The following is a 51,673-nucleotide window of genomic DNA, read 5'->3' as shown; positions in this document are numbered from 1 at the left end:
TGAAAAACTGTATGGAAAAGCTGCTTAGAGACCACAACACATTACTCAAGTTTAAGATGTTACTCTGACTGCTACTTGTTGGCATTCAACAGCCCTTGAACCACAAAACACATAGCAGTCTCTTTGAAATGAGTCCTCTTCAACTTTCCTTTCCCCAACATAAAGTAAAATGGTAAAACTGAATGATTTGAGAGATTAACAGGATATTCTCCGATATTTTTTTCATGAATTTTACAGCACATATGGGAGAGCAACTAGCTTTGAATAATTAAGTTTACTTTTTATAACCTATAGGGAACTGGAAAAGCTTTGGTTTGCTTGCTTCTTTTTTGTTTGATTCATTAAATTACTGTGTCAACTTTACTAATTTTTTTAAACAAATGCACATGGTCATTGGATAATTACCTCCTTTGAGTGGGTATGCCTCTCTACAGAACATATGACTTAGTATTTTACACTAGTTTTCTGATAGCAGCCAGAATGTTGGAAGTGGAAAATAAAAATTTAGCTGTGAAAGTCAATTACATTATAGAAATTTCATCAAATATGCTAAACAATGAGAGTATTTTAATATTAGAGTATTAAAGCATTAGTTGTTCTTTGTCAGAAGTCTTCAATCAGTTGCTATAAATTCTCCCCCCTTTACAAGTTTTCACCATGACCATAGTTGTCAAATCTGTTGGGCTCTTTCTTCTTGCTATCTTTGAGAATCAATATAAAGTTTTTTTAAATAATGTGCACCCTGGAGTCAGATGATTTCATTCAAATATTAGCTCTGCCATCACAAGTTGCATAAACTTGGGAGGAAAGTTACTTTATCTCTCTGTTAGTTTCCTCATTTGTAAAATGGGAATGATAAAAGTACCAAGTTCAGAGGTTATGAAACTGCTTGGCACACAGCCTTGTATTTTTTTATTAAAATATTGTTTAGGATTTCAGAAAATACATCAGTTTTCTATTTGGCATTATTATTGACATCTACAGACAATTACTTTATTTTCCAATAAGAACCTGGAGATACATAGCTCTTCTATCTAAATCAGTGGTTTAATGCCTAGCTCTTCAGGTAATTGTACTTTCAAAATCCAATGTTGCATCATGGTAAGTGAAATAAGCCAGACTCAGAAAGTCAAGGGTCAAATGTTTTCTCTCATACGTTCAAAGTAAAGAGAGAAAGAGAGAATGGGAATTTAAAGGGGACTGGCAGTCACAGAAATAGATGGGAGACCAATGGAGTAGAAGAAGGACCTCGAGAGGGAGGGAGGAGGGCAGAGCCTCAGGAGTACTAGGGAATGAAATCTACCAAATTATTCTATGTCCAACTACAACTATACCACAATGAATTTATTATATATATATATAGATATAGATATAATGATAATAATGGAAGGGAGATCAGTGGAGTAGATTATGTGGATTGGGGAAGTAATGGGAAAAAGACATTGGAAAAGGAGATGGAGCAAAGTATGTGCATGTAGAATTGGGCATAATGAAGCCCACTATTATGTGTAACTATAATACACCAATTAAAAAATGTCCAATGTTGCTGTGGATCTTAATAACCACAAGGAAAGTTCTTTCACCAAACCCACACAATGCTATGAAATAAACCAGACATGAGTGCTAGGATATGTCTGCAACGGGATATCAGACCACTCACCATTTGGGGCATATGAAAAATTCACTCAGCTTCCTTGCACTTGAATATCCTTACATTCAATAATGCTGCAAGAAGTGCTGGGTTTGGGAGACACAAATGACTAGTGTGTCAGGGATTAAGACATGCATGCAGGTGTTCAAAGAAGCCAACAGTGTTTTGGAATTTCTTCAGACTAAGTTAGAAAGACATTTCTACATTGTCTAAAACTGCTAGGAAGAATAATTCATTCAGCCTCATTATGGCCAGGAGTTTCTCTGGGCAAACATTTTGAAAACTATGTTGTAGACAGAAGATAAGTCAAGTGGTTTTAAAAAGTAAAGAGTTCCTCCCCAGTGGAAACAAGCAGAGTTACAAGGAAAGCTATAAGACAGGTGATTAATTCTTTTAAAAGCAGTAAACTGACAAATCTAGGGGAAAACAATCCAATCTGTAATGCCTAATGGTCCACTGCTAAAATGCTAGTGATCTATTATATGGGAGTAGAAGTAGCAAATAATGAAACTTGTTTTAATTACGACAATATAATTTGTACAAGGTACTAAAAACCATCAGATTAAACAATTATTGAGGTGTAGTGCTCACATGCATGTACACACACACATACACACACACACATACACAGAGTATCATTAGATCACATAATGATACTGCAGTAAAATTTTACTTTTGTTTTGTGAGGGCAGAATTGCTTAAGTTTGGGTGGGATTTCACCCCATAAAATTTTATGATTTACAGACTAGGTCTTAAGGTTAAGGTTTTATTTTTTTATTTTATTTTTTATTTTTGCCATACAATTTATTTTTATTTTTTTAGTCATACATGACAGCAGAATGTATTTTGACATATAATACATACATGGAATGTACATACATCAATCATAATGTCTATTCTATTCTGCTGCCCTTCCTAATCCCACTAAGGGTTAAGGTTTTAAATCATGATCAATACTACTATAAATTCTTCTAGTACATACAAATTATAAAGTTATATATCAAAAATGCAACTGAAGATCCAAATATCCTAGATCTGTGTATCTAATAAAGAAAAGAGCTGAATGTTGGAGAGCTTTTATTAATATGAATTTTCCCCCAAATTAGTCATTTGCTGACAGTTAATCTTACAGCTCCTACTCTACTCAAAGAATGGGATTAAACCAAAAGACTGATGTGTTCCCTATGTACAATATTAATTATTTCCCCCTATTGTTTTTAATCACAGATAAATTGGACTCCAGAAATTCAGAGACCAATTTTCTTAAATGTTTAACCTTCCAGCAATGAAGATTAGTTTGAGGACCCTCCTTCACAGTACAAGGCAACATTTTCAGTTAATGTGGCATCCACATAAATTGTGTCCGTTGTTTTCCTGATGACAAAATAGCAAAGCTTTTGAGAGGAAAGTTTTTCTGCTAATATTATAAAGTGCCTGCCACTTCCAGCCTTGGATGTACCATTAGTTTTTCGTCTCAAAACACATCTCCATATTCAAAGTACAGCAATTGTAAGATGTTTTAAATCATTATTATTATTTAAAACTCGCTCTTACCACTAAGGCTCATAAACCACCTGAATCCATGACAAATGGCTTGACAAGAAAGAAAGCAAAACAGAACAAAACAAAAATCAAAGCAAAAAACAGAAGTAGTGTGTTCGAAGAGGCGGTTTCTAATACGGAGACTTAAAACGCACGCACACACCAAAGAAAACAATTAATACATCAGAGAATTCTGCCAGGGTTTTGTAGCATTAGAGGGTTTCTCAGCTATAAAGAAACATATTGAATGTTTACAGCGCAGCCCCTTCCTCTCTGCTTCAGTTGTTTCCTTTTGTTTACAAGTCCCTGCCATCCTTCTTTGTGAATTGAATGCTAAACTCTCTCTGGAGAGATGTTATATTGCTTACAGAATGCTTCAGCAGATGGTGCTTCCTGTTGTAACAGAAGGCTGTGATAATACCTGAACTCTTCAAGAACTCTAACATCGAAAAACAAGATAAATGAAAGTCTTGAAAAGTTTTCTCTCTTTCCTTACCAGCCACCTAGATGTTCACTCTCCCCCGGCTCCCTCTCTGCCACTACATCCGAGGGAAGCAATACTCCCCACTCCTTCCCAGCTCCTCCCAGACAAGGACATCCTTTCCCCCTCCTTCTATCATGGCTCAAGCATGGCATCCCATTCAGCAGAGTTTAAGGATTGTTGAGAGTATTGCTCATTCGGATGCCTGGTCACTGTGCATTCAGATATTCGAATGCCACATTATAAACAATGAAGAAGAGAGACGAGATCTTTATCAGGAAGTGTCTATAAAACCAAATTGCAATCCTGAGAAGGCCACCTGATGCCAAAAGTTGAGGCCTATAGAAAAATTTATCTCCACACATTTGGAGAGAAATTGTCCTTTTTTCAAGACTCTCACACGCACCCTTCACAGCTTTGCCGTCATCTTGGAAACTGAACAGCGCTTCTCAGGCGTCTCAAGGACTTGTCACTTTATCCTTGCAGCTCTCTGCTATTTTTCTCTTCCTAAGCGTCTTTCACGAATTTCCTGCCATGATTCGTTCAGTTTCTTGTCCAAAGCATAGGGTAATTGCTCATTTGTCCTATTCTTTCTCTGCATACAAAGAAAAAAATGCCATGATATAATAGAAGTGAGGGGGAAGAAAGAAAAAAGAAAAAATACACACACACACACACACACACACACACATACACATCCGCACAGTTGCTTTATAAACATAAACTGGAGAATAGAAAAGTTTCCACTTTAGAACCCTGGCATCCTAGAGCCTTGAGCCCTTTCTTTCTAAGCTCTCCCAATGTGGCCATTCATCATCCCAATAATTAATCAGTGACACTCAACACGCTATCCTCTTAGTTTATGACAACTAAAGATGAATCCAAGTCCTTGTCCCAGAGCAGTAGAGTGGACTCCAGGCTGGAGTGTAAGCTGTGACCACCAGCTGCAACCCTGAAGAGCCCACCATACTTGGGAAGGCCTCAGGCAAGGTGAGCTAGGGCCTAGGGGAGTCAGGGAACATGGACCCTACCTGAACCTGGCCCAGATCCATGAGTGGTGGGAAAATGGAAATGGGAACAGATCTAAATAGAGGTTGCAGGAAAGTTACTCAAAGGGCCAACCAATAGTGAGGATACTTTTCAAGACCTGATTAGCATAAATTTTGACCAAAAACATTTAATAACTTCTAAAATCTGATTAGGATAAATTTGGACCAGTAGCATTGGTATATTTCCAAAATATGATTAGCATAAATTTACACCAAGAGTGTTGACCCAAGAGCTGTATAAATCCCTAGACTAGTACACTCAAGCTCAACCTGTTGTCAGGTAGCCTTTCACCTTGGGAGAGTTCTGTTTCTATTCTTCCTACTTGAATGAGGCCTACTCCTTTCATTCTTGCCTTCCATTGTCCATGAATTTCATTCTTTGGATTGATGAGAGAAGAACCTGGAAAGAAATTGGCAGTTAGCTGCTGGGGTCTGCTGCAACACCAGAGGGCATAGCCCACCATTTAGAGCTGTAATATACCACTCAATAATAATGGAAAAGAATCCAACTTTGCCACTTGCAGTCCTGGGAGCTGACATTGGCAGGCATCCTCTGCTATGATTAGCTGCTAACACTAAAAAGGGCTGTCTCAGTTGCAAAGGGCTGCAACTTAAGCAGATTCCACCTGCCAGCAGAAGCAGAGAAACTCCAGGTTCAAAGTGATACATATCGGTCAACCAGTTGGATGAAATCTATAGCATGGTATTTCAGAGCTACAGACTATTTGGACAATCATCTAATTTAAATTCCTCTTTTCTGAGATAAAATTAAATCTAAAACTTATATTAATATGCCCAAAGCCATAGAGCCAAGACAGCTCTAGAATTTGAATCTAGTTGTTAAATATATTATTCAATCTAGTGTTAAAAAATGTGCAAATCTTTTTAGCACTCAATCAAATAAGTAAAATATTAAAAACTTCCATGAGTGTTTGGATTTTACCTTATTTGGTTGCATCAATATGTCTAGCCATTATGCAGTGCACAGGCATTTAGAAAATCAACTGTGTGGCATTTATTGAGTGACTTTACAGCCTGCCCTGCACCATGGTCACTGCCAAGGTTAGGTACTCAGGATACAGTGATAATCAATTTAGATACTGTCTCTGTCCTTGCATGGTTTCATTCTAGTAGGGGAGAGAGAAAATAAACTAGAAAACAAGCAAGGTAATTTCTGATAAGGTAGTGTTAACAAAAAAAAAACCTTGTAAAATGTTAAAATGTGATCAGGAGTGGGATGTAGGCAGGTTTGAGCTGGGATATTCAGGGAAGCTTTTGTGAAGAGTAGCCTTAAAGCACTTTGAGAATGGTAGAACAGACCCTCATCAACAAAGATCTGGGAATGAGACAGGCCAGCAAGTTGTTCTGATCATGATTTGGTTTCATCTTTATTACAAACCTATAAGAAACTGTGTGTCAGTTAAGAGCAGCAAAACTGAAATTCTTGTTATCTGTCCTCTAGAAAGAGATACCATATATATAATAACATTTTGTTTTATATATATTTATATGTGTACATTATATATTTTTAATATACATATATTTTTACATATTTACGTACTACACATATGCCTTGATTAGCTGCTAACACTATTTTCTATGGTTATACTTACAAATAACATTCTATATGCTATGGTTTGAATGTCGATTCCCTCTAAAATTCATTTGTTAAAGTCACCAAACTTGGGCCCTAAAAGGAAGTGGAGCCTCAGGAATGGGTTAATCCTGCCATTAAAAGGGCTGTGGGGAGTGGGTTTATTCTCATTTGTTCTGTGCCACATGAGGACATAACATTCCCCTTCTCCAGAGGACACAGCAACAAGGTATCATCTTGGAATCAGAAATCAAAATTGCCAGAAATCAAATCAATCTTGAACTTTCCAGCCTCCAAAACTATGGTAAACAAATTTCTGTCTTTTATAAATTACCCAGTCTGTATACTTTGGTACAGCAGAACACAATGAACCAAGACACTGTATAGGGGCATATATATGTACATATATCAGTCGACAAATAAATTTACCTTCACCACCACTTTCAAGAGAAAGAAAATATGAGCCATATATATAACTTCAAGTCTTGGAGGAGTGACATTAGAAACTTAAAGGACTCAAATGAAACTATTATTAATATTTTATTTCATCCAATATATCTATAGAATATGAACATTTCAACATGTAGTAATATAAAACAATTACTGAGATATTTTACCTTTTTTTTACACTAAGTCTTTCAAAATCCAGTGTACGTTTTATAAGTACAGCTAATCTTAGTTCAAACAATCGACATTTCAAGGATTCAACAGCCACATCTGGTAGCGACTACCATGTAGAAAGGACAGGTCTATAGTTTGCATAGCATAGTGACTAAAACTTATATTTCTTCATAGTACATTTTTTCTTAACAGAAAAAAAATGTCAAAATATGCCATGTCTGCACATATTTTTTGCTTCTCTCAATATGTCCTGGCCCTATGCCATCCTATATTTTAACACCATACTGAGAGCACTTTGAAATTGAATCTTTTATTATTTCATGATACAGGAATTTCCCATCCTTGTTATCACTTCTTATCATTTTGGTAAAGTAAAAGACTTTACATTTCTACTACCATATATTTTTAGTCTTCTATTTCCTAGAAGTGTTTGGGTCCAGTGTATATGTGTTATCAAGCAGATTCTGTGCCACTAGAGACAGAGCCAATAAAAAGGAAGTTTATTAATAACAAAAGGCAGCATGGCAGATGGCAGAACCTAGGTTCATCCAACTTGGAAACTGAAAACTAAAAAGAATGTCTTGTGGGGCATATTGGAAAAATGTCTCCAAACTACACAAGCTGACTTCCTTCTGTTCCAGGGTTCACCTGTGTTGCTGACTGAATATGAAAACCCTTGAGTTGCACATTAGTGAGAAAGAGCCAAAGCTCAACCATCTGTATGCATCCAAACTGCAAGATTCTGGAACAAGAGACTGCTAAATAGAGGGGGAAAGGAGTTCCGTCATAGTGACAAAGAGAGTGAGCAGGAGAGATCAAAAAAGTAGGAGGAGAAGAGAGGGTAAAAAGAGGGAAGAAGAAAAGAAAGAGATAAAGGAGAAGTTTTGAATTATAAAACAGATAAGCCCTTACTTAATCTAGAAAAAAAAATCTTTTTTATACTGCCACTAGGCAGCTTGGAGGCCTGTCCCAAGCCCTGGTTATGATGTATCAGTTCCCCAACTGTAACATCCCTACCGGAGAAAGAAAGAGGCCGGGGTCCAAAAGGACCGAGTACTTGGAACCTAGGCCCCTCTTTCCCTTCTAGAACCTGCTGTACTCATCCAGGTCCCTGCCATAGGGCCCTAGCTTGCTTGTGGGGCTTATGAGGACAATTTTCACGTCTATACTTGGATGATACACTGGGCCACCTGAGGGATGACATAAGAGCAGCTGTGTGGAGTGACAGAATGTAAAGGACACTTGAAAATTATAGACTGCAGTTCCCTTGAGATGCATGCAAAGCCCCTTAAGATCTAGGAGGGAGTCAAAAATGGAAAGACTCAGGGAGGACTAAGGGTCTTCTTGCATCATCTTGTTTCAGGACCTACCAATGTTAGGGCCTGGTGGTTTTTTCCATAAACAATCAGTTCAAATTACTATGGTAATTTTAATATTTCACAATGGGTGAAAACATGTTTGATCTGGTCCTATGGAAATATTCTTTGTGAAAGGGTCTTTCTATTATTTATGGCATGTTATAATTAGTGGCTGGCTAATTAGTTGGGACCATGAGTTTTCATTTCAGTAGACCACGGGAAAAGTGGACAGCAACATTCTTACTATTCCCTTTAGTCATTCATGCTACCATTGATGCAGAAAGGAGAAGCTAAATGAGGAAGCATTTTTGGCTGAGAACCAAAAATCATAATCAAAGAGCTACCTGAATCCTTCCTGAGTCCAATCACAGTGGTCAACACACTCAAAATCTCCTCTGAAAATGAGCTAGAAGGGAGGAGTCAAAGTGCATGAGGCAAATCTGGAGAAACCACTCAGAAGAAGCAAAAAGAGAAAGATAAAGTCTGAATCAGATTGAGAAACTTTAAGACCATTTTCACTTCATGAGTGACTTTGGCTTTGGGGACACAAAGGTAATCAGGAAAGAAAGGAGTCATGGTGATTTTAGCACATGGAGTCCTGAGACATACATCCATTTTAGGTTTCTCTTTTTCCCCACATTTTTGGAAAATTTATCCGAGCAATTGCTTCTTGAAGGAGACATGAATTATGCCTCCTGAATGGTGATGAGTAAATTTAAAAGGGTTCAGGGCTGAATGCATGAATACTCAGACAGTTGGCTTCTTCCTCCTAACTCAGAATTCCAGCCTTCCCGACCATTAAAATCAGACAGGTAAGCTTGTAAGAAGTAACTTGTATAAAATATAGTCAAGACATCAGTCCAGTTTGGGTTAGGCCAGGTAGATCACAAAATAGCATCACAAAACAAATGATGGAGGCCAAAGGGAACCTTTAATAATATCTCAAGTTAATTAAGATCATTGCATTTTTAAAAAATTAATAAACCAAGAAACGGTCATTAATTTATTTGCAAACTATTTAGTATAAAACCAAAACCTTGCTCTGCTATATTTTCACTAGGTTATGCAAATTTTTTTCTTTGAGTTTCACATGAATTAAAGCAAGGCAGATGTCAAAGAGAGTAATAAATGCAAATCTCTTTAAAGATTAAACCGACTTGAGATTTTGAAACCAGTTAGCATCCAGTCCAAGGCATCCTTACCTACAAAAAACAGTCCATGCACCACTTATTGGCAGCTTAAGAAAGAGGAGAAAAGTTTTAGTAACATTTGTTATCCGTCTCTTTAATTATCTGGCAGTGTATGTTTATGTGCAGAACTCTGTGTGTGTATGTGTGTGTGAAGGTGTATGCCTGTGTATGTGTATACTGTATATATCTGTATAAACACTTTAGGTTTCTTTGTTTCCTTCTAAGTCATCACTGCAATCAAAGGACATTACATATTCTACTTTGTATCTTTACTCAAATATAAAGGTTGTTTCCATTAATCACAAAGAATCCTGACAATCTAACTGGACTTAAGTTCATCTATATTAATTCCAGATAACTAAATGTGGACAAATGCATGTGTTAAATGACTGACTCTCATCAGAAAGTAAAAGAGAAGCACTTGATTTAGAGAATAGGGACAGAATTAAGTAGGCATTACACACTTCATGGAGTTTATTTGGTTTCATTATACAGTATCTACAGTTAGTCACCCGGGGAGAAAGGAATAAAAGAGGAGTGTGAGTTAGGTGTTTAAATTTGTTCAAGTATTATAGTAATGAGTTCCACAATTTACCCAAAAAATGCACAGTAAAACACTGCTCTAATCGCTCAGCAAGCCCCATTAGTCACTGTGGAGAAAGCAAAGTGCTTTAATTCCTTCCAAACCATCAAGAAGACAGGGAGGAATGGAGCAGTCAAAAGTGCCTTTCTCAAGGATGCAACTGTTGACCCACAGGGTAAAACAGGTAGAGCCAGGCTGGGAGGCATAACCAAGTATGCAGTCTTTGCCCATCATGTCATTCCACCATTCCAATATATTTAGAATTATATTAGCTATAGCTGCTTTAACAAACAAACTTGGTGACTTAAAACAATGCACATTTATTCTCTTACAGTTCTGAAGCCAGGAATTTGTAATGAGTCTTAGGGGGCTAGAATCAAGGTGTTCACAGGACTAGGCTCTCTTAAGAGGCTTTAAAGGAGAATCCATTCCCTGCCTCTTGTATGTTGTAGGCCTTTTCGATATTCCTTGGCTTGAAGCTGCTTCACCCCAATCTCTGCCTCCATAATCACATTGCCTCCCTCAGACCCCACTTCATGTGTATGTGTGTGTGGTGAGGGGGAAATTACCTTTGCCTCTGTCCTGAATGAACATGTGATAGCATTTATGACTCACCTAGATAATACAGTATAATCTCCCATCTCAAAATACTTAACTGAATCATGTCTGCAGATCCTTGATCTGCCAAATAAAGTATGATTCACAGGATCTAGATATTAAGATGTGGGTTTGTTTGGGAGTGGGGACATTTTCAGCCCTTATAGATTCCCTTAAGATATTGAAAATAGCTCACATCTTCCAGATCAGGTTCTACCAATCATCACCAAAGTTTTAAAGATAACTGTTAAACATTTCCCTTATCACTGAACCATAGTGATAGGTTGAATAAGAGTAGGTGAAAACCCAAGTCCCTGCCCACCCTATGCTGCCCTCCTTGGCCCATTGTGGCATCTTCCTCCCATGACAATGTCTTGTGCTACTAGATAGGACTTCAGACAATCGCATCCATTATTTTATTTCAGCTCGATTTTCAGGGTCTATACTTTTCCACCACCTTCTCACTATTAAATATCTTCATTTGTCTCCATCCCTCTACTGAAATACTTTGATATCTTCAAGGTTGAGTGACAGCTCTCCTCTCTCCTTTCTTTACAGTGCTACTCACTCCTTATTCCTGAACACTGTTTTTCCACTTTCTCAAATTCATCCCTGACCTCCCTTTGCAGAGTGAGTTTGGGTCCCACACTTCTCATGGTGTTCCTCTTAACATTGTCTCCTGCCTCTGAGACTCTCATGTTTGGTGGTTCCTGAATTGACATTCTCCAACTGCTGTCCCTCAAGTTCTCAGCCAGTGATTCTCAAATAATGAGCTTAAAATATCAAATGGAAAGACCATTAAAATGCAGATTCCTAGGTCTCCCTCAGAGGTTTTGGCTCCATAGATCTGGGGAGGAGCACAGGAAGTTCATTTTACAAACGCCCAAGTGATTCTAATGCTTGTGGTCTATAAACCAGAGCATGGAAAATGCTGCTTGGGAACTATATTACACTATGAACTGGGTGGTGGTTCAAATATTTCACTGCCACTCAAAACTACACTTGCATAAATTCCAACAATCCGTTGGCAGACTGGTTTTCCTGTGTCTCCTGATAGCATTACCATACTTCCACACATAAGAGAATACCTTGGATTCCCTTCCTCATCCCTCTGCAGACAGATTCTGATCCATATCTAGATTCCATTGAAAACTTTCTAGAATAGTTCTTACAAGCTAAAGAATCATGGGGCTCTAGAGAGGGAAGGATCTATGAAATAATACAGTCCATAACACTAGACCTTTCAACTGTCAGAAAATGGAAACCCAGACAGGTTATGTCAGAAGATGGTAAGCACCTGAAGATACTTCTGGTGTCTGGGGGAAAGGAGGTGATGAGAACTTCATAAACAGATGCTACAGTTCAATGGTTCCCACTGAGCAGGAACAGTAGAATCAGAGAGCTTGTGTTTAAATCTCCAGCTCTGCTACATACTAGCCAGTAAGGTAAGCTCTCTGTCACCACTGCTAATTGGGAATCATAGTAGTTCCCACAAGATAATGGTTTCTTATGAGGATTAATGGACAATATATGGAAAGTATACAGAATAATGCATTCTATATAATATTACCTATAGCAATAATATTGCAATTACTAGTAGTAGTACTGCCACTATTATAATAATTTTATTATGAAAACCACCAGGAATATCCCCCAAATTTAACTTTGACTTCTATCTGCTAACTCTGTAGATTTAAGTCACATTTATACTGTTTTTAACTTTAAGAGACATCATTTGACTCAAAATATGTTTACAAGTACACAAGTCTCACAATTTTTACAGAGAATAACAGTCAAGCCACAGGTGTCTAAAACCTAAGGTACATTTCTACCATCTGCTTTGAAAATAAAGGTTATCTATGACACATACTATATAGCTGGCATTCAGCTATTATTATAAAATATCTATTGAACACTTCAAAATCCTACAAGTATTATGCAAAACATAGAATAACAGTTTTGCTAGGCTCTAATTGATTATGGACCATATATTTTTAAGAGAAGATGCTGCTGAGTTACTTAACACAGAAGGAAAGAAACTAGGCTTTCAGGCAAAAAATCACATAGTCTTAAAGGAGAGCAATGATTTACTGTGTGTTTAGGGGTTCTGTCTGTGCTGCTTCTTCAGCATTGCCACATCTGAATTTTCTACAATCTTTATACAAAGCACATACCAGGCTGGTCTTCACACTGACCCAACCACAACTGACAATAATAGAATTAATTATTGCATAGATTAAAGATCTCTCATCTTTGAGGTCAGGTACTGAGGTATGAGATAACACGTATCTTATAACTATCAAACCACAGCCACAGAACTATCAAAGTTTCAATTAATTGGCCTGGATGGGTTAGAAAGAACATTTGCAATAGAAATGAAATAAAATAAAATATTTGAAAACAAGTAGGTTTTTTGGGAATTTTAAAGTCAAAATATTTTTATACATTGTATCATTAGGAGGAAATGCCCTTGGGATGAAATTTTTTCTATGTAATACAAGACTCAGGACAAGAAGTTCAGACCTTAACTTGGTAAAAATAAAATCATATGCCTATTTCTATTAGGATCTTGAACACATGTGCTAACAAATCTCCTTTTAGCTCTCCTGAAATGATCCCCAAAATCAGAGAAAAAAATGTATTGGACAACGTAACCATTCAACAATGCATATTTGCATGCACCCCATAATCTTAAAAATAACTGCTACTAAATAGAAATAAATGAGAAGAGAAATGCTGACTATAAGACAGTGTCGGCTGATTAAAATAGTCTCACTTTTCTTCTTTTTCTTTTTTTAGTCTGTCTTTCATTCAGTAGAAGTTCATACAGTGACACCTAGTGCAACTGGAAAGGCTATAACAGCCTGGGAGAGTGAGCGAGATAAGCTGCCTGGCAAACTCCAGTTTTAATTTCAGCTAAAATAAGCTAATTCAAAACTGAAAGGCTCACATTTTGTCTCAGACTCCAATATGCATGCATATCCTAATTATCATTTGAATCTATTTAAAAATGTATCGTGCTTATGGGCCATAATTCCAGCTCAGTTCATTTCCTAACAGTTAAAAATGCTGGATCATTAATATCCATAATGAAGTAGAACTGCAATTAAGGGACTCAGTGAAATATCTGTACCACCAACCCCCAACCCAATGCTTCCAAGATGGGTTCGGCAGCAGTTGAGCTACTTTTCCTCAATATTTCTGATGTTTCCACTTTTAACATACCACCAGAAAGACTTCCACTGAGTTCTATTACCAGAAACTTCCAGAGATCTGCAGAAACACACACTCCTTTTTGCAAAGCATCCTTAGGATGTTCTAGTCAAATGATTCAGAAATTCCTTCAGTGGGATTAGATGCTTTTTAAGAATCAATAACATGCCGTACTCACCTTGATATTTCCAAAACAGTCACATAAGTTCCTTACACAGAGTAAGTGCTCTGGAATGTTTTTGGTGAATGAATTTTGTTCTAGTTCTTTAAGATCTGTTCCTTTCCTTTTTAATATCTCCCTTTTCTATATTTCAGTGTCACCCATGGCATAGTTTTCTACAAACACTTACTGGAGACTAGACAAGAGCTGAGAGAATCTAGTGGTGAATCAAATCCTTCATTTGGGCTGGGGGCACCAGTCAAGGTGGCCATGCTCTGCTCCTACAAGTGCAAGATAAGGCAGTCTCTCCAACACCTGCTTACTGTTTAACAGAGGAATTGACTGGCAATATTTATTTTTTATTTTAAAAAATACTCTTACCAATATTACATTTCAGTCCATAAGCAAAGGTGCCCCAAAATACAAAAGTTCTTGCCACTCAACAAAATAATTCAACATGTAAGAATCTAAGTAAATAAAAAATAGAATGTATATAAAAATATATCTACTTACTACAGCAAGATTAATAATAGCCAAATAAAAATGTTATAACCTAAATATCCAACATGAGGGCAATGGTTAATTTATTAGCATGGCAGACTATATAACTTACTATCTTACCCCCAAGACCCCTGCCCCCATCCCCAAGTTCTTCTGCCATCGTTCCTGTTTTGAGAATGTGGCTAACTTCCCACTACACCCACACCTCTCTTTCTCTTTTTCTGAGGACTCTCTCTGACTCATCAAAGAGCAAGGGAATCAACATTCCCATTGACAATCTCAACAAATGTGGGATGAGAAGCCACAGATGCTTTCAGTATATCTCCTGGAGAATTGTACCCTGTGTCCACAGGGGTAAATGTCTCTTCAATGTATCCCCTTTCCTACTCAATTTCCCCATTTATCAATAGTTTCCAGGATCACCTCCAAATAAACTACCAACATCCAACTTTCAGGCCTGATTTTGGAGAGCTCAACATAAGATGATTAGACTACATGCATGAATTAGTATGATGTAATCAAAATGAATGTCTATGTCATAGATTCGTGCTTGTTCCAGTGCTAGTGTTGACAACTGTCTCCTCACCTGAAAACCACAGGTAAATGCATCCTCATATTCTAAAAAGTCAAAAAGCTGCTACACACTGAAGGCTCATACACAGCCTCAGTTTGTGTATTCAGAGGGAGCAAAACCACCCATACCCCCACCAACCTTCTCTTCCCATGTATATATAAGAACAAGTGGAAAAACAGGAATTATCCTGGGCCTTTCCAGAGGCACTGAAATGCTTACTTCTACCTCTTATCAGATGCTTATTCATCCCCAAAGCCAAGAGAGGAGGCTCCAAGGGAAGAATTGCAAGGTACCACTAAGGTACCACTAAGCGCATTGCCATCACATATAGTTCTCTCTGGAACTTGGAAACTGTAAGACACCTGAGCAATTTCATGGCTCCTTACTGAAAGAACATCATGATTAGGGGAGTACTGGCTCTTGGATTACAGAAGGCTTATCAAGTAGTAGGCATCAAAGGTCTGAACAGCTTGCACATCTGTGTACAGAAGCTAAACACAGCTAGCCCCAGGAAGGGCTCTCAATGACATAGGGGATCAAAATGGAATCTGCTTCACACTGCCTCAAGGAAACCCAGAATAGTATACACCAGGATGGGCATCTTTCAATATCAACTGGAAATAGAAAACAACAGACCAAGGTGGGAACCATCTCCATGTAATGTGCCTGGGGCCATATTCCACCCTTTACTCAACATTGGAAGTAACAAGCTAAGAACAGGGAGGAGACAGTATGAGATCACCACCCACAACCCTCCAGCACCAGGCTCACCCAGCCACCGGGTTCTGGGAGATGAAATGAACCAGCCTTTGCTACTTGAAATATTATAAACAAATAGTATTCAGCCTTAAGTACCCAAAAATATAATGGTTGTTAAATGAGAAAATGGTGAGGAAATCTGACCAGGATATCTTAAAATCTAGTATCCTAGGAAGAAAATAATGTAAGTAGAAAAGTATAAGTGAGAAATTAAAATCTTTTCACATTTATATTCCATACCAACTAAAACTCTTCTCTAAACTAGTATATATAACTAGTTTGTATAACTTTTCAATTAAATTGCAAAATAATATAGAGAGCAAAACATATAAAATTAAATATATGATACAAATAGATGAATAAAAGGTGAAAATAGATGCTAGGTAGGTAGATGATTGATAGATGGATAGAAAATAGATGATATATAGGCAAGATAGAAACACACTAGAAGTTTTTTCAGGTAGTATCATCTTAAGAAATCTTATTTCCTTCTTTGTAATACACTGTTTATAAATTTAAGATAATATTTGTACTCCTGAAATTAAAGCCAGATGTTATCTTAGAAAGATACAAAGCAAAGACAGTAAATAAATGCCAGGATATGTTCTACTTTTAAAAACATAAACTTCACCCCCTCTTCTTTACCCTACTTGCCTACTATCCCAGCCCAGGTTTAATGACTGACAACCAGTTGCCAACACCCCTGAAGAGTGCTCTTATCTTCTGCTCATTTTCTAAAACTCCAGGAAAATAAAATTCTTACAGGGACCACCATTCTATTTCTCTCGAAGATATGCATTCAGTGAAAGGTTAAAAAAAACACACACAAATTAATGGGAAAAGAGCATCAAAGGAAAATTCCTTAACCTGATTTTGCATTTTATTCATCATTTTGTTAACAAGGCAGCCAGTCCTGTGAGGAAGGAAGGAATTGGCAGGCCAACTGGGGAAGGCCTCCTTTGAACAAAATTTTTCAAATCTTTATATTCCAAAGACAAATCCCCTTTGTGGTTTTGAGAAAATTGGAGGACTGTAAATTCTTCATGCCTAGACATGGCACACAAGAGGAAAAGCACAGAGGTCACTATGGACAGGCTCTAGATCAGGTCAGCATGGGCTCTAACTGAAGCTCTGCCATCTCCTGGCTGTGTAGTCTTAGGTTACTCTCTGTGCCTCAGTTTCCCCACCTTTAGAGTGGAAGTACTTACGGTATCTACTCAGATTTGTCCTGATATTTACGTGAGTTACATATGCTTCAGAGTGCCTGGCACTCAGTCACCACTACAAATGGTCCTCTGGCGAATAATGGAACTGGGGAGTACAGGTTAACAAAGAAGAGTTTCCATTCATTTAGGAGTGTATAATGCAAATAGGAACTTTCCAGGTTTCTCTTCATTGACAAGTTCAGTAGCTTTACCACCTTAGGTGGAGAGAAGAAAGCTCAGGAGTCACAGGTTCAGAATCAAACTGTGGTTATTGTCATTGTCATATAATAGGACAGTCGCCATTTAAATGTGCTTCAGCTTCCTCATCTTGAAAGAACAGAGGGACTGCAGTCACTTGTCCCACCAATTTCACAAGGCTGTATAGAAGAACAAATGTGAAAATGCTTTGAAAAACTATAAAGAACTGTACAATACAGGTATTTTTAAATAGGCCAATAATTAAATTAAAGTATGAGGATAAAACTTAAACTAATATTTCCTACACCTTGGGAAATATATCTACAAAATGTCAAAAACTAAATTATATTTATCTCTCATTATTCTATATTCTCCCATGTCATTATTGTTATTAATAACCACAAGATGAATAAATATCTACATTATATTAGTATACTATCTGCCTCAATTTCTTAAATATGCACTGTTCAATATGGCAGCCACAGGCTATATGTGACCAATGAACATTTGAAATTAGACCAGCCCAAACTGAGATGTGCTGTACATGTAAAACACACACCAAATTTTAAAGATAGTATGAGGGAATGCAAAATATCTCATTAAAAAATGTTAATAGGTCACATGTTGATTTTTCATTTTGATTGCATGTTGTATTGATTACATATTGAATATACTGAGTTAAATCAAACATGATTACAATTAATTTGATGTGTTTCTTTTTTAATGTGGCTAACAGAAAATTTTGAATTACATATATAGCACACATTATATTTCTATCAAGCAGTGCTGTCCTAGCAAATAATGGATCCCATTCTTAAGAAGTACTTGGAGTCCTGTTAAAGGAAGCTGGAGCCTAATCCAATGTTATGAAGATTTATGGCCTACTTTTTCCTCTATTAGGCACAGGGTCACTGGTCTAATTCCTAGGTCCTTGATCCACTTTGAGTTGGGTTTTGTGCATGGTGAGAAATAGAGGCTTAGTTTCATTTTGCTACATATGGATTTCCAGTTCTCCCAGCACCATTTGTTGAAGAGACTATCTTTGTCTAGTACGAGATAACTGTTATTTATGTGGGTTTGTCTCTGTGTCTTCTATTCTGTACCATTTGTCTACATATCTATTTTAGTGCCAATACCATGCCATTTTTGTTACTATAGCTTTGTAAGATAGTTTAAGTCCTGGTATTGTGATGCCTCCTGCTTCACTCTTCTTGCTAAGGATTGCTTTGGCTATTCTTGGTCTCTTACTTTTCCAAATGAATTTTGCAATTGCTTTTCCTATTTCTATAAATAATGACATTGGGATTTTAATTGGAATCACATTGAATCTGTATAGCACTTTGGGTAGTATGGCAATTTTGACAAAATTAATTTTGCCTATCCAAGAGCATGGGAGATCTTTCCATCTTCTGAGGTGTTCTTCAATTTCTTTCTTCAGTGTTCTGTAGTTTTCATAGATATGTCTTTCCTAAAGCACAAGAAATAAAATCAAGAATTAATAAATGTGATTGACTCAAATTAAAAAGCTTGTCAGCTAAAGAAAAAAATCAAAGAGATGAAGAGAGAGCCTACCTTTTGGGAGCAAATTTTTGCCACACGCATGTCAGATAGAGCACTAATCTCCAAGAACTCAAAAAACTTAACATCAAAAAAACAAACAACCCAATCAATAAATGGGCTAAGGAGCTGAACAGACACTTCTCAGAAGGAGATATACAATCAGTCAACAAATATATGAAAAAACGTTCAACATCTCTAGTAATTAGAGAAGTGCAGATCAAAACTCCTCTAAGATTTCATCTCACACCAGTCAGAATGGTAGTTATAAAGAATACAAACAACAAAATATTTTGGCAAGGATGAAGGGGAAAAGGCACAATCATACATTGCTGGTTAGACTGCAAATTGGTGCAACCACTCTGGAAAGCAGTACGAAGATTCCTTAGAAAACGTGGAATGGAACCACCATTTCACCCAGCTATCCCATTCCTCAGTCTATACCTAAAGGACTTAAAATCAGCATAATATAGTAATGCAGCTATATCAGTTCTTTTCACAATAGCTAAATTGTGTAAGCAATCTAGATGCCCTTCAATATATGAATGGATAAAGAAACTGGTATATATACAGAATGGAATATTACTCAGCATCAAAAGAGAATAAGAATATGGCATTTGCAGGTAAATGGATGGATTGAGAATATTATGCTAAGCGAAGTAAGCCAATCCCCAAAAATCAAAGGCCGAATGTTCTCTCTGATAAGTGGATACTGATGCATAATGGTGAGGAAGGGCATGGGAAAAATGGAGGAGCTTTGATTGGGCAAAGGGAAAGGAGAGGAGGGGAGAGGGTATGGGGGCAGGAAAGATGGTGGAATGAGATGGACTTTATTACCCTAGGTACATGTATGACTGCACATATGTTGTGTTGCTACATCATATACAATCAGAGGAATGAAAAGTTGTGCTCCAATTGTGTACAATGACTCAAAATGTATTCTGGTGTCATATATATGTAATTAGAATTAATTAATTTATTTTAAAAACATAGGGTTAGCTTTTATTAGAATTTTTTTAGCTGTTGATGAACCTTATTCCTATTCAATTCTTTATATCTGGTGTCTCACACATTCGAGGCAAGCACTCTCCACTGAGCCACAACCCTAGACCTAGAGTTAGCTTTTATATTTAAGTCTATGATCCATTTTAATTAATTTTTGTGTACCATGTGGGGTAAGGGTCAACATTCATTTCTTGCCTAGTGATATCCAGTTATTTCCACATCATTTGTTGAACAGATTATCCTTTCCCCTATTGAATTTCCATGAAATGTTTAAATGCAACTATTTACCATTAAAAAATAAACAAACAAACAAACAAACAAAAAGAAGTAATTGGAAATATCACCTCATTCAATGAAGTATCTGGAGGCACAAGGCATGAGAAACAATTGATTCCCTATGACTTTACCATCTTCTCATTGTTATGAGTTGCCAGCATTTAGGCATAACAGGAAGGGCAATAAATATTCACATCAAATTATATGATCTTTTTAGATAAAGTTTCTGGGAAAGAATCACAACTGCAATAATGAGAGTAAACCTGCAGTTCCAGACAAATAAACTAAATAAGACAATAAAACGTCCCTAGATGAATCCAGAATTTGCCTTAAGTGCTGTAAAGCCTGCCTGAACAAGCATCAGATCATTTGAATATGACATTCACTGACTACAAAAATCACAAGCAATTGTGACACCTTATGTGGACAGTGTGGTCCAAGAGACGTCTGCTTCATAGAGCAAAAGAAGGGAAATCAATGCCCTGGTTCAGTACTACAGGGAATACCATGGAAGGAGAAGGCATGGAGTGGCAGGAGAGAGCTCTCTTTACCCTTTTACTCTGTGTGGCACCAAATGCCTCTGGAGTTTCTGGACCATGAGTGAACAGCACATAAAAATAACTTTGCTTTAGCCAACAAAGATCCTGTGGCCAAAAAGCCAGCTGCTTCTCAATTTAGGGTTACAGTTTATGTTTTGTACCAGACCACCTGAGTTCTAGGCACGGCCATTAAATAAGCTGTGGAGGTCTTGGCTATTTGCAGTGGATGTAGTTCATGCCAACTGCATGATGCATTGAAGGGAAAAAGAGAAGATGTTGCATTATAATACAAATCCATTTTACAGCATTTAATGTTTTGTTGGTTTCTATAAAAGCAGCACAGGGACCTAGAATTAGCAATAAATATTGATTTCCCAATACTGGAGGTTGGAAGGGAAGAATGTAACATTAACTGAAAAGGAAATATTACTTTTTCACTCCAGCATGGACTTATTCTGATCAGAAAAAATAAAATAAAATAATGCACAAAGAAATTACAAGTATAAATTCAGTGTGTTTTAAATATTCAGTTTTTACTAATTTTCAAAAAAATTATCAAAACAACATCCTCCTTTTCTCATAATGAAGCAGGCAATAAAATTTAAGTAGAATTCAATTATCTCCCATAATTTAAAATTCAAACAAAAAAGGGACTATTGAGGAACATATCTGGACCTCAAAACACTGAAGATAAAAGTTTTTAAAGTATTTTTGAAAAAAATTCAGATGAAGTTTCTTTTAGTCCTATCCTAAAATTCTTGGGATTTCATGAAAAGCAAACAAAATTAAATTGCAAATACTAAAGTACATAGGACTGTCAATGTCGTAGAGCATATATAGAGACATTAAGAAAGGAGAAGCTATAGGACATTCACTTGAAAGATTTTTTACAGTTGAGGCAAACAGTCAGTTTGCCAGTTGCCACTCTGGCTTTTCAGGCTTTTTTGTCTGCTCAGGATGTTGGCAGGAGTGGTAAATAGATTTCCTCATGGATCTGTGTTGAGAAGGACTCTGAGGTCCTGTCTGACTGAGCTCAGGATCAACAGGAAGCAGTGCTCCAGGAAGCATTGACTACTGGTGTCCGCCTGGAAGGGGACATGGCTATTCTCATGTCACATCTTTGCTTTTCCTATAATGGCAGGTGTAGCTGGGGGGAACACCTTTCCTGTTATTCTGCTCGGGTTCCATTTCATTCAAAAGAGATCATTTCACAAGTTATTGACTGCAGTCAGCGCCCTGTTCTCAGTGTCGTGTCCATGATTTCCAGAGTTCACTTCTCTTCACTCCTCCAATCATCTCTTCTTCACATGTGGTACTGGTGCTTGCTCTTTTTATCCCTCCAGGGCCACTTTAACCTCTTCTTTCTGACTCCACCACAAAATGTTCCTTCTCCAACATGTAAAAATTTCTCCACTGTGCATAAATTATGGAATGACAAGAATTCTGCAGAAGCCAAAGATCTGGATATAATCAAAAAGTCCTTTACCACCAAAAGGAACACTGTAATGTTCTCTCCTCAAATTATTCAGAATTAATTTTTTAACATAATGAATGCCAACCTTACCCTTTAACTCACTGCCATCTGCCATGAGTCATCTCCCAGGCAGAAAGGTCACGATGCTGCATCACGAAGGCGCCAGGGGACAGGCTGGGTCCAGGCTTCCCTCGTCAGTGTCATTCACCTCTCCAGCAAAAACACCAGCCAGCATCAACTATTGCTGTCAATGTCAGACAGTCAAGTGCCATCAATTAGAGATGGCAAAAGCTCAACAACTTCTGAGCTTGGCTTGAAAAGAAAAGAGTCCGGATGCTTGTGCCCATTTGGCAAAATCTTACTAAAATTCATCTGAAGGAAAGCACATCTTTTCCAATTAGAATGATTTCTGCTAATGTAGACAGCAAAATAATAGGTTGAAAAATAGTTATCATCAATTCCATATGGTTCACATGTCTTATAGATGACCTTTGACACCTGCATTTGTATTTACTCAATTGGGAATTTAATTATGATGTGGAAACCTGAGATTTGAACTTTGAGGAAATCAAACATTTTTTTTTTTTAGAAATACTTCAAATATTGATTTCCTTTTGAAAGGAAATGTACTTCTACATGACTCATATTTGTTCTCATTGCCTTTCAGTATCCATGTACTAAATACCTAGTTCAAGTTCTGCTATGGATAACCAATGGGACCCAAAGAGATAGACTTATGATAAGGGAAATGGGTAAGGGAAGCCAGAGTTCATAGGTAACATATCAGAGGTTCACCCGGCTAGACTGGGAGGTTCAGACGGCTTTTTGGAGGAGATAGCATCTTGGCTAGGTTTTCAAAGAAATGCAGAGAGAGCCAAAATGAAGTCCAAGGGTCCATGCAACGAGGGAAAGAATTGGAATAGACAAGATAAACTTCTAGGTCGTCCTGGTTCCAAGAAAAGTTTGGCATAAAAACGTTCCATTCACAGCATCTCTGTCTTGTTCCTGCTATTCTGATTCATTACAGTCCTGTCTTATCCAACATTAACTAGGGCCAGTGGTTGCAATGAAAAAATAGCAATATTAAAATAACGTAAGAGAAGATTCATCAGACTCACCGTCTAATTGAGGAGGAAAAATGTCTTTAGCTGCATAGGTGTTGGCTATTAAGTCTAGGGACAAATGTCATATTAATTGACTAGATAAGTACGTGGGGAGTGTCATCTTGCTGCCAACATTTTTTCCAATTTCATTCAAGTTTTACCTAATATCTGGTCACTCCCAATAGTATAAAACTATCTAAAAATCCATTTTCAGAAAGAAAAATTAAATATGGAAAGCATGAGTTCCATTCGTACAGTCACCTTGTCATGTGCAGATTGCCATTTGAGATTGTCCAAGTTGGCATCAGATTCTCTCAGCATGTGAAACCAGCTCTCTTGCTAATTTAGCTGCAGGTCAGCCCTCACTCTGCTTCAGAACAGCACTCAGGGAATTGTCTTCTCTGGCTGGGAAAGACGATTGGAATCTGAGAAAGGAAAACAAAGGGCACCCTCCACAGAGAAGCTGCCAAACACTTAGATCTTTCATGTTGAATTACACTTGTCGCCCTGAGATGTGTGCCGCTGACATCTCTTGCCTGATCCACAGCCGTCAAGCCCGCCCCACTCAGAATCTACAGTGAGCCTTCAACTGCTGCAGGAAGAACATCAAATACTTTTTCCACATCTTATTATCAAAGCAAAATCTAAACCGTTACTGCCTCATTCAGATTTATAATCAGTTCAATAAATTACACTGCCATGAATTTTTTAGAAATGTAACCATCCCTGGAACTGAGATGATAAACTACTACCAAGCCTCCCTGGCCAGGACCACACATCTTTGCAGTTGGAGTCCAGGCCTGGTCTGTGTCATTGTGCTGAGGATCATCCAGACCTTCCCTGCTCTGCTCTGTGTTTCCTTGCTCACATGGTTCATTTGGCAGCCTTTTCAGTCTTTGTGACCTTGATCAAGGAGTGGTCAGTTCTACTCAGTTAGACCGAACTAAAATGCCACGTGCTAAAATGTGCATGAACTAATCCTCTTACTTTGGTGAGAAGAGGGGAGTTAAGGGAATGCTGGACATGCTAGTGAGTGTTTCCCAGAAACATGTAAAAAGGAAAACCCTAACAGCTTCATTGATGCATAGCACATATATACAGGAAGAACACAAATCATATATACAGGGCGACAACCCCTATGGAACTAGCACCCAGAAAAAGAAACAGAATCTTACTGTAGAAACACTGTCCTGACTTCTAATGGTATCTATCACTTTTACCTCAAATTAGGAAGGCTTTAAAAGTTCGCATCATTATGCTGGGACAACAAACATAAAAACCAGAACTCTCTGGCAAACCAAATGTATGGGATCAGAGTCACTTGTTTTCTCGACACTGATGCCGGTTCAAATAACTCTCATATCCTTCATAGATGCTAAATATGCAACAAACTCCCTGCTACTCAAGGTCAATGTCAATCTGATTCTTCACGTTTTTTTTTCTCCCAGTACCATGCAAAAGTGCCTTAGGCCTCCAGGAGCTCAATGAAGACACCAACAATCCTACTGGCCAACATTTGTGTTTGCAAATTCTGTGTCTCTCATTATTGGGCTGGGCAAAGAATACCCTACCTGGTTTGATAAGGGGTTCTCTGGAGAAAGCTTTTGCCTGAGGAGGATGTCCTACCAGCGGATAGCACACTCAAACCATCACAGGACCTGTGGCTTTCAGCTGGTCCCTTCTATTCTCTGTGCATGCCTTCCCCCACCCTTCTGGTTCTTTAAAGGGATGGGACACATGCACGTGCACACACGTCTCCTTCCTTTTCCTTCCACTGGTCTATGTTAAAAGAAAAGGATTCCCTTCTATGTCCCACCTCCTCCATTCCTTGCACCCACCATTTGACCTGCAGGCAAATGAAGCCATTCAAATATTTGTTCATCATGTCATCTGTTCCCATCTGACCTTGCAATTCCTGTCATGCTCCACATGTCAGTTTAAAGCATAACGTCATTAATACCTCCAGTGCACTAATGGATGCTTCACACACGAACGCATTAATGAAATGTGTTATTGTTTTCCCTCACAGGACATTAACAATCTACCTCATGCTGCGTCCCCGAAGCCCTGCAGAGCTGCTGAAAACCACTAGCTATCAAATGAACCCTCAGTTCCGCCTCAGTAACTTTAAGTTCAAGTTTATCACTGAAGCGTCACTCATGTGAGAAGAAGATACAAGCCTCTGAGGGCTTTGGGGCCCAGCTTCAATTACCATAAAGAGTAAAGGGAGGCAATAGTGGCAGAAAGGGGGCAGGGAGAGGGAGCAAGGCATTGAAACAAAACCCTGTCAAGATGAAATAGGGAAGACCTGGGTGTCACCTGGATGATTTGTTTCTCACCTCTCCCCTTTGTCTATGGGCTGATGGTTTGAATAATGAAGACAGTATTGGTTTTCTTCTCCAGTCTGCCAGCGCAGGAGGTATGCTTTTTCTGATGGCACAGCTGACATATTAAGAGGGATTAAAGTTTCTGTACACAGGCAATGTTTAAATTAGCTTCCTTAAGCCCAAAAGAAATCTTTCAAGCTGATTTGCAAAATGAACCCCAGCACGGCCTGTAGCCACCCTGCACAGGTTTCCTAAACAGAGCTCTGGTGCTCTATTTGGCCAGCTGTTTTGCAAAATCAGAAAAAAAAAAAAAAAAGAAAGAAAGAAAGGTAATTCCCTTTCAACATCGCCTCAGCCAGTATTTCTTCTGTAATTAAAATTGAAAGCTTTCCCCAACAGGTTCTCAGAGGCTCTCCTGGAGAAACAGATTTCTCTTTTCCTGTGTAATTAAGCACAAATTGTAAGGTGTTGGGCTTTACAGCAGAGGAGCAACGAATGGTCAAAGGTGTTCCATCCAAGGCTGGGGGAAGCCTTTGTGTTTGGTTAGCTGTTAGGAAATGCTAATTGCTTTTTCTCTTGCCATTAGGCACTAATCCCTGCTGTGACGGAAATTTTTCCCAGGCTGGGGCCTGAAAGGTGAAGAGAGATGTACAGTACAAATGCCACAAACAGAGTCACCTGTACCAGCGAATTGTAGCACAGCCAGGAAGACAATTGTCTGCCCAGTGTTTGTACCAACAGCGCACCTCACAATTCCTTTTATTCATGTCCTGGGGGCAGGCTTAAGAATAGGTACAAAATGTGGTGTCTGAATGTTTCAAGTTGCTAAGCCTGTACCCTAAACATAAGCTTCTAATCACAATTAAGCATCTAATCAAAACTCCTGGCTTGGGAACAAAAGTCAGGGCTTAACTCTTTCCTGGGCTGCTGACTACAAAAAGACCTTTGTGGAATGCCTGGAGGAGCTATTCTCTGAGGGGGACGCATTCTCATAGGAGGACTTAGCTGTTCCTCCAAGTCTCTGAAACAGCAAGGTGAGGCTACTTACTTTAAATTGATGTTTCCCTTGTCACACATGCAACCAGGCCAAATGGAGCTGCAGCCACATCACCCTTAAAAAAGCAAGCCTCATTCCAGAAACAAATAGGTAGCTGGAACCTCAGGTGATCATTTTTCTTCCATTTGATTTTAGCCCAATGGCAAAGAGATCCAAAGTGGCCCTGTGATTCCTGCACCCTTGGTGTTCACAGCCTGTGCAATCATCACCTCCCTTTGCATGTAGGCAGGATCTAGGATGTGTGTGTGTGTGTGTGTGTGTGAGAGAGAGAGAGAGAGAGAGAGAGAGAGAGAGAGAGAGAGAGAGAGAGAGAGAGAGAGAGAGAGAGGTGTGAAGGGGTTTTGCAAATGTTAAATAAGGTCCATATTTACCAAGATGGACCTAGAAGAATCAGGTGAAAATGCTTCTAAGAAGGATCGGGCCGGGACAGATCAGAGATTCTCTTTGTTGACTTAGAATAAGCAGCAGTGTTGAGGAGGCCAGTGTGGCAAGGATCTGCAGGTGGCCTCTAAGATGAAGGGTAGCCTCCAACTGGCAGCCCACAAAAAGCTGGGGCCCTCAGCCACACAGCAACAAAGAAGCGAATCTGCCAAAACCTACATGAGCTCAAAAATGGGTTCTTCTCCAGCTCAACCTCAAGATGATCATTGTATTGTCATGAGCAACTAATTAAAAAAAAAAAAAAAGAATGTGGTCTAGTCCAAAGTTTTATAGGAGGCAGATGAGTGCTGAGCAGAAGACCTAATCCACCTGTGTTGAAGAATCTTAAGCAATGGTGATGGATTACACAGGGATAGATAACTAATGCAAGCCTTAAGCATTCAGATCCTCCTTCTTTAAATTAATGGTGATTCAGTTATAGTGCAGTGGTAATCTTCAGGGATATCTCAATAATCAGCCCCTGATTCTCACCCATCAATGCATTACATATTGGGTCCATGGTGCACACTTTTTGGGACACCTGGTTGAGATACTCTGTCATATTTCATTTCTTCACAGCCTTGACTTTGTTTTGTCACTGAGGCAGTCCATATTTCAAAGAAAGACCTTGAAGGGAATAGGAAGCCACATCATATATGGGTCACAAAAATATAAAAAGATGAATATTATTATTATTTTCAATCAAGTTAATCTTTCTAAAAAAAAAAACACATGTGGAGATAAAGAGAACAATCATTTTATTCCTGTGTGTTTTAAGTACCCGTCTCCTGCATTCTCCAGGTCATAAACTTCCAGAAAATTTTCAAAGTTCTCAACAAGTGGATTTTACTTACAATTCAGAACTTTTTAGAAGTCAACTGCCATACAGCAGTAGATATGTTTTGTTTGTATTTTATTTGGGTTGGGTTTGGTTTTTGTTTTTCCCCCAGGGAATTTGACAAACTGAATCTAAAATATTCATGGAAGAGCAGACCAAGAAGATTCAGAATACTTCAGAAGACTCTGAACACTAGAAATAAAGAACTGTTATAAATGGTATTAATTAAGACAGTGTAATAGTAGCACAGTAATCAAAAAATCATAAGCCAACAGAATAAAAACAGATATCCAGATCAGGATATTTGTATATTGACACATGCTACATGGAATATATGACATTACAAGTCAGAAAGAAAACAATGTCATCTCATAAAAGATGCCCCACTGTAGCTTCCAGATATTTTTTTTCTGGGAAAGGGGAGCAGGTAAATAACTCATATAAAAATTTCTTTAAAAAGCAAAGCAAAAAAAAAAAAAAAGGATGAATAAAAAATATAAACCAGTATCTTGAAATTAAAATACAATAAATAGTTATATGAATGTGTTAGATTTCCATCACTGTGACAAAATACCTGAGATCATCAACTGCCCAAGAGTTGGAGAGTTTTCAGTCTATGGTCAGCTGCCCATGTTCATTTGGGCCTATGGCATGCAGTTTATCATGGTGGGGAGCACATGTGAAATAAAAATTGTCTATCTCATGGCAACTGGGAAACAGAGAGAAAGGGGAGGGGCTGAACTCCCTATATCCTCTTCAAAGGAGGGGCCCCTTTTACCTAACTTCCTTCTACTAGGCTCCACCTCCTTAAGATTCCACCATTTTCCAATAGCACCCCAAGCTGATGACCACCAAGTCTTTAGCATATAGGACTTTGAAGGACATTTCAGATCCAAAATTGAGTACTCTGTCGCTGGCCTCTTTAAGGGTCATAAACATCTCATAATCCAAAATGAATTTAGCCCATCTCCAGGAGTCCCCAAAGTCTTAACTCAGTATAGGAATAAAATGGTTGTTCTCTTTATTTCCACATGTGTGTTTTTTAGACTTAGTGCTCAAAAGCCTGAGTCTCAAGACAAACCATTCTTAGCTGTGAGCCCCTTTACAAATAAATAAAAAGATATGCACTTCTAAGATATAACAGCACAGGGTAAACATTCCTATACCAAAATAAATAAATAAATAAAAGGAGGAATGGGAAAAAAGCAAGGAAGAATCACACTAAAGGAAGAGCAAACTCAGCCGGGCAAACATTGAATCCTACAGCTCCGTGTCTGCTATCTGTGACACCCAGTGGTGTGATGTGAGCTCCAAAGAGTTTGGGCAGCCCTGTGCCTATGGCCTGGCTGGCTATGGGCCACATGGACTGTGCCTGCTGGTTGCCTTCAGCTTCCCTCAGCAGGTGTTCCATGGTCCTGGTATCTCTAACTTCCTTAAGTCTCCACTGCAGCCCTTAGCCTCACTCTCATAACTTTATTATGAATTACTCCATCAGAGGCTGCTTGCAGGGACTCTTAACCCTGCTACACATCACCTGGCCTCCCGGGCTTCCCTTTGAAGACTCAGTGGAAGTCTTCTTGACCCCACAACTCTTGCATTCTGTGTTGCAAGACAAACATCACATGGATGATGGCAAGGTCTGACCCCAGCTCAGACTGTGTGAAAACCTGCTCAAACCACAGCTACAGCAGTCTCTGAGTGTCCTTATAATGAAACAATTCCCTCAGTCACTCTGTGTGAGCAGAGTCCCCTTCTCAAAGGAAAGTCTTTGAGACAATTTTCACTTCACATCATGGAGCTTGTTGTGGGTGGGGCTTTGCTAATTCCTAAGAGGAACTCAAGGCATCTTTCCTATTGTTCTGGTGCATAGTTGGCATCTAAACTCCACACCACCTTGGATACATCAAACTTGCTCCTTTTCTGGCCAAAATATAAAGTTTCACTTTCCACTCTGCTTTTTGCTCTGGATTCTACTATAAATTTGGCTCAAAGTAGCCGGTAATAACCATACCATAGCTTCAATCCCATGCTGCCTTGAAAATTTCCTCCCCCAGACAAACCACTCTGTCACCTTTAAACTCAACTTCACACAAGTCTCAGGGCATGAACAAAATGTAGACAAGTTCTTTGCAAGAGTATAACACAAGGGGAGTCTACCATAATTCCCAGTAGAGTCCTCATTTCCATCTGAAACTTCATCAGCACAGACTTTACAATTGTCATTCCTATCAGCATTCTGGTCTGATAGGTTCAGAATTTCCCACTAAGCATACAGCATTTTCTAGCTCATTTCACCAAACTTCCAAATTCCTTGCATATCAACTCCAAAAGTTTCTGAACTGTATTGCCAGTCATACTCACATCAAAAATCCCACTTATCATCCTCATTATAAGTTATCTAGATTTCCATGGTCTGATAAAATATCTGATATAATCAACATAAAAAGGAGGAAAGATTTACTTTGGCTCATAGTTTCAGAGGTTTTAGTCCATGGTTACTTTGGGCCTGTGGAGGCACAGTATGCCATAGAAGGAACATATGGAAGAGAAAGATTGATCACCTCATGGTAGCCAGGAGATACAGAGAAAGACAGAGAGTGGAGAGAGACAGAGAGACAGAGACAGAGAGAGAGAGAAAGAGAGAGAGAGAGAGAGAGAGAAGCAACTGGGGTCCCAATATTTCTTTCAAGGACACACCACCAGTGAAATAAAAAAAAAAAGAACATCCACTCAGCCCCACCTCCTAAAGCTTCTACCACCTCCCAGTAGTGTCATAGCCTTGTGACTAGGCCTTTGGTATCTGGGCCCTTGGGAGATTTTAAAATGCAAAAACAAAAAATAAATATGTATCATTGCCGCAGTCCAGCTGCAGCAAAATAACCGGGGGGGGGGGGGGGGGGGGGGTGACGAACAACTTGTGTAGATTGATACAGCAGGAGTGAGAGCCGTTTATTGTAGGACAACAGAAGTATTTATACATTCCACACAGCTTATCTTAATTAGCATAAACTAGATACATCAGTCAACCAATAAGGAATCTCCACACTTAATGGCTCACTGGCATTACTTTACAAACCACTCCCTCTAGCAACATGCCAGGCACCATCCAGACTTGTTTACAGACTAATATTTGCCAGGCGCCATCCAGACTTGTTTACAGACTCTAGCATATCATGTGACTTAACTGAATTTTTAAAATCATGTCTTTATTAGATTAAAGTAATTGAGGGTAAAATTGGCCTGACATTTAAAAAATATATATATTAAATGTTACCTGTGATTCAGCTCTCAAATATATATGCTTAATTTGTGATTGAGAAAAATAGTCTATTAAAAATGACTTTATCATGTCTTCAGCACAGCAAAAATTAAATGATTAGGCTATGGTGTTTAGAATGTACTCTGAAATAATAGAAGGGGGGGAATTGGACGGAAGATAAATAAAATAAGATTGGTCATCAATTGACAAGTACTGATGCAAGATAATGGACATTTAGTGGTTTATTATACTATTTTTTGCACATTGGCATAAGTTTGAATTTTTTGGAACAAAGAGTTTAAAAATCTAAAAAAGAAAGAAAACTAGCTAAGCTTTTGATAAACTAGTGTTTGGCTCAAATGTCCCCCTAGCATCTCAAGTAAGAAAGTAAAAGTCAGAAAAATTCTGGGAATAGTGGTGCATGACTGTAGTCCCAGCAACTCAGGAGGCTGAGACAGGAAGAGTGCAAGTTCAAAGCCAAACTCAGCAAAAGCAAGGTGCTAAGCAACTCAGTGAGATGCTGTCTCTAAATAAAATACAAAATAGGGCTGGGGATGTGCCTCAGTGGTTGAGTGCCCCTAAATTCAATCCCCAGTACCAAAAAAAAAAAAAATGTTAGGAAAAAACTGTGTGCCATTAATTTCAGGCAGTGTGTGTGGGGGGAGGGGTGTGTGTGTGTGTGTGTGTGTGTGTGTGAGAGAGAGAGAGAGAGAGAGAGAATATGCATGCATCTTTAATGTATATAAACACTCACATAAAAATATGAAAAATGTTTAATAAACAGACATGAAAATATATATAGATTGTGTGTGTGTGTGTGTGTGTGTGTGTGTGTGTGTGTGTGTGTGATGGCTTTTTTGGAATGAACAAGCCTGGATTCTCAGACCTTCATGTTCTAGCTGAGGATCCTGATCTTTCAGTATAGTTAACCCCTGGGCTATAGTTTGGATGTGGTTTGTTCCCACAAGGTTCATCTGTAAGAGGCTTAGTTCCCAGTGTGGAGGTGATGGAACCCAACTTAGCAATCTACTGGTTGCTCTCTTTTCCCCTTTGTATATAGAGGTTGCATTAGCTCAGCTGATAGTATTCTCAGATTCCTGCACAATCCCTTGTGTGGGTTTCACTCACACCTTTATAAACAGTTTTATGTGCCATGAGTTTTCTATTTCCATCCCCCTTACTAAACAATAAGTGGCACATAGTTACTAAAAATAGAGTTAGAGGGATTATTATACACTTTCTCTTAGTTATATCCTAGGTGAAATCTTAAGCTACACAGAACCTATATAGAGACAGAGAAGAGAAATGTGGAATCGTGGTTATCAGCCAAATACTAGTCTGCAAACCAGCTCCCTCTGCTAGTAGGCATAAAGGGAGCTGAAAGTACAGTTCCTTCTCTGAAAGCCCCAACTTCTGAGAGTATTTCAGCTCCTCTATCTTCCCCTATATTCAAAAGTATGTGTTATACCACACCAAACATTGCATTTTAATTACCTGACTACCTCTATTTGTTTCCTCTACTAGAATGTGAGCAATTCAAGGAAAAAAGCTTGATTTTTTTTTCAATTTTATAACCCTAATATCTAGCATAGAGGTGATCACATAGCAGACAAAACAATTAATTAATAAATGCATGCATAAATGAATGATTGCCAGTGGGGTCAGTGTGTTCCATAGTAGGAGATCTAAACAGAGGCCTTTTCACATTCTAGTTACCATCTGCTTTCCAAAAACAGCCCCAAATCCAAATATGACCTTGGTACCATAGAAAAAGAGTCTTTCTCATCTGAATCACTCCCATCTGTCTGTCTACAACCAACATAAGGTCTTGAGGCTGAGACACACCTTCATTTGTTAAAAGGCGGGGGAGAGGGTGGAGCAGATGGTAAATTAAGGTACTAAAGCTCATTAATTCCTAATGGAGGCTTCCTCCTGGATGTAATTAGAACAAAAAGGAGGAAGAGCCAAAGGAGGGGTATTTGGGAAATAAAGTAGGCAGCTGGAAGAGGTTTATGAAAGGTATAAACCCTCAGGGAGCTTTCCATTAGAGAGGATAATAACATCCACACTTCACAATTACACAGTTCTTTACAACCAGCAAAACACTTCTGCACACGTTATTCCACTAGAGTCTAAAAAAATCATGGTGGTACATGGCAAAGGATTTTTATTTTACCAACAACTTAGTCACTCTGTGACTATGAATGGAGCAAAAGTGACGTTCAGACCAGTTCAAGAGCTAGTGCACCTAGCTCATCTGTCACACTCCACCCTATCCTTTCTGCTACTCTCATTACCAATCACTTAAAGGCCTTCCAGTTGCCTTCTCTTTCTGACTGGCAAGTGGGATACAGGGACACTTAATAAGCCTAGAGTTTTTATGTTCTTACATCCTCATGGGAAACTTCCCATTGGGAAGTGTTTCAAACCAGGAAAGAAAGGAGTTACTACCACAAGACCTAGTTAGTGTCATTCCATTTCTTCCTACTGTTCTTGGCACAAAATACATGTATGCACATATATAGTTTCATAGAGATTGAGAATTAAGTATTATACTTTGATCTTCTAAGAAGTGTGCAGTATAAATCTGAGTTATCTGTATTAAATGTAGAGCCTTCATTATTAAGAGCTTGCTATAAAGTTTGGGTAATTTTATAAAATGTCAATCTATCTAAAAAGAAGTCTATAGCATGAAAAGTGACTTGTGTTACAGGAGTCCTTTGAAGTCTTCTTTTCTCTCAAAGGTACATAGCTGACCTAGTTCAGAAGTGAGTGGAAAAAGAAGGAGGAGAACATTCTGTTTAACCAGTATCAATAGTTTGTAGCCATCTAGTTCTCAATATCATTTTCCTCCCAAGGAAGCATTCAGCTAACATTTTTATTGGACTGATGCCCAGATGTGCTCCATTAATCCATGCAACTCTCTCAGTTGGATGCTTCAGATATTATCATCCATGAGTCCATATAGCACAAATATATTTCTAGAAATATTGTCATTGTATTACGTATGATCCTAACTTCATGAATTATACCTTCAAAGTAAATCAGAAAATACTGGATGTTTTATACTCTTTTAGTCATCTTAGTTTCCACAAATTGCCTTTTATTTTCATATCAAATGTAACTAAATTGGTTTTAGTGTGTTGTTATCTTAGTTTCCATCAATATCATCATTGGGTGTTGTTGACGATGTGTGATCTTTAAATTTTATTTGTTGTCTTTCTGCTTTGTGAGTTTCATTAGTTCAAACATTGTCTTCCACCTGTGCCTTTCTGAGATGTATTATGGACACTTTTGAAAAGTGATTTATTTCTGGTATTCTAACTATTAAGTCTCCAAACAAAACTAACTAGTTACAAATTTAGCATAAAACCTGTCCATTTGTAGATGATTGGGGACAGAAATATAGTGTCCTTGTTTATTAGTTATGTTGTCCTTAAATAACTATGGGTACCTCAGCATGGTAATACAATTCTTTCTCAAAATACTATGTGATTTAAAAACCAATGATAGAGTGAGCAATGGTCTACCCCGGAATTTTCAGGATATTTTTAATGAATGGGCTTGGTTCCAAGAAGGCATTTAAATGAAAAAAGCATTTACTCATGGAAAGGTTAAAAAAAAAAAAGTACCTCAATATACTACATTAATTTCAAAAGGAAAACAGAACCTAATTATATTAGGATATCCTGGTTCTGAAGATAGTCTGGAACACAGAAAACTCCATATGACCTGTAGAACCTTGAGCATGGCTCTATTCCTCTGTCTGCACACAGAAAACAACAATGCCATTCAGCCATGACCGAGAGACAATCTATGACTAAATATCACTGGGAATATTATCATCCACATATGTTGGTGACAAGTGCCTTGCAATTAAATAGCATAAGAAGCAATACAGGTTTGTAGTTGGAAATTTTGTCTTAAGGTATGATTAGGAGTCAGAGACTAACCATGGATAAATATTCCTGTAGTTTGGTAAAGGTTTCCAAGTCTCAAGACAAGGAAAGCTCTTCTACCCAGATATGGAACTTTCCATGAGCATTCTAGAGCCTCCAAACTATAGGTTATACTTGGCCTTTCTTCTTCCCTTTAAAGATCACACTGTCACAATCTTGGCTATAATAGATTCACGCCTACTCATAAAGAGTTTCAGAGAATAGTAACTTCAGCCATGGCTGTAGGATATGTATATGTATCTGGCAAGAGGAGATCAGTAACTTCAGTAACCCTGTTGCTTCTATCCAATTTATTTTGTAAGGTCCCATTTATCATGCTGAAAATTCAGTCCAAGTCTCCCTGTTCTTTCTTTTTAACAACAATGCATTTGTTCATTCAATAATTACTTGTTGAGTCCTTCTTACATTCCAGGCGAAGTTTTAGGAACTGGGATTTGGCAGAGAACAAGAGGCAAAAAATTTTTTCCTTTCATGGTCTTTATTATTCTGTTCAATTGACAGTAACATTCTTATTTCTTATAAGAAATTGGGTCAACGTTTTTGATCAAAGCTAGTTTTGTTGGAATTTAATTTCTTTAACAAAAAAAAATTCAGCTACACGAAAACTAACATTAGGTTACTCTTATAATTTTGCAGCATTTTCGGCAGGTTATTTTCTATTAATTTTCATTCTTATGTTCCCTGGAAGTATACCCTAGAGTGAAAAATAGTTTTCCTGGAAGTATGCACAGCTAAATCACATCTGTATCCTTCAAGGAAGAAGGGGGCCTACCTCGCCATATTGCCCAGTCAGTCCTGGAAAAAAAAAAAATGTGGAATTGCTCTTATATCATGCTTCCTAAGAAGGAAATAGGGAAGGACCATACAATACTAACCACTCTTGCTAGTCCTTAACCACTGCTACTACCACCATTTTGTTTTGACTTCATAGACATTGGACCATTCAATCTTCATAGCAACCCAATGAGGAAGAGATGAGTAAACTGAGGATTGTTTACAATTAAGAGCTCCAGCAAATGGTGATGCAAGGTCTGTTAGCTTTCTGTTACTATAACAAAATACCTTGGATAATCAACTTTGAAAGATAAAAGTTTTATTTTGACTTGTAGTTTTAGAGATTCCAGTCCATGATCAGGAAGACCTATTGCTTTTAGGCCTGTAGCAAGGTAGGACATCATGAAAGGTGTATGAAAAAAGGAATACTATTTACAACACAAGCCAGGAAGCAAATAAGGAGAGAGAAGAAGGGCCAGGGTCCCACAATCCTCTCTAGAAGCATACCACCAAGACTGAAAGAACCCCCACTAGGCCCCACCTCTGGAAGTTTCTACAATCTCCCAGTAGACACTCTGGGGACCAAGCTTTTAACACATGGGCCTCTGGGAGACTCTCAAGACCCAGATAGCACAGGGATTCACAGTAGGGTCTGTCTGATCCTAGCTATCATTCTTTTATGAAAAGTATACTTAATTGTGTAATAAAACTATAGAAAGGAATTATTAAATGAAAGCCATTATTATTTCACATCTCACAGAATAGCATTATCCCAGATGAAGAGAGTGCATGTTTTGAACATGCCCAAGTAATTTTTGTTCATTCTCTGAGTCTTTCCTTATGTAATAAAAGCATCATTTGGTTCTCAAATACACACTCCTATAAGAGGAAGACCTTCCTCTTCATGTCTAATCAGAATTTAAAAGAAAGGCGAGGCCTGTTGGTGCATGCCTATAATCTCAGCAAATCAGGAGGTTGAGGCAGAAATATTGCAAGTTCAAAGATAGCCTCAGCAACTTAGTGAGACTCTATCTCAAAATATAAAATTTTAAGGCTGGGGAAGTTGTTCAGTGGTTAAGTGCCCTTGGGTTCAATCCCTGATTAAAAAAAAAAAAGAATTCAAAAGAAAGGAATGTTCAATGCAGATATCTAGGTATATAACTTAGAGAAAGTAGTTTTAGGTGCTTCCCTTTCTGAAAACAAAGAACTATCAGGGAGGAAATCACTTCAGTTTGTTTTAGGAAAAACAAAGATTCACAACTCCAAGAATAATGAAACAATCAGAACACAACTCAACTATGTAAAACTAGTTAAGAGTAAATTGAGCAACAAAAGGTTGATGGTGATTACAATCAAGATGTGATTGTTATTTCACAAACTCTTGGTTCATGGGAGTCAGTTTTCTTTCATTTTTTTCTTTATTAAGCTTAGAATGTATGTTTTATCAGTTATATTTGGTGAAAGGACAGTTTTATTTACCATTATTTTGAGAGTGAAGTATATTCTTTGTAAAAATACTCATTCCTGGATCCAGAGTCCCCCAGTCCCCCTTGGGCCATCCTTACTTACAAAGCTACCTTTGTCTAGTCCTGAGCCCCAGAAATGCTGTCATTTCTCAACAGAACAAAACACAACAACCATCATGGAGTGTTAGCAATTTGAGTAAGGGCCTGACCCCGAGGATATACACACACACAAAGGCTATTTAACCCCAGACAATAGGACCTCATGCTCTCCACTGCTCATTTGGTGCTTATCAGAAAACCCTGAGTCACACCGGTTATCTTTTCAAGCAAACTCAATAAAAAACTTCCTAAATATACAAAGCACTTGTATTAAATATTGAAGGACAAGAAGGTCAATAGATGATCTGCTCTCTTTTCTGTAATCTATCATGGAAGAAAGAGATATAGTCCTGACACAAAGCAATAAGTGCAGAGATAAAGAGAAAAAATAGCACATCAGGAAGAGTGATGTTAATTTGATGAGAATGTCTCCTGTACTTTCCACTTTACTGTAAATCCCCAGAAGCCAGAATTTTTATTTTCTAGAATCTTTATACATAATGAGTGTTTTGGTCTATTTTCCTTTTTTTTTTTTTAAATTTATATATTTCAGCAGAATGCATTACAATTCTTATTACACATATAGAGCACAATTTTTCCTATCTCTGGTTGTATACAAAGTATATTCACACCAATTCATGTCTTCATACATGTACTTTAGATAATAATGATCATCACATTCCACCATCATTTCTAACCCCATGTATAATCCTTTTTATTAAGAGTTAGAAAAACAACTCTAGGTTAAAGAATACTATCTTGTATACTCTTAAGGTCTAGAAGTGGCCTTGTTATGGTTTGGATGTGAGGTGTCCCCCCGAAGTTCTGGTGAGACAATGGGGGAGAGTTCCGAGGGGGAATGATTGGATTATGAGAGTCTTAACCCAATCAGTGGATTAATCACCTGATGGGATTGAGTGGTAATTGAAGGCAGGTGGGGCATGGCTGGAGGAGGCAAGGCACTGGGGCCATGGCAGTAGGATATATATTTGTATCTGGCAAGAGGAGATCAGTAACTACTCTCTCTCTCTCCCTCTACCCCACCCTCCCCCCTCCCCCTTCTTAATTATCATGTTAGCCCTCTCTGCCACACTCTTTCACCATGATGTTCTGCCTCATCTCGAGTCCCTACGCATGGAGTCAGCCTTTTATGGACTAAAACATGTGAAACTGTGAGCCCTCAAATAAATTTTTCCTCCTCTACAGTTGTTCTGGATGGGTCTTTTAGTCATAGCAGCAAAGCTGATAAAACAAGCCTGATATTGGATCAGGTTTTCTAAGGAACACATAAATTTTTTTTCTCTTAATTCCAGGCTCTGGAATTTTTTTTTTTTTCTTCACTGGGGCTTCACTATCCAAAGACCTTCTTGGTGGGATTAAAGACAGCCCCTGAAATATTGTATCTGATTAGTAATACTAGCAGAAAAAGTGCTTCTCTTCTCTCAAATTTTAGCAAAATTCATAAAATTTATTCCACATAGAATGTTTGTGTTGTGTGTCTTCTGCCATATGAGTTACTAGGGTCGGAGGAATGGAATATATTGGCTAGCCATTCTAAGTCACATGCCTGTGACTGGGGCAGGAGGGACATCTAAAGCTCATGACCAAGAATTGCAGAAGGACATTTCTCCCAGAGGGAAACACGAAGAGCAGTTACTATAGGAGAGGGGAATGTTTTCCTGGCAAGACAAACAACACATGCCTACCATAAAAAAAAATGTTCAACAAGTCCTTGTTAATTGATGGATTGATTTGTAAGCCTGGGATAAATAAGATGATAATAAATATGATGTGCAAAGGGAAATGTAGCCAAGAAAAATTGTGAAATGAAACCACAGAGACGGGCAGTTTCCAGCAAGTCCTCTTGGAAACAAATCAACAAAAAGGAACCTCTCCAGACTGTTTGCACTATTTGAGAAGAATTAACTGAGTCTGCCATCAGCAAACAACTAACTCTGAGGGCTTGCTTGGGTAAGGTCTGCATTCTTTGATACAGTAATGGTAGTACAGGTGTCAGGAAGGGAACATGGTTAAATGTTTGGGATCACCAGGAAACAGAGGAAAAGTAAATAGAATAATATATGTATCTATAAATTTCAAATATCAGGCCTTGGCTAACAACACTTGAAAGTGGATTCATTGCACACTTTAATCAGATATTCTTGTAGTATTTAAAATACTTCAGTAAATGTCACAATGGAGAGGTACGACTTTGGATTATGGAATGGTCTGAATTGACATCAATATACATATCCTTCAAGATAAAATAAATTGGTTCTATGATGCAATCACTATCAAACCTGCTTAAAATCGGGTATTATCAAGGCAGAGGAAACCTTTAAAATGTGATAGTAATTCTGTTGCTTAAATAAATAAATTTCCATTATCATATTAATGTAAACCATGTTTAATCAACTCAGTAGAAGAAGGTCTGAGTAGTTCTCACTTCCACCGACCAATGGAAGTTCTAAGGATCCTTCCATTCGGCCATGTGACTCCAGCCAATCTGCCCCTGGGATCAGACAGCTGCCCTTCTTGGCACCTCACAATTCTGAAACTGTGAGTCTAATATAAACTTTTCCTCCTCTAAGCTGTTTTTGTATTTTGCTCTCAGCAATGAAAAGCTGACTAACCCATGAATCAAGGAAATAGACCTCTGAACAAGACTAGGAAACAATGATAGAGGTTCCTGTTTCCCAAACATTAGTCATTCATGTGCCATTTTCATGACTTGGGCTCTGCTCACATATTGATCTTATTATCATTTATTTAAAAATTGATGATATTATACAGTTTTCAGTTTAAATAAAATAAATTTCTTCTCAAAAGGACCCATTTTTCTGCTATTGTGAAAGAAAAGTCTTGTTATAAATATAAAAGGTAATTATGAAATATACCCTATAATTTTAAAACTCTACCTATATGAGTTCATGTATCACTCCAAATAATCCTGAATTCCTAAACGTGGCTGATGGAGTACATACACACCTGCATACACTTTTGGAAACTCTGTAGTAGATGAGCTTGGCTGAGCAAAGCCAAGGCCAGTGTGATCCAGATACAGTTTCCTTCCACTAGCTTATGGTTGGCACACGGTCCATATCTTCTTCCCAGAAGCTAAAAAAAAATAAAAAATAAAAATGAAGCAGACCATTGACCTCAAAAAAACTTAAATAATTTATTTATCAAAGAACCTATGCGTATCTTCATGCTAGTCTAACTTTCTTATATATTTGAGAGCTATTATAGGAATCTGTGTAGCTAAGGGTCATATTTTAGAAGGAAATGTATTATTAAAACCTTTCTAACTCATGGTCAAGATGCCCTTTGACAAGATAGTTAAACTTGATGACTTGATGATGTTATTCATCTTATCTGTTTGAAAAGGTCTAAAATGCTTGTCCTGCCTCCTCTTAAATAAAACTATCAAAAGGATTAATGGAAGAAAAACTCTAGAATACTCCAAACTCTCTCCAAAAAGACAGCAGTAAAACAGCAGGTGCCTCTTGTGAACATACATTTGTCTTCTTCTTGTAAATTCATCCTGAAGGACATCAGGCTTCCAGCTTATATTTAATTGGCTGATTATGTTGTCACTCTTGAGCTCCTTGCCAAGTTGCAGGGAAGAGTTTTCTTGGAAACCATAGTTTCCAAACTTTCTCCAGCTATGCAGTTTAATTACATCTAGCAAAATGACAACAGAGCTCATAATTAGCCTGGAGATTAATTACTGCTAAATCAGTCCAAACACCACAGCTACCAAATTCAACACAGGTGCTTAGGCAAAGAGAAAAGAGTTTTCTCAATACCTAGCATAAGGTGGACATGAAAGATTCACTTTATGATCCTCTTCCCATGAGCTTAAACATACAACCTGTGCAAAATGCCTCATGTCTTTATAGCCAGGATGTCCCTAAGTATTTTAAAAAGAATAAGGCCCACAAGAACTCAAAATAGCGATACCATATGTACTGAAATGTATAATGACTGAAGCAAAATCTTCCCACTCAAATTTCTGCAATAGAGCTTCTTTTCTCCTTTTGCATTTTATTCATATTTCATCTTCTGTTTTTAGAATTACAAATGCAAGAGAGATGGGAGTTGATGTTCAATTGGTGCACTAGTTAGCTATCTATCACTGTGATAAGATACCTGAGATAATCAACTTAGAAGAAGAAAAGATTTATTTTGGCTCATAGCTTTAGAAGTTTCAGTCTATGGTCACTTGGCTCTGTCACTTTACACCTGAGGTGAGGCAGAATATCATGGAGGAAAGCACATGGTGAAGCAGAGATGCTCACCTCATGGTTCTGGGAAACAAAGAGAAAGAGGAAGAGGCTGAGGTTCTAGTATCATCTTGAAGGCACACCCCCAATGTCCTAACTTCCTTCCACTAGGCCCCTCCTCCTAAGTACTCCACCACCTCCCAATAGCACCATTAGCTGAGGACCAAGTCTTCAAAATATGAACCTTCTGGGGACATTTAATAAGTAAAAGTTTCAATTATGTAAATGAATGTGTTCTAGAGATCTGCTGTACAACATTGCACCTGTAGTTAACAACACTATATTGTGCACTTAAAAGCCTGTTAAAAGGGTAGAACTCATGTTAATTGTTCTTGCAGCACAAGGAAGTTTTTGGAGGTGATGGATATATATCTATTACCTTGATAGTGGTGACCAGTGTGTATCCAAGCTCATCAAATTGTATGTATTATATCTGTTCAGAATTTTGTATAGTAATTTATACCTCAATAAATCCGTTTTTAATAAAAGAAAGAAAAGAATAAGCAAAAAACCTTATTGTACCTTATGTTCATCCTGTGCCCCTAACATGCCAGGAAAACCCATAGAGAAGGCTACCATCCTGCCAGACACGGTGATGAGCACTGCCAGACCAGACTCTAAAGGCAGTAACCACCTCCCTGCAACATTTTCTTTCCTCTCTGGGAATTACTGGAAGAAGAAAAGTTTCAGTGAGCTAGACAGGGAAAGGAAGGGATTGATCCCATTTATAAATGCTTTATCACTTTTTACCTACAAATCACTCGGGTACCTTTAAATACATGTATGCCTAGAATCAAACAAACAGATTATATTTTCAAGGGATTCTAATGTACAGCTAGAGTTGGGAATGACTGGCCTGGAGTCACAAGTAGATTGGACAGATTGTAGAATTCTATAAGACCCAAGGAAACAGACAGAACCAGAAGTGGAGAAGGGAAAAAGAAGAACAAGGTCAGAATATAGGAGACAAAAAAGAATGAAGAGCTACAAATCAGAATCTCAGAAGCTCATATACAAATGCAGCTGGTTATGATTTTTGCTGAAAAAGCACTTTCAATGGGTTTATACGATACATGTGTTTATTGGTTTGATTTTGTTTGCAAATTTATTTGTAAATTGGAGAAGTGATGATTTCTTTGCTTGTTTTGTTTTTAATAATCCTAAAATTGACTAAAACAAATAAATTATGTTTATGCAACTGGAAGGGAAACCTGTGCAAAGGAAGGAGGAAATGAAATCTAGAGAGAGCTTGTGAAAAGATTTAAATCCATGAAATGTATGCAAATATGTAGGACTAATGTTCCTATCTCAGCCTACACCAGGACGTGAGGGAAGCTACTGCAAAGCCATTTGCTTGCACAAGACTGGAGGAGAGAAGACATGGCTGCCAGGAGAGGAATGTTGTCAGATCCACTTCAGAACGAGCACAGCCGAGCTCGTCAGTGCTGGGAAGCCAACCACTGTGCAGCCAGCCGAACCACCATCTGCCAGGCTGTCTTCTCGGTGCTGGGCCAAGCTGAGAGCAGCCACCCACCCCACCTCAGAGAAACAGGGACAGGCGACCTCTCAACACAGCCCTGTCCACAGGGGTCCAAGGGTATGGGGCCCCAGAGACAAAGACCCCCAGTCCTGTGTGTAGGCATCCTCCCCACACACCCTTGGGCTTGCCCTGGTAGGAAAAGGCACTCTGTAAGGCTGGATCCCCTCTTCCATTCTCAGGTCCCCAGCTCCCCTGTGGGATTGCTCAAGTCCACTTGGGGTAGCCATGATGCAAACTCCGAAGACCTGGGTTCAAGGCTCAGTTCTACATCTGCCTTATCAGAGCATCGGCAAATCATTTCATTTCTGTAAGTCCCAGTTTCCTCATTTGTAATGCAGGTAAGGTGGAATTTTAGAGTTCATCTCATCAAACCATATCATTCTACAACCAAATAAACTGAGAACTGGAAAATGTAAAGTGAATCCCCAACTTCACCCGGCTAACAGAGGACGATGCAGAATGGAACACCCACATTTCCTGACTAGAATCCAGTTTTCTTTCTCACCAGCTCCCCTCTACCTCAATATTTCCCCTAACTCCTTTGTAAGAGGGAATCTTAGGAGATAGGAAGAGCTTATGGTTCAATATCATGCATTAACTACTCACACAGCTCCACTTCACTCCCCAAAGCCCACTGGTTCATAAACAATATTTTTAAAAGGAAGAGAATGAGATGGAGTGGGGAGGCCATAGCAATAACCCATCAAGTTTGGAATATGTCCTGGGTGACAGAAAACTCATTGAGATTGGATTAGAGAAAAACTTCCAAAACAACAAGAAAATTACTGATATTGATTATGTTAAGTAGGATAAATAACATCACATTTTATTATTAGATATATAATTTATATAATCTATAGTATACATTAATCACATATGTATTATAATATGTGATAGATTACTAAGCAGCCTTCTGAATACATAGTAGTTGGGATGATCTTCATATACTGGCAGAGACATATGTTAATAATATAATGGCAAAATAATAATAATAATGGCAAATGAAAAAAACTCCAAAACTATATGATTAATGTAAGTTATTTTACATTTGCATGAAGCACATTTGTACATTTAAAATATAATTACATACATGGTGTTATAAAAACACCTGAACTATCATAGGCTCCATTATATACTTAAGGAAACTGAGGCACAGAGGGGTAAGGAAATTTTCTCAAGGTCACAGGGCTACAATGAGTAAATGGAAGGGCTGCGACACAAATTGAGACCATCTGCTTCACCAATGACTTTCCACCTGTCCCAACACTACAGAAAGCTTGAAAGCACAGATACCAGTATAGCCCCCAGGGAAGTCAATGGTGAAAACTTTTAAATTTTCTTTTACATTTTCCTGTTGTTCAATAATATTCAATAAGAGTATTATTTTTTCATGTTTTAAAAATTATCATACTGCAAAATTTGGGTTCTTTGAATGCACAATGTAGGAATTACAACATGTGTAAAAGTTCATATCACTACCATCACAACTAGGAGACAGAATAGTTTCGTTGTACCTCCAAATCTCCCACTTTCTCTCATTTTAGAGCCACATGATCCCCCACACCAAACCCTATAGCTTTGATTTGAGAATATCATGAAGCATGTAATCTTTCAAGATTAGATTGTTTAACTCAGCATAATGCCTTTTCAATTTATCCAGGTAGTTTCAGACACTGATAGTTTGCTCCTTTGCATTGTTGTATAGTATTCCATCCTGGAGATGTACCAATTCATTTATCCATCTTCCCCATTGAAGGACATGTGAGATGCTTCTCATTTTTTTTCTTGTACAGAAAAGCTCTAAGCATTTGTATGCAGGTTTTTGTAGGAACACACCTTTTCATTTGTCTTGGAGGAAATACTTAGGAGTTTGCTTGCTGGGTATAATAAGAAGTATATATTTACTTTTATATGAAACTGCCAAACTGTTTTCCAGAGTTGCTGTACAATTTCGCATTTCTACTAGCAATGGATAAGAGTTCCAATTGTTCCTATTCTCATCAGCACTTGATATTTTCGGTGATTTTTTTTTACTTTAGCCATTCTCATAGGCATGTAGAAACAATATGTTACCTTTAACATTTTTTAAAAAATGAAAAATATTTAATACTATTGGCAAACATAGGCAAATAGGTTATCTTCTAAACTATTATAGAAATATAATTAAGAACTGTTTTTGAAAATTGTATTTATATGTTAAATATTTATTGAGCATCTAATATGTGCCTGCTGTGCTCCTCACTTGCATATTTCAAAGCCTTAGGAATTTTCATGTACTTCCTGATTTTTCACATCATTTTCATCTTTATTTTCTATTTATCTATAATGCCCACAGTTTGCTTTTGTAACCCCAAACTGAGCATACAAAGAAAGTATGGATCGTAATAAAGATAATATATGAAACTCCAAATAATTATTATTTGTTAGTAATTTGTTATTTGGAAAAATGTTGGTCTCTGCTGATATAAAAGTCAAGACAAGAGGAAGCCTTAGGCAGTGGACTTGGTTCTAGAATTTTGCCCACTTGTTTTGTCATCTATCAAAAGCACCGTAACAGGTGGAAAAGTTTGTTTATTCCTAACAAATGCCTTGTGAGTGTTTGACAATGAGAAATTAATTAGAGAAGATATAAGGGCCAATTGATTTTCTGGCTGCCAATTGTCCACTTTGTAGATTATTTATGGAAGCCAGAAAGAAAATAGGAGGAAAAAAGGCAAAGAAGTCTGCCCGGGGGTAGAAAGCAGCAGAGGAGATGCCCGGGAATTCAATTACAGCAATCCCTGCTGGTTCAGGGCTTCTACCAAGTCTCTGCCATGTCCTTCTTGCCAAACCTGGGCCACATGGGCCAAGCAACTATGAGTATATCATGTTACCCTTCCAAATACCTCTTCCTCCTGATTTTATATGAATCTACAACAGCATCTTCAGTGATACAGAGATGGCAGATGCAGGAAAATTACTTTTGAAAAGAAAAATCCATATTACAAAGGAGCTGACCAACATGGCCCCAGGCTGAAGGAAAACTAGGGAAATAAATTAATCTAAGGGATAACATGCACCTGTCTTATATTCAGGGAAAGACTTGCAGTTCTTCATGGGGTGATCTCACAATATTTGCTGACTCCAATTCTCCTAAACCAGGTGAAATTAATTGGCTAAAAAGGCCTTCCACAATTCTTTTGTGCAGGGTTCTAATCGTAGAGACCAAATGTGTATTTGGTTGGCTATATGATTTCATATTTGAGTCCAGATTTCACAAATAAGAACACCGAGGCCTAGAGAACGGAAATGGCTCACTTTAAAACGACATCAGGGCAAAATTACAAGAAACTGATTTTTTAAATACTCAAGTCAACAACATGAGTCAAATTTATTTATTTTACATGTCTGTGATGCCTCCTCAAAGAAAGCTTTTAAAAATGCATTGCTTTTGGAGATTACTGCCATCATCTATGACAAATTGTGTTTTTAAAGGCATTTCCTTGCAGAAATGCCATTCAAGGAAGGAGAAGAAGGAAGAAGGGTAAGTAAAGTGGACGAGGAAATAAAGAAATCTTCAAAATGCATATTAAAAACTACTACAAAATGATTGTAGGGGAAAAACACTTTTATATTAAGGCTATTTTAAAGGATGAACTCCCATTCTTAATAGTTCTAGTTGATCCTAAGTATTTTACAAGTTTACCATATCTTAATTTTACTCTAGTACTTCCGTTTAATGGAATGAAACAAATAATAAAGCTGCAAATTAATTTCAATTTGTCAATCAAGTCTTCAAGAATGAAATTCAGCCACACCACTACAACTATGACTATATATCCAGGAACTAGTAATGTGGACTTGGCCTTCAAAGTAAGTGAGAATAAAAAGGATTCAAGAAAATGGATGAGATTTCTGGAAGCAAAGATAAGTAATGGATTTTCTATTTCCAAAGAGTTCATTTCTTGGCTGTATGAAAATACATTGAAGTTCATTTATGACTACTTAAAATTCTATCCAATGTTCATGTTATTACCCATAGTTAAGGTATAGAGCACCTAAAAATAATGCATCCCATTGATATGATCTGTCTTTTCTGAGTCCCAATGGAGTGACTAAATGCTGGATAAATCCTCCTATTTCAGGTATCTTTCCTTAAAATACCTGAATGTGTACTTAATAAATAATAATGGTAGTCAATAATCATTGAGCCCTAATTCTGTGTCAGGCCCTCTTCTAAGGAAATAACATATACTAGATCATTTTGTCCTCAAGCATCCTATGAGGTGAAGTATGTTCTCCCCATTTGATAGCTGCAGAAACTGAGGCAAGAGAGCATAAGCTGCAACTTGTCACAGTCTCACAGCACATAAAAATGGAGCTGGGAGGAGTCCATGCTTGTAAAGGAAAAAAAAATCCATTTAAGAATGAATTAGGTAGAGTATAATAAAGAGATATTTTAAGTTCACACATAAGTAAATTAGAAATACAGTTAATTACAAAGAATTAACATGGCTAACCATCCTCTGGTTTCTTTGTTAACTCCACCTCCCTAGGCTTTTGTTAGAGCAATTAGCAAAAAGCACATCTTTATCCTTGGAGACAGACACTCCTATCTTCTTGCCGGTCTCCTATCTCTTAACTGTATTTCTTCTTCTTCCAGTAGCTCAACACCTGATACTCATTCATGTCACCTTTTCTTAGACCTTTGTCATAAATGGTATTTCAATTGCAAAAAGTATTAACTCCTCTTACTGTTGCACAATTTTCCATCTTTGTAGGAGAGAGCTTCGTGGCCCTGACTGTAAAAACTTTGTGTGCTTTTCTATTGCCCAAGCTATTTGTTTCTATCTTCATCTGCCCTGGATGTGCAATTTCTTCAACTAGCATGCCCTCTAAGATGCCTGCTGAGAACCTGTGAGTATCTTCTGGGTTTTCTGGGCCTTTTTGCCTTTAGTATCTTACAGTTTACAGATTGTTCATAGTTTTGTGGGTTTTTTTTTTAATTCTAAATGACTCACCAGCAGATCTCTTTAAATTGCACATTCTGGTTCAGTATCTCTGAGGTCTGAGATTCTGCATTTCCAGCAAGCTCCCAGGAGAGGCTTATCTAGCTTCAAAGGCCACACTTTGAGTAGCAGTGACCTAAAAGATTGCCATTTCTTCCTTACAAGTCTATTTTATACAGCTATCAATTCCCTAGATTTCTCTTTCCCTTTCCTTCCCCACATGCAATACCTGGGTTATAAAATTTGCACATGCAGCCAATATTGTCTCACCGAGTTTTATTTTTTTCCTCTTTCTAAAGTCACCAACATGTATGTTTCTATGTTCTCTCAAGAACCAGATAAAATCTAGAAGTTTCCTCAAGGTAGTGATTCAGGGAAACAGAAAGAGTGGGGAAAACACTGCTATATTACCCATAGATATATTCAGTCCATAAATAGGCTGTGAGGTTACCCTCTCCTCTACTTGTATTTATTCTTCTCTAGCAGCTGAAAGTAGAACTCGGAGGAAATGGAAAATAGATGAGAAGAGGACTTTGCCCAAGAGAGCTTTCATCAGTAAAGTACCAAAGTAATTACTGCACCTGACAAATTCCTACTCCTTGTTTTAGCCCAGTTTTAATAAAAGAAAGATTCAACAGTGGTTTATATTACCTGGCATTGCCTTTAATTTCATCAAGCTCCAATATGAAGACTTGCCACATTTACACTAAAACTGCTTTTTTCTCCTGAAGTTCATTTGCGAAGGCAGCCGCTGGGGCTTTAATCATCTTCTCTTCAATCTTTCATTTCTAACACACTGTGATTGATAATGGCTCTCCCAGTCCCCCTGGTGAACTAGGCAAATTCTCTATCACATCAGTCCCAGGTAGTCAGTGGGAGAAAAAGCATCCACTAATTAAGAACAGAAAGGCCATTTCAGAAATCAGGCAATAAAGACTCTGTATTCCACATTCAGGGTAGGCTACATTCAAAAATAGGGTCCTCCCACCTACTGGACCAGGCTACATTTCACCAAGCTTGGGAATGGCAGGCGCCCTTGGCATTTCAGAAGTTCTGTTGAAATCTGGGGTAATGAAATGCTGCTCGTGTTTGAGAACTCAAAGCCCTTAGAATAACCTTGTCAGTATTAAGCAGATCACAGGAGTTCAAATCTCAATCACCGAGACACCATTGTTTCAGGAGCACTTAGGAAAACCTCAAAAATGTTTTATTCTCCAGAATAACTCTTTTCGCATGATGCTGCTTAAAAAGTTCATTTTCCATGACTTTCTCTAAAAAATCTGTAGGCAGCAAGCTTATCCCTTTTGCATGATTTGAAGAGAGTCTAAAAACTCAGTCTAATATGTGGGCAAGACATCACAGAATGTATATTGCAGAAGTATGAGTCAGTAATTGAAATGCATTTGAAATGTGGTTTCCATGATTTCCATGCAATAAGAACACTCAAAAGTACTTCATTCCAAAACACTTGGACATATTAGAATTGTACCTACTATGTTTTTATAGGGCCGTTTTAAGGACTGTGGCTTACTTAAATTTTCTAAATCAGGAAGCTGGCCAGATTCCAAGGTGATACTCTAAGATTTTTACCCTCAGAGTATTGGGTTCAAAACACTGCACAATATGGAAGGAAATAACCCGGCCTAATGCTCAGCCCCAATTGGGCAAAAAAATAACTTCCTATTCCTGAGGTCCAAAAAGAGGTGTTTTAGTGAAATACCAAAGAATGAGGTAGGAATCAGACACATTGGCTCCCCAAAAAAGCCTATTCCAGAAAGGATAACAGGAGCATGGGATGGCAGAAAACTGGAAAATTATGAGGAAAAAAAAAAGAGCTATAAGGGTAGAAGAATGAGTGGCAAGGACCTGTTTTCATGGGATACATGAAACCAAATGCTCATTGGAGAACTATCTGGATGAGACCAAGAGCTCAGCTTCTGGTATTTAACATATCTACCTGTGAGTGACCTGAACTGCTTTGTTTGTGAGCATATATAAAGCTCTAAAACTGTCAGCAAGCAATGATTTGCTGAATCATACTTCTGCTGTATAACACTTAGCCTTCCTACACGTGCACACAGGCTGAGTCTCCCCTAATACTTTCTCGGCATCCTCAGGGGTATCTTGCATGAGTCTCCAAAACATGTTCCATTTGTTCTTCCACTTTGGTGACTCCTGAATTGTCAGGTGTCATCCGCACTATCTGAGGAGGAATCTGCTGTCTGACACTGCTACTGTGGCCTCCAGAAGTGAGTGGCTTTCTCTAGCACTCCATCTCCCAGAAAGCCAACATTTCATACCCTGAAGGTAGCAGGACAGTCCTATGTGTTCTGTAAGCTGTGTCCGTGCATTAATGCAGAGATGTTCTCTCTTTCCTCAGGCCACAAACCTAATGCAATGAGCTGGCCTGAGAAGTTGAACCTTTTTTTCCATCTTCATTTCTCCAAATCTGCATCTAGGAATTTGAATCAAAATCATTACAAAACCCAAAAGCATTTGTGAAATGCTTATGTGTAATGTGGGGCTTCAGATTAATAATGTGGATTGAAGCTCTTGTCTCAGAGTTTGCATTTTGAAACAGATCATCAGAATGAAAGCTCCAGTATAGATTTGATGGAACTGAACATAACTGCAAACCCAAGAAGAATGGAAGTCAAGAGCGGCTCTCCTACAACACACACTAGCTCTGGACGGTTTCAGGACCCAAGCTTCACTTGGCTTAGCAATGGACTGGCCAGAAATTAAGAATGAGAAGGGAGTGGAAGAAGCTGGCGAAGGAGGCAGTATCTGTCTCTCCTTCTTCCCCAGGAGAGAGAAGCCTTGTGGTATGTGGACTCTTCCACAGCGAAGAGCCTTAATTATTTTCTATAAGGCATTTATTGTCTGAGACAAATATCAAAACATTTCTTTTGCCCTAATTATATGTATCCATAAAAAAAAATTTTCCAAAAATACCAAGCAGGACCCTCTGGAGAAAAAAAGCCCCACTCAGAGAACATTTGGTGATCTTCATTTGAAGTGAATTCAGCATTAATTGTTCCACATTTATCAAGAATTTATTAAGAATCTAAGTGTTAATGTGATAGACATCGTCATCCAAAGTACATGTATGAAGACATGAATTGGTGTCAACATACTTTATATACAACCAGAGATATGAAAAATTGTGCTATATACGTGTAATAAGAATTTTATATTTAAAAATTAAATAATAAAATAAATAAAAATAAAAACTTATTAAAAAATAAAAATAAACAAATACATTTCAATACTTCTCAAGGAAAAGGACCATGAGAGGGCTGGGGATGTGGCTCAAGCGGTAGCGCGCTCACCTGGCATGTGTGCGGCCCGGGTTCAATCCTCAGCACCACATACAAACAAAGATGTTGTGTCCACCGAAAACTGAAAAATAAATACTAAAAAAAACTCT

The 51,673-nt window shown here is 38.0% G+C and overlaps 1 long non-coding RNA gene across 1 annotated transcript; it reads right to left on the bottom strand.

Annotated features, from left to right (window-relative positions):
* Positions 1 to 16,731: 16,731 nt before the first annotated feature.
* On the bottom strand, positions 16,732 to 49,269 carry LOC144376873 (uncharacterized). Its single transcript, XR_013437243.1, has 3 exons — positions 48,895 to 49,269; positions 40,418 to 40,546; positions 16,732 to 18,744 (listed from the first exon to the last, which is right to left on the bottom strand). It is a non-coding gene; the product is annotated as an uncharacterized LOC144376873 (long non-coding RNA).
* Between the last annotated feature and the right edge of the window lie 2,404 nt (positions 49,270 to 51,673).

Source organism: Ictidomys tridecemlineatus, chromosome 4 (assembly GCF_052094955.1).
Source record: "Ictidomys tridecemlineatus isolate mIctTri1 chromosome 4, mIctTri1.hap1, whole genome shotgun sequence".
Lineage (NCBI taxonomy): Eukaryota > Metazoa > Chordata > Mammalia > Rodentia > Sciuridae > Ictidomys > Ictidomys tridecemlineatus.
The sequence above is the reverse complement of the archived record's forward strand: the minus strand, read 5'-3'. Positions and strand labels throughout refer to the sequence as shown.